At 41.0% G+C, this 72089-nt stretch overlaps 1 long non-coding RNA gene across 2 annotated transcripts; it reads left to right on the top strand.

The window, feature by feature from the left end:
• Positions 1 to 45140: 45140 nt before the first annotated feature.
• LOC133369252 (uncharacterized) lies at positions 45141 to 47207 on the top strand. 2 transcript variants are annotated; one of them, XR_009758858.1, is made up of 4 exons: positions 45141 to 45233; positions 45399 to 45507; positions 46766 to 46802; positions 46901 to 47207. It is a non-coding gene; the product is annotated as an uncharacterized LOC133369252 (long non-coding RNA). The 2 variants fall into 2 exon arrangements; XR_009758852.1 differs by having other exon boundaries at positions 45141 to 45507.
• The last annotated feature ends 24882 nt before the right edge of the window (positions 47208 to 72089 follow it).

The following is a 72089-nucleotide window of genomic DNA, read 5'->3' as shown; positions in this document are numbered from 1 at the left end:
TTTCCAGTCAGATATTTTTTTAATTGTACGCTCCAAGCAACTGTGATTGATGCTTAATGTATCATGCTTAATGACATCACTTGGGCCCACCCCATGACATCACTTGGGCTCGCCCCTAAAATCTCAGATTTTGGGATGCTTCTGACCTGGCAACCCTACTTTAGTCATAGCAAGTAGGTTTCTGTCTTCTCTGAGCAAAGAAAGCACTATTAAAACAGAATGTGTGTAAATAAATAAACCATATTTCATAAAGACACCACAGTCTCCACTGACCTTCTTTCCAAGGAAACCAAACCCCTGGGTTGTCATGAAATTGTAGCATGGTTCAGAATGGTTTAATGTAACATGGCTCTGATGCAGGGAATTGTGGGGATTTCATCTTGGGCCTCTGTGTAAGTGGAAAACTCCAAGTTTTGTTTCTCAGCTGCAGCTTATTAGGAGGCTTGAGAAGCAGCACCTGTTTATCTGCTACCTGATGAGAGCCTGGTACCAAGGTCAAGCAGCCCTGAGAACAGTTGAGATCGGGGGGGGGGGGAGGATGGGCCTTTTAGGTGAGAAGACTGGAGACACTTCGGGAAGCATTACCTCATTGGAAAGCCCCCTGATTGGCCAAAATAGTATGGTCTGTTACTGAGGACTTTTCATTAAGCATAGGGGGTGAAACCTATAGCCTTTGTTCCCCTGGGTTCCATCTAGACAGGTGGTTACCTGAGCGGGGTTCCATTGCCTTCACTACCCAAGTTATGCCTCTCTAGGGAGAGGTGAGACTTGCAACAACTACCTCTTCCAAGTAAATAGAATAGACTAGTTAGTTTTGTTATTTTGGTTTGTGTCTGAACTTTCTTGTATGTTTTACCTAAGCCCCTGTTTGGGTATGGATTTTAAAGAATTGTTTTGCTGCTATTAATTGTGCATTTACATTTTATTCAATAAAGCTACTTCTTATTTACCCATGTGTGTTCTTTGCAAGAGGGGAAATTTGGCTCTGAACCTGGTACCTTGGCCACTGGCCACTGACTACTGTGTTTTGGGGTTTCTTGGGGTTTCAGAATGAAGAGTTCCTGTTTGGCTCTTGTCCTTGGAAATCTCTGGCAGAACTATTTCTGGGCTCTCAGTTTCCCCTGACTCAGAGTAGTTATTCAGATTAAGGGGTGGTGGCAGCCTACATACTACCTTGCATGGTTGGTGTTGGTTTGCACAACCTTGGCAAAGGGAGACAGTTTGTCAGGATCAATTGCCCTGTGTTGGGAATTGGGTCCTGGAAATGCACCTGGCGCCTGTGGGTTGGCGCTAGGGCATGGCATGGGTAAGTGCAGAGACCCCTGGAGATCTCTCACTGCTCAGAGATTGAGGTGGCACACAACAATACATTTTGGAGTCACTGTGACTGTTGGGTCTCTTTCCACTTTTAGGAACAAAGGAATCTATTTTATAGGGAGTCAGACCATTTGGTACCATCTAGCTCAGTAGTGATAACATGGACTAGCATTGACTCTCCAGCATTCCAGGCAATAGTCTTTTCCAGAGATTGGATTTTGGACCTTTGCATGCAAAGCATGTGCCCTACCACTAAGCTACAGCCCTTCCCCTGTTTAAAAAAGTATCTTTTAAAATTGTTCTTTTCAATTCACTAACGAGTGCACAGCATACCTAGGGCAGATCCACACCATTCATTTAAAGTACATTCAACACACAGTTGAAGCACATGAATCACACCACAGAATAATGGGAACTGTAGTTAAAGGGTGGTGGGAACTATAACTGTGAGGGGGAAACTACATTTCCCAGGATTCTTTGGGGGAAGTAATGTGCTTTAAATGCAAATTGGATGTGCTTTAAATATATTGTGTAGATCTATTTCATAAACTTTGCATGCATGTAAATTGTTTTAATTTTTAAAATGGAAATAGCTACAAAGTTTACTGGGTGACCATGGGCTACTCACCATTTCTCACCATTTCATCATTTCAGGATGAAAACAACAGAGGGGAACCATGACCTCTCCAAGGAAGAACACACTTAAAATGTAGAGTAAATAATAATGTACACCATAGTGTCAAAACAGATACTTATTGAGACATAGTGTGAATAAATATTCATATAAGCATGAATGTCAAAAATGTTTATTATTTATACTACTTGCAAATATATTTATAGTGCAATCCTATGCATGTTTACTCAGAAGCAAGTCCCAATGTATCCAATGGGGAGTATTCAAACAGGGAAGCATGCACAGAACTGCAACCTCAAGTGATAAGGTACTTCACATCCCATCCAAAATTCAGAATCATGCTACTTTAAGCTGTTTTGTAACTGGTTTATACTAGTTTTTATGTTTACTGGATTTTAAAGGGATTTAATTCATGTGAATGACCTTGGTTTCCAATCAGCATCCCCACCTCACAGGGATGTTGGAAAGACTCCACACACACACACACACACTGGAGATGTAAAATACATATAACCCATATAATAGTTCATTGTCAAAACCAGTTGGTCATTGCAGAACTTTTTTTAAAAAAAAATCAGTATTATTTTCCTACATAATCAAAGTAGTGACCCTCTGCAAGCTCTGTCTAAATGCCTTAAAATAGGATTGGAGGGGGAGAGATTTACAACACAAACACACTCTCCTGCTATGTTCACTCAAAATTTCCATACATTTACAGCAGAATCCTAACCATGTCTACTCAAAAGCAGGGGTGTAGTCATCCAGAGTCTCAGGGGGTCTTAGACCCTTTACTTTTTTTGGAAACAAGATCCCAACAGGCTCCCTATAACTCCAACATCCTGTGAGCCAATCAGTATGAAAGGAAGAGTCTTCTAACATGTTTCCTTGTCCTTTCCTGCTGACTGGAGCCAATTAGAGTGAAAAGAGGTAAGTCAGCCACTCAGTAGCTAACACTCTTTCCTTTCATACTTATTGGCTCCTAGGGACATCTGTTGTTATGGTAGAAGGCATTAACAAGAATGTCATTCTCAACTTAGCAGCAAGAAAAAGTGGGGATGTGGCATGGCTGTGACTAACATAAAGGGACCGTGCACTTCTGAATTTGCCACTACAAGTCTGCTCAAACGTAGTCGTATTGAATTCAGTAGGGTTTACTGCCAGTATGTGTGATTAGCTTCGTAGATTTACCTCCAGAAAAGCAAGTATAGGATTATCGGGAAGGTTTTCAAAATAGGCTATGAATTAGACAAATGAACTGCCCTCTTCAACAGCCCAGGAAAATTTAAACTTGTTTGACTCCTCATAATTAGAAAAGCATAACACATTATAATGGCATTTAGTTCTGAACACAAGAGACAAAGAAAATTTTGCTATTGCTTGAAAGCTATACACTTACTCAAATTTATGAGATTTTCAGACAAGCAGGAAAATTTTCTGGCCTTCCAATGGGTTCTAGCTATTGTCTGGAGGTCAACAAATCCCTTGTCAACTACAACTCTGACTTCACTTATTGGCTACAAACCTGAAAGGGTGGGGTTAGAGCAGCCAGCTATGAGGTCATTTAACAAAAGTTGTGGGGCGGCTGATGCTTTGGTGTATATTTGGCTTCTACTGGGAGAAAGGGTGGGATATAAATCTAATAAATAAATAATAAAAATCTCTTGAACCAGACAACCTAGAAACTTAATTTTTTAAAAAAAATTAAAGCTGAGCATCCAGAGGTTGGGGTGACTCATCCCGAGACCTGGAAAGGACCCCAAAAATCTGGAGTCTCCAGGCAAAAAACAGAGACCTGGCAACCCTAATCTGGAAGTTTTAAAGGATGCCTGTGTGTGCTCAGTTTTTATCCAGTCACTCATAAGAACAGCCTTTCCCAACCAGTGTGCCTCCAGATGTTGTTGGACCACAACTCCCATCAGCCTCAGCCAGCATTGCCAATGGTCAGGAAAGATGGGAATTGTGGTCCAAAAACATCGGAGGCACACTGGTTGGGAAAGGCTGCATAAGAACATAAGAGCCGTGCTGGATCAGATCAAAGGCCCGTCTAGTCCAGAATCCTGTTCTCATTGGGGCCAACCAGATCCCTCTGAGATAGGGTGGCCAGGCTCAGGGCCTGATCCTGATCCTGTATCTTTAGGAGAAGAGATAGTCAGCCAAGTGCAGATGTTCTTGCAACCCTGTAATGGGAAAAACCACAAGGTGGAATTCTCCCTTCCCCCTGGACAACTTTTAAAGATACAGAAGACCTCTTGGTTGCCAGGCCCAGCCTCCAAGAGATCTTCTGTATCTTTAAAAGTTGCGCAGAAGGAAGGGAGAATTCCACCTTGTGGTTTTTCCCATTACGGTGTTGCAAGAACACCTGCACTTGGCTGACTATTTCTTCTCCTAAAGATACAGGATCAGGATCAGGCCCTGAACCTGGCAGCCCTACTATGAGAGGCTCAGACTTGAATGCAAGAGCACTCTCCCCACTTGTCTTCCCCAATAAATGGTATTTAGAGATATACTGTCTCTAACAGTGGAGATAGAATGTAGCCATCTTAGCTAGTTTGTGTTTATAGACCTGTCCTTAATGAATTCATCTGATCTTCTTTGGAAGACACCCAAGTTGTGGCTTCAACTACTACATATTGTGGTAGCAAAGCACCAGAAATGACCAATACGACTATCTCAATCTAAGAAGAATTAACAGGTTTGTTTTTCTCATTAACCCTGTAAGACAGTAAGATTTATTTCCCAGTCAATGAAGTAATCAATGAGGGGGGAAAAGGTTTTGTGGAGAGGACTCATAATTTATTTTAGATCTTCTGCCTGCTTACCATTTGGAGAAAATGCACTTTTAAGTATTTCACTTCTTATTCTTTGTCATATGTAATTTGGTTGCAACCAGTGATGATAATGCATTATTTCCAACCTTCTCAATAGGAGTGGTGTAGGTAGGTCCTAGACAGAAGCGCAGTTGAAATGCATGGAGGCTAAGAGGCAGAAGTGATTAGCAGATTGTACCATTGACCTATATTGCACATAAATGCATTTATCTCTGGAAATTGTCAAATTAACCCATGTATTTGATTTGATTCCCCTTTATAATGCTCAGAGAAACCTCAGGCAAATTGTTAACAGTCAAAGCACAGTTACTTAAGTGAACTGCCTTTCTTAAAAAAAAAACATTGAAGAAGATGTTATAGAAGAACTATAAATGAAATCTATAATCTTTGGAAACAGTCTTATAATACTTGCTGGAAATAATAATATAACCTGTTATTGCTATTACTAATAGTAGTGCACCAGTAAATCAATATTTAACCACAACAGTATCCTAGGCAATGTACGAAGTACATAACTGACATCCTCCGTGCCCAGAGGCCTTGCATTCTACCATGACAGATGGGACAAAAGTCAAAGAAGAAAACAGCTTGATTAAGATAGTGTCAGGGGTGGCACAGGTGAGTGGGAGGAGAAAGAGAAACTGATAATAGAAAATGTTGGAAATATGGATCTATAGTTGCGTCAGGAATCATCTTGTGGAAGTGAATTTTCAGGAGGGAATTGAAAGGGAGGGAGGACTAGCTTCATTGATGGACACACAGCATGATAGAGGAAATAAAGGCAAAGGAGAAGATGAGATCAAATGAGACATCTAGGCTTGTTTAGGTGATTTCATGGTACAGTACAACATCATTTGGCAATTTCTGTGCAACTTTACAAAACCTGTGGGAGATCATATTATTGTAAGATTGGGACAGGAGAGGGTTAATAGAGCAAGAGTTATTCCTGGAGATTCCTTTTATCAACCTTGGGAAAATTGTTAGCCTTTTCTTTTCTTTTTTTAAAGAGAGAAACAACAGGTTAATTGTCCAAGATATTAAAAAGTTGTGTCTTCAAGGGAGTTAATTCTTAGATGATTGCTCATGAGACCACAGTGTGAGCTGAAACACAATTATTCTTCCTGCTTTGCTGAATTTTGTGATGCAGTTCTCCAACCAACCGACCATGCCTGCTGCATCCAAAGCGTTTGTGGCAAATGGCTTTTGCATCTAGTCAGCAAATGGAGGGCCCTGGCAAGCATCTTTAATATGTAGACCAACACTTGGGAGGGGGCAGGTCTAATGTGAGGGCTATTTAAGCCCACCCTGACCCTCTCTCATTCAGCAGGCTGCCCACCCCCCAGGCAGTGCAGGTGGTGGAGGCAGTGTCTGGCTACCTTTTGTGGGGTGAGGCAAGTAGGATTTTTTTTGCTCAGTTGAATGGCCTTGCTGGTGTTTTCCCCCTCCCCCCACTCTGTACTTCCATAGTGGTGGGTATACATAGCAGGGGAAAGTTGCTGAATTTGTTAATTTACCACATTGTCTGGTAGATGCAGGAAGTTATGAAGTAGTTGTCCTGACTCCCACCCAAAACACAGAGGTTCTTATTACTTAGAAGTAATGAAGAGAACTTTATTGAAGCAAGTAATGGTACAGATTCATCAGGAGGCAGAGTTCTAGCAGCCTCAACATCTCTTAAATGGAGATGGGATGGTGGGACCAGCCAGATTGGGAGCAGAAGCCAAAGTTCAAGAGTCCAAAATCAGAGCAAGAAGCTCAAAGCCACATGAGAGCTATGGTGTTGTCCCAAAAATTCCCACATCTACCTTCCAAGCTTTTAAAACTGAGGCATGGTGTGCTTACTAGTGAGATGCCCTTGCCTTGAAGTAATGTTAAGCTTGCAGGTGCACACTACATCCAGGTGGGCTGGTCTGTTCCCTTCTTTGGAGGTGCCACCTGCTCCTGAGTGACAAGGCTGAGCCTGCCTCCCCTTCTAATTCCTGTTCACCCATCCCATGTGGCTGGTGAGCCAATATTCCTGACTCTCCATTCAGAGCGGTTGGATTCAGGAAAAGAGGCCTTCCCTCTGCCAGCCTCTGTTCCAGTGTTTCAGCCTCCCTCATTTAATCCTCCTCTTCTCCCCTTTCATCTTCCTCCACAGTCTTCCAACCAAAGCCTGAGCCTAAATGTGCCTCAGTGCTCATGACAGTAGTTAAGGGCTGATGAGCACTCTCAGGCACCTTTAAAGGTGAAGTGTGCAGTCCCAAGATCTGACTTGCATAGTTAGGGAGCACATTTGGGGCCAACCTGTAACATCTTCCTGGAGTTGTGGAGCCCCAGGAGGGGGTGGAGCAGGACAGCTTCTCTACTCACCTGAAAGGATGGGGCTTAAGGGGGGGTAGAGGAAGGGCACCTCTGGCCCTTGGCAGAGTTGGCTAGTTCACAGTTTGTTTAGTAGTTAGATACCACACCTTGGTTCTCCTATGCAAATGTTTTGTGTTTAATAAATAAATAAACTCTAGCCCAGTTCACCCACTCTTTGCGTCTCACCTCTTTATTTCCTTGTGTGGTTGCAAATGCGTGTATTGGGGAAAGTGTGCATAAATTAGTGAAAATAACAAAAAATGCATTACATTAGGAAAACAGCTTGAAAAAATGGGTGTATTATTGCAAAGTGCATACACAAATGTGCATATTAGGAGAAATTTGCATTAAAATGTTGATGAATTTTAACTAGTTTTTTTAAAATGAAAATTGCTGAGAAAATGTAGAGAAATTAATATTAGATTAGAAATATCAGAAATTGAAAGAAACCAAAACTGATAGATTTGCCATCCCTAGCCTCCACCTATGCTCAACTCATTTATTTGTAAATAAACTCAAATACAATAGAACTCCACAAGCCTCCAGAGATTTCCTTCCAAAGGAAACCAACCCTGCAACACTGGAATGCTGTATCACTAGAACTTCTCACTGCCTGAAGAACTGGGGAAAGCATAACGATATAGATTAGTTATAATTAATTATAATTGGATTAGTTATAGATTAGCTGAAGGGTCTTCCCATAAGTGTGGGTAGGAAGTGAATTCAGAATAGAATAAAAGAGTCTGATATATTCAGACAGAGATGGGATGCAATTACAACATGCAATTTTTGCAGTTGTATCATTTTAAATTATCATCATCCCCAAGAACTATTTCTGTATGAAATTGTTACGTGTATACTTTTTTACAGAACTCTGATGTCAGACTACGCAGCCTGCCTCCAACCTATTTGGAAGAAAGCTATGCCAAAATTCTAGTTGATAACTCTTTTGGATATATGGTCAACAGTCTTAGGCAATGCTGTATTATGTATTAAAATGTCAACTGAATGTATATCCTAAGCAAGAATTCCTTTAATATATTCTTGCTAAAACTGTAATTAGCACATTTTCTTGATGTTCTTTTCTATCTTCCATCAAACAATGGCAAATTCATGACATACAAAGTTATTGTCATGAAATGCTTAGAGGACATACTAGTCAGGAAGCTAGACAAGATCTTTTATTGTATTGTATTTCCCAAGCAAGAACAGAACAGCAACAGGAACCTCTTATCATCACCAAGATACAGCTAAGTTCTACTACCTAGTGACAAAACAATACAACAATACTATCCACATAGTGTTTATATATACATCTGCTGCTCAGAAAATGGAACATATATCTGTGCTGTGCAATGTTGGAAATCATTTAATTTAAGCTGATGTATCTTTAACTTATCTCTTCTGAGATCCACACCAGGGTGGGAGGAAGGACGGGATATAAATCAAATAATAAATAAATAAAATGTATGGTGTGGAAGTGACCTGAATCTCTGTGCTTCACCTGAATTTCTCTTTTAACAATTAGAGATGTTCTGTAGAGTACAGAATAAATAAAATGCATGGCTTAGTATAACTCCCATTGATTTCAAAGGGAACTAAATGTCACAAGCTTTGGGCCAGTCCATACCTACCATGAAGATCCACATTATCAGTATTCCATTCATCACCTGAGAGTCCACACCTGAGCAGTTTGATATCAGTTTGCCATATTAAAAATCCAGAGTTTATGAATGCATACAAGTGGGTGTGGAATGTTAAAGTTATATAGATTTTTCAATAAGCTCCACCTGTCACTTCTCCCCTATAAACTCATTAGTCCACATTGTGTCACATGTTTTATGTTCTCCCCCACACAGCAACTCCCCAAAGAGAAATAACAAGTTATATACTGTGTGCACATGCACATTCAAACATTTCTGTAGCAGCACATAAAGCAGTTTGTCAACCAAAGTGAGCAAAAACCATTTTTATTTATTTATTTATTTTTAAAAAAACTGTGTAGTAGTTCCAGCAGTTTGCATCTGTGTGAATGTAAAACTATGCACTTATGCATTTGCAAGCATTCAAAACCTTTCAAAAACATATATTTTTAATAATGATACGTGCATTCTATTTTGTGTTTTTCTTTACTTATGTGGCTGTTAGATTGTTTTTCATATGATCACAAAATCTGTAAAATTCAAGACTGGAGTACAACCCAGAAATAGCCTCATTCAGTACTGGAAATATAACTGGCTATTAGGGAAGAAGAAGAGGGCATAGACAGATGATGGAGGAATGCCTGTGAACCACCTACACTGGAAGATCCATGGCAATGGTGGTTAGGGCAAACAAACATTAATATGATTGATAATTGATACAGTGAAGTTTATCAGTTTGTTGACGGTATGCCAAATGTGGATTTATCAACATGAAAATCCGTAATAGCTTTCAACGTCATTTGGACAGCAGTGAATTAATGAGGACAGAAAGGAATTACATTACAGATTAAACAGTGGGGTGGACAAGCCCTTACACTGAATCCATCCCCTAATGTTGGGCTCATTTTGAATGTACGGCAGAATTCCGTGGATCTACCCCATTCTCCGTCCACAAACTGCTACTTTAGTAACAGTATCACTTGTTTGCATTGTACCACTGCAGCAAATTTCCCAGCACTGGACAGGTTCTTAAAGTATACCTGTAATTTGCATTTCCTATGCCTTTCCTATGCTTCTATTAATACTGAAAAGCTATGTTTGTCTACCAATGGAGTATGTTGCTCAATTTGCTTCCTGAAATAATTGTTTCAAGGGAATAAGGTTTCAGACTAGTAATTTTCTACCCTCAAGGTATTTTCCATTAACTTTTTTCTACATTCTAACCTAGTTACTTTGAGCAATTTTTAATGCACATTATATTTCTAACCTAATAAGTTTGCCCACAATTTTTCACCAGCAGTCAAGCTTAGCTGACAAAAATCTGTTACTTTAAGCACTGTTAGGTTTTCTATTACATACCTCATTAAAATAAAATTAAAATAGATACAGTTCTAGATTTATGCTACTATTTTCAAAATAGTTTTATACTGTTTTTTAGGTGAGTATTTCTGTGTTCACCAAAAATTGCTACTAGCATAATTAGTCCTTTAATATTATTTGCAATCTAAATTTTTGGAATGGGTTGCTCTTTGGTTGATCTTAATTATAACAATGTTCTAGAAGCATATTCTTCTTCACTAATTAGGGTCCTCTTAGCATTTGTTTCTGTGCTATCACTGAGCAATTTCCCAGGGTCAGTCCTAGCTTGTGTGGTAAAGTGGGTGCCTCAGGAATCTGAGTGTAGGGTGGCTGATTGCCATTTATTTTACAAAAGCAAATGGCATTTTGGAACATAGGAAGCTGCTTAGACCAGTTCAAACCACTGGTCCAACTAGCTCAGTATTGTCTACACTGACTGGAAGCATCTCTCTAGGCTTTTGGATATAAGTGTCTCTCAGCTCTATCTTGAGGCACCTGGAACTAGATCTAGAACTTTCTGCGTGTAAAGTATGTGCTCTGCCACTCAGCTATGGCCCTGTTTTGTTTGTATGAAATTACTTTATACTAAGGCCACATTGACACCATACATTTATTCCACTATTACAGTATTCCACTTTAAACCATCATGGCTTCCCCCAAAGAATCCTGAAAAGCGTAGTTTGAGAAAGATGCTGAGAATAGTTAGGAGACCCCTATTCCCCTGTCAGAGCTATAATTCTCAGAGTTCTCTAGGAAGAGGGACTGACTGTTAAACCAGGCTGACAATTGTAGCTCTGTTAGGACAATAGGAGTCTTCCAATAACTCTCACCACCCTTCACAAACTATACTTTCCAGGATTCTGTATGGTGTAAATGTGGTTTCAGTCAGATCATTTGGATGATGTGGCCCAGTCCTGTCCTCTATTACTAGAAATGGCTGACTAAGATCTCAGATGGAGGGGTTTCTCAGCCTTACAATCTGACATCTTTTTAAATTGAGACTATGGGAAACGAAAGAGCAACGTATGTGTTTTGTTTTGTTTTAGCGGAGAGCAATGATCTGTCTCCATAAATATGAAGGTACAGGCATCTGTTCAATTTTGGCCAGGAAAACTGTGAGATGTCTTGAGCTGACACTGCAGCTACTATAGACATGAAAGAAAAGATTCTTAACAAGCATGTAAATTTAACAAGATATTTCAGAATTGATGTTAGAGACTATATATATGCCACTTTTAAATATTATTTTACTAAAAAGGTGTCTATAGCCAGCTACCATTAGGCATTTCTGCCCTTGGGTTTCTGTAATTAAGCTGCTAAACTTGTCAGCATGATTGTCTCGGCTTTGATTGCTCATGAGAACCAATTGGTGGACCCTGTAAGCCCCTGACCATCCCCCTAAAGTGGAACCTTCTGGGTTGTGTTCTACTGGAAACTTTCCATCAAATTACGTTCTGGTCGCTGAACTTACGTAGGTAAAATGTACAAGTATCCAACTAAGCATACAGAGGGAAAAAAATAATGTAGAGATCAAGATGAAGATAAATAAAGGCCACGAGATACTGTTTCCAATTAAAACATTAAAGAAAAAGAGACAAACAATGAGTGAAATGGAAAAGAAAAATGAAAATGCACAACTAAGTAGAATGGAATAAAAGGGGAAATGAAATAAACTTATCATGGCTATTTCTTTCAGCAATATTTTAATAACGATGTGTGAAATCAAGTAACCTTTGAGAGTGAAATCAAGTAACCTTTGAGAGAGTATTCTAACAGGTCTAGGTGGTGAAAAGCTTTATGAGACAAAATGAATAGCATCAAAGTGTTTTATTATATTGATCCAGGAATACTGTTATTTACAATGTGAACCTATTTAATTTGCACTTCCTGAAACAATACATGAACACAGCTATCCTTTGAAATGTGCACTTCATTACATTTTGTTATGCAGTGAAAAGTGCATAAAAATGCAAATATTCATACATAAAAGCATTATATTAGGGAAAATGGTTGCAAAATGTGTGTATTATGAAAAATTACATACAAAAAAAATATATTAGTAGAAATGTGCATGAAAATCAGTACACATTTTGTATGGTCTTTTTAAAATAACAAACTGATGTGGAAATGGGGCAAACTGTTAGAAAAAAAGAGAAACTAAACAAAATCAAAACTGAAAAAATTAGACCATCTATCTGCAACCTAGGACTTTCCATAAGAATTGCATTTAATTCTCTTTGAAAGCAAAAACGTTGGTCTCTAGTTATCAGGAAGTCAAAAATTAAACAGAGAGGACATGTCTGTCAAATGGTCCATCGAGATGTGAAGAAAACATATTTCTCAAGAGGCAATGTTTAATGATCTCTTGTTTAACTGTTTTTTTTCACCAAGTGTAGCTGAATAGGTTTCGGTAACATATTGCATAACCATAGTCCTGATTAAGATACTTGTTTTAATTATATTTACATAACTTTAATTTAATTTAATTATATTTACATAACTTTGATTATGATTTTGTTTGTATGTACGTTTTAACATTTTAATGTTTTGTACCCAACCTTTGCTTGTAATGGTCTTTGGACTAACTAATAAAATATTATACCATATGAAACAACTGAAAAGGGCTACAGAAAATGTCCCTAATGCCAGGAAGGCCCTTACAGATTCTATACTGTAATTTTCTTAAGCCTTTATTTTAAAAAAAGAATGTGCATTTACTATAAACCTAACTCTGGAAGACTGCAACCTTTAAAACTCTGAGTCTGGGTGACTAGAGGGATTCCAAAGTTTAACACAATCTAGTAACAAATTGAAGAAGCCTTGACTAAAATCCAAGAGGTGCAAATGATCTGCAAAATCAAATTCACAGCAAAGGCAAAAGGAAATCTTGCTGGGAAGGTTTCCTGTTGCTAAATCTGAAGAATGGTAACAAAGCTTGTCCTGAAGGAAGGTGCGTTTTTATGTATTGCAAGATAGAATTCACTTCTAAAGGTCGAAATGAGAAGAAGCAATTCACAACTCTGTGTTTATGTAGTAATAATTATAACTTAGTGAACTGAAGTATACCAGCTCAATCCTACAAGGTAGGGGTGGGGAACCTCAGGTTGGGGATGAATATAGCCCTTCAGGGCTCTCTGTCCAGCCCTTGGACTCTGTCCAGGCCACACCCCTCATCAGACCTTCTTCATGCCCCCCTTCAAGTATGTTTGTCTAGCTATAATAAGTCCTTCAACTATGATCATGCCTGTTGCTTCTCTTGGATGGGTACTGGAGGTGTATGTGTAGAAATCTCTGGCTTTTCTGTTGCTGGACTGTAAGCCTGCTGTACAAAGAAAGCAGTCACATCTGTTGTTCTGCCCACTTTTTTCTCTGGCCCTGCCCACCACTGGCATGTGGCCCCAGGAAAGTTGCCCACAAGAGAACATGGTCCTCAGGTTGACAAAGGTTCCTTGCCCTCACTGTAAGGGTTTTAAGCTCACAATTTTTCTGCATTTTTCTGCCTTTGTGAATCCTATGCAAGTTCAGCCTTATTCAGTGACTCTACGCTCAGGTGAAGAGAAAACATCACGGCTGCCTGACCACATCTTTAGCCCTGCCTTCAGGCTTCCCATGCAAACCTTTTCACCAGGAAGCACGTGTAGCCTCGTTGTGTGGTTTGGAACCTTGCACAATCAGGATTTTAAATCATATGGAGACCCTGCTTGAGTACAATAGATCCCCCACTGCAAACATTTTCCCAGAGCGTGTTGGAAAGAGCAGTGAAACAACAGTAATGGAATTGAAGGCATAACCACACAACCCTTTCCTATTCCTTCATGTGAGTAAAAACTGCTGAACAGGGCTTTCTTATATGACAGAACACAAATGGGAAAAGCAAAGAGTCTTGTAGCAGAATTTTGTCATACAGAATCATTAACAAAGATATGAAATTGCAAAGCTTTATATATTTCCTACAGTTCTGAAGTACTGAAATGTGTGTGTGTGTGTGTGTGTGTGTGTGTGTGTGTGTGTGTGTGTGTATTACAGTGTGGAGTGCAGGATTGCTATGGGATGGAAAGGTTTTGATGATGTTTGCCATTTGTTTTGTTGAAAAGCATTTGGCAAATGCACCTCTGCATGGTGCTCCAAATGTTCGATCCTGGAAGTTAAAAAAAATCTTCTTTTTAAGACAGACTTAATGGTGCTAGAATTAGGGAAAGAAGGATTGTATAATTCATCACACTTCTGAAGCTGAAATCTACAGAGTACTCAAGGTGGATGCCTTTTCCCAGATAAAACATAGGTTGTATCCACACCATACATTTAAAGCCCACCTGCCCCCCCAAAGAATCCTGCAAACTGTAGTTTACCCCTCACAGAGCTACAATTTCCAGCACCCTTAACAAACTACAGTTCCCAGGATTCTTTAGGAGGGAAAAGTGCTTTAAATGTGCTTCATATGTATGGTATATAGGCAGCCATATTGAAATTTGAATGCTGGGAAAATCCTCATCCCTTTTTAAACAACTGTAAGAACTTCACTAGATGTTTTCCATGTGCCTGTTTCCACAGAAGCTATATCTTTGTAATGTCCTGCAGTCCCTAGAAATGCAGTTGAATGGTTCCAAAGGTTTTATGGAAGTAATGAAATCTAGATTATGCAATTTGAAATAAAGTCTCTTATTATTTGTGTTAAATTAGGAAAGTCTCCAGGAATAGATATAATACCCCCTGAAAGTGTGAAGGTGAATATAGACTGGTGGCCTCCCTTTTGGCAAATTTATTTACGCATACTAATAATACAAGGAGTCATAAGAGGATTTTTTTCTTAATTATAATTCCTTTAACATCTTATTTTTTGATGTTTTATCAATTATACATTTTATTTATTTTAATGGGTTTGTGACCACATAACAATACGCTAACTTAGGTTTATTTTGGGGTTTCCACCACAGGCCCTTTCTGACCTTGAACAAATCCTCTTTTCTCCTTAGGCACTCTCCATTGGGTAAAACAAGAGTAAGTACATCCATTTCACTCATATTCTCCCCCTCTTTCTCCCCCATAAGCAAAGCTCATTACAGCACACACACACACACACACACACAATCAGCTCTCTTTAAGGTTCTCCTGAGCTATCTTTAGGCTGTGAATCAACGAAATGTTTCACTGCTTGGAAGTCCCATTTGCTTTAACGAGCCCCCTGCTGTGCCAGTGTTCTAAGGATAGCTTTGTAAGTCATTCTTCCCAATGCTCAATCTAAGGTTTAAAAAGCTGTTACCCCAAGTAATATTGTCTTTTAAAGAAGTGTCCCTTATCTATATGAACAAGCTGTTCTGTTGCATTCTCTCTCTTTCACTATGCACCCAAACATACAGTGTTGCTTGCTCCTTTCTCAGAGGGTCTGCTGATCACGTTTTTAAGTTCAGCCGTGAGGGAAAATACATATGTAGCAGTAGCAGACAAGGGTTTTTGCTCAGCTTATTCCAGCTATTCCTAAACTTATCACTCACCATTTCCTGCTGAAGCATGTAGGACTCAAGTTATACTTCATATCACAATGGATAAACAAGGGAGCCTTTTATGTATCAGACACTGCTATGTGATTTATATTAAAACTTTTATCCCACCTTCTGTTCTATAAGATCTTTCTTAATCTAAACCAGGACCTGAGCAGGCCATCACATCATTATCCAGTTTTTGTGATTTCAGTGGGCGTTATGAAGGTCAGGCACTGTACAGTCAGTTAAGATTCTAAACGCCTAAAGAGCAAAAACAGTGGCTTTGTCACTGTAAGGCAGTGTTTGCTTTGCAGCAATTGCGATGTAGCCAAGTAACAGTAGTATTTTCAAAATAGCCTTTTATTGAACATTTGTTTATAGCGATCAAGCCAGTACTTAGGAGACTTTCCTCCTCTAGAAGTTGAATCTCCATTTCCATGCCTCCCCAATGCTGTTACTACCTACCATCTTTCCCCTTAAAAACAATTGAACATATGGGCTCTATTATAAAATGCCATATCTGCTAGCAGAATGCTAAAGACATTTGGCAGAAGCCTTAAGCTTCCAGCAGGAGAAGAAAAATAATTACTTCTATTTAAACAATAAACACATTTACAAGAATAACATGAAAGTTTCACAAATTTCTGGTTACAGATGGGCTGAATGAGAACTACCTTCTGCTCCTTTCTATCCATAGGGAACAAAGCAAACTTACATCTGCCTTTGATTCAGTTTTGCACTATGGTAAAGTACGTTAATTATACAGGGCCAAGCTGGCACCAAAGAACCCACTTTGGGGGGAGGAGAGGGAGAGTCAATGGGCCAGCTTCTGAACTGATTTGCATTTCAAGCAGTCATGTTAATGCTGAGTTGTTTCTTCAATGGACCATGTGTACATTGATGCAAAACTTATTAGACCATTGCCTTGCTGTTCCAAGAAAGAGAAGCTTCCACAGTATTCTGTGCTAGGTGGCACATTCTATTTTGAATACACATTGTATTTTAACTATGTTTGTTGTACCAAAGGATATTGTTATGAGAATAAATGTTCGTGTCTCGCTCTGGTCAAATAAGTTGTTAGACAGCAATTAGAAACAAAATATAAAAAGTTTATTAAAAAAAGGCACTCACAGGAGACAAAAGGCAAGTGGGTGCTGTCGACAAACCAACTGTCTTCGTCCCCTGATATTTATAACCCCTCAGTACATGACTTACAGGAAGCTTACAGTAGGAACTCCAAATAAGGTAATACTACAGTGTGTCACATTCAAACTAGCTCTCCCAGCTCACAATCTCTACAGTAGACCTGGCACATATCCGGTCATACCCAGATTATGCAGCTGAGCACGCCTTGAGTACATGATCAGTTTGCATCCTTGAGATGGTGGATACAGAATATCCATTGTAAGATGGAGGTGCTAAGCCATAACAGTAGATAACTTTCAAGGAGGTGTCAAGCTGTACTGTTACAAAGGAATTAACCCTTAACAATTTCTACTTCACTGATCATAAGAATATACATATATAGAGAAGGGGGGGGGTCTGCTAGTAGGTTTTTGATTGATTTGCAATACACCAAAAACAGAACCTTGAACTTGGCCCAGTAGCTAATGAGCAGCCTGTGCAATGCTTTCAGCAGCAGGGTGACATGTTGGTGATACCCTTCCCCAGTGAGCAGTCACACTGCTGTATTTTGCACCAGCTGCAGCTTCTGGACCAACCTCAACAGCAGCCCCAAATACAGCTCATTACAGTAATCCAGCCTGGAGGTTACCAGTGCATAGACAACAGCGGTCAGGCTATTCTGGTCCAGAAATGGCCGCAGCTACCTTATCAATCAAAGTTGGTGAAAGGCACTCCTAGCCACTGAGATCACCTGGCCTTCTAGTGACAAATACGGATCCAGGAGTACCCCAGACTATGAACCTGCTCTTTCAGAGGGAGTACGACCCCATCCAAAGCAGGCAATTAACAAATTATCAGAAATCAGGAACCACCAACCACAGCACCTCCATCTTGCTAGGATTCAGACTCAGTTTATTGGCCCTCATCCAGCCCACCACCGAGTCCAGGCAGCGGTCCAGAGATTGCAAGGCCTCTCCCGATTCAGATATTACAAGAAATAGAGCTGAGTATCAGCTTACTGCTGACACCTCACCTCAAAGTTCCTGATGACCACTCCCAATGGCTTCATATAGATGTTAACCACCGTCAGGGGCAAGATGGTACCCTGCTGCACTACACAGCACAACTGCCAGGGGTCTGAAAGTCAATCACCCAATGCTATTCTCTGAAAATGATCCTGGAGGTAGGATCGGAATCACTGTAAAACAGTGTCTCCAATAAACATCTCACTAAGTCAACCCAGAAGGATGCCATAGTCAATGGTATCAAAGACCACAGAGAGATTAAGTAAGAATAACAAGGTTGCACTCTCCCTGTTCTTCTTCCAAAAAAGGTCATCCATCAGGGTGACCAAGGCCAATTCAGTCCCATAAGCAGGCCTGAACCCAGACTGTAATGGGTGAAGATAATCTGTTTCATCCAAGAGTACTTGTAATTGCTGCACCACAACCTTCTCGATCACCTAAAAAAGGGGTATTTGCAACCAGGCAGTAATTGTCATAAACCAATGGGTCCAGGGTGGGCTTTTTCAGGAGCAGTTGGATCACTGCCTCTTTCATGGTGGTTAGGACCACTCCCTTCTGCAATGACACATTGACCACACCCTGGATCCACTTGGTCATACCCCCTCAGCAAGCTTTAATAAGCCAATAAGGGCAAGAGTCGAAAGGACACGTTGCTGTCTGCATCTTCACAAGCATCTTGTCCACATCATCAGGCCACATCAACTAAAACTGATTCCAAGAAGTTGCAGCCGACATTGCACTGGACAGCTCACTAGGGATTACAGTAGATGTGGATGGGGCATCAAGATTGCTATGGAGACAATCAACTTTACCCTCAAAATGCTTTGTAAACCATTCACTGTGGGCCTCCGAAGGGTCTAAAACTCCATTTCCTGGAGTTAAAACTAGATATACCAGAGTTTGAAGAATTTAGATATAAGATTGCTTTATCATTTAAATATGAAACATTGCATCAAGCACTCAGAAATTATTGGTCTGTACTTTATATAATATAATTCTCTAAAAAGTTTTAATCATTTTTTATTTGCAATGTAAAATAAAACTCCTCTTAAGCTGAAAACTGTACTTTCCATCTGGAAGCCACAGCTAAGCAGATAAAAAGCAACAATAAGAATGCAAATCCAGCTAAAATATTCCTTCTAGTGATGAAAATTTCAAACATTATAAACATAGTAAATATAATAGCTGGAAACTGCATAAACTCGAGTGTTCTTTGACAATAGTTTTGATTAAAAAGCCTCACAAGATAGGGAGAAAATAAAGTTTAAACTATGGTAGAATAGGCACCCAATCAATGGACTGGGTTTCAGATTATCATGTATTTAACCTAGAAGGAGGGAGGGAAGAGTGGGAAATCTCATAAATTTGCCACTTTTCATTAAATAGTTAAGTCAATTAAGCATTACTCTGCCATTCTATTCCCAATAGCAAGGCTATGATCCCATTCCAGAGTACCTGGAAATTAACACAAGGCCAAGCATCTACTTCCAGTCTCCAGCTACCCAGATGAAGAGATCGGGATCCAAGAGGCCATACGCTAGAAGATGAAGGCTTCTCCCCCTTTCCCAACTGTAGTCTCTCATATTCCTGCTACATCAGAGGCTGACACCCAGCCTTTTCCTTTCTTTCATCTGACCCTGATCTTTCTAGTTTGTGTCTTTGCCCACAAATTGAATGCAGAAGAGCTAAATGAAGAGCTAAACCCAGGTAAAATGGAGGCATTGCTCATGAGAAGGTCTTATGACTTAGGAGGGAGCAGAAACACTTGCAACCAGTTTCTTCCAAGCTTCACTTTGTAGCCTTGGAGTGTTTCTGAATTCACAACTGCTTAGCTTATAGCACAAACCAGACGTGCCTTCCTGTAAGATCCATCTTGTGAGAGTTCTATGAATTTTCACAGCTTCCTGTTATTTCCCAGGCACAATGCAATTTCTTTCTTTCTTTCTTTCTTTCTTTCTTTCTACCCATAAAGCCCTTAACAACTTGCATCCTGCAAATTATTAGGGAAGGGCTGTATCTTAGTGGAAGAGAACATGCTTTGCATGTCAAGAGGTCCCAAATTCAATCTCTGATATCCAGGCACAGTTGGGAAAGACTTCTATCTCAATCCTTGGTGAGGCACTGCCAGTCTGACAATAATGAGCCACGTAGGCTAATTTTAATGGACTGCCTTCAAGTCAATCCCAACTTATGGTGACCAGATGAATAGGGTGTTCATGGTAAACAGTATTCAGAGGGGGTTTACCATTGCCTCCCTTTGAGGCTAGTCCTCCCCAGCTGGCTAGGGCCTGCTCAGCTTGCCACAGGTGCAGAAGCCAGCTCATTCCTTGTCCGCAACTGGGCTCCTTGGGACTATGCCACGGCTGCACAGGTGGCAGGGCAAGTGACCCCTGAGCCACTCACTGTGGGGGTGATCTTTAGCTGGCCCTTGACACCCAAGAGACACGAGCAAGGATTTGAACTCACAGACTTTGGACTCCCAGCCAGGCTCTCCTCCCCACTGTGCTAATTTAGTTGTATATTTATTTATAAAAATCTTTATATACCACCAATTCATATAATGTTACATGCCAATGTACAGCAATATATGCAATGCAATAAAATAAAATAAAAAAACACAATAAAAGCAGTACAAAAAGATCCTGATAATGACTGTCTGATAAAAAAAAAAGATCAAACGTTAGCTGTTGAATCACTGCTGTAAGAGTGTTCCATAGGACTAGTGACACTAGATGCCCATCTTCTAGTGGAGGCCGCTTGGGCCTATGTAACATGGGAGACAACTAGCAGTGCTCCTCAAGATGATCTCAGTGATCAAGCTGGGTTATAAGAGATTGTGTGGCCATTAAAGTTTCCTGGACCCAAGTTCAAGGCTCTTTGCATATTAATACAAGAACCTTGAACCTGGCCGGGTAGCATATAGGCAGCCAGTGCAGATATTTTAGCAAAGGTGTTAAATGCTGTTGGCTATCTGACCCCATCAGCATTGTAGCCACTGCATTCTACTCTAGCTGGAGCTTTCTGACCAGCCCCACTGGCAGCCCCACCAATAGTCTGAATTATTATATGGCTGCTTCCTATGTTCCAAGGTTAGAGACCATCTTCACTCATATTCTTCACTGCAATCCTCAATGAGTGCCCAGTTGATTGTACCTTAAATGCACCATACACTAAAAACAATTAGATCTTCCTTTCACAAGAGCAGGAATGGGGAATCTTTGGCCCTCCAGATGCTCTTGGACTGCAGCTTCCATAAGCCCCAGCCAGCATGATCAATGGTGAGGGATGATGCTGAGATAGATTACACTAACTTCTGGAGGGTGACAGATTCTCCATCTCTGAGCTAGAGATTCAGCAACACTGAGCTTCCATGTTTTCCAGAAGAACTGTATGACTTTTGTGTTTAGACAGGCATTTAAAAACTAGGATTAAGCTGGTATAAGATAGCTGTAATTTTTATCACACGTGTGTGTGTGTGTGCATGTGTGTGTATATGCATGAGGGCATGCGTGTGCATACATATACACTTCACTGGTTAGACTTTTTTAAGTGGTTTGTATCCTGGGAAAGTCAGAATAGAAATTGAAATAACTAGGCAGGAAAGCTGATTTCTTCATCCAGTTTCTGTTATTGGATTTAGGCATCTGTTTTTATCATGATGGTTATTATCTTTTTTTTTTCAATTAATTTTTATTCTAATTTTCAAAACCAAAATAATACAAAAAGAAAACAACACAAATCAATAACTAATACAATACAAAAAAAATACATATATATAAAAATATTGACTTCCGATTTGTCATAGTTCAGCTATAAATCTATAATATATAACAAACCTATCTCTTAATAGATTATAAAATCACCTTCCTCCAGCGGTTATCTTAGTTGGTTTCAAATCTCATTAACATCATATCATTTTAATATTCCACAAAAAGTCAAAGAGAAGTTTCCAATCCTTGAGATATATATCAATCAATTTTTTTTCTAAATAAACATGCCAATTAATCCAGCTCATCAAATCTACTAAATCCAGTAATTTCAAAACACTATAATTCAACTATAAATCTATAATATATAACAGACCTATCTCTTAATAGATTATAAAATCACCTTCCTCCAGCAGTTATCTTAGTTGGTTTCAAATCTCAATAACATCATATCATTTTAATCTTCCACAAAAAGTCAAAGAGAAGTTTCCAATCCTTGAGATATATGTCAATCAATTTTTTTTCTAAATAAACATGTCAATTAATCCAACTCATCAAATCTACTGAGTCCAGTAGTTTCAAATCACTCTTCTGTCATTATCCATATTGGGTCCATCTTCCATCTTTACGCACCCAAAAATCTTGCTGTCATAGTCATATAATAAAAGTCTGATAGGAATTTCCTCCATCACAGATATTTTCTTACCATCAAATCCAAACGTAACACTGAAGTATTGTTTCAAAGCCGCATCTCTGCTCCTCTTTTCCACATGATACACTAGTACATTTCTTGAAGGTTTTTCCATTGACACAAAACAGGGATTAATTCTATTAACTTTCTCCATTTCAAGTTCCATCAAATCCTTCCAGTCCAGGAATTTTTTTGAACCGATAATATCTTTATCTCCAATCTCTTCAATTCCTTCAGAGACAGCGCTGTATTCCAAACTGTAATATTTATCTCCAGGATCCGTCACAACCAGGAAATCCAAATCTTTTTTCATGTCCATATTTAAGTCAATCTCCATAGATTGAACCTTGCCTTTAATTTCTCTTTCATCCTTTTTTTGTTTTCCAGATCTATCTTTATTCTCCTTTCTCATAGAATCCTGAGTTTCTTTCAGCTCCTGTCTCATTTCATGAAATTCAGTTCTCCACGCTTGTCTATTATTTCTCAGTTCTTGTTTTATTGAGTTAATCCCATCCATTATTTTCTGAAGCATGTCTAGAAATAAAGTCCCTTCTTGTACATCCATGATCTTCTTAATTGCCATTCTTAAAACCAAAAGAACAAAACTCCTTCAATTTTCAATGTCCCAAGCAAAGAGCAGTTTATTTCTTTATCCAGTTACAAAGGAGTTAATCTTTCCAACCAACTAACGTCACACACTAGACAGTCCTTATCTCTTAAATGTCCAGAAGTGCAAAAACAGCTTTTAGTTCACAGCGTTCAAATAACTAGTAGCAGAGAGAATGAGCAGATTCGTCAACAACAACAACAAAAAGTAGATCAGAAAAAATAGTCCCTTATATATATTACACAAAAGTCTTGTAAATCAAAAAGATTTCTTATCTCTCCTAATCAGAAAGCTCTCATCCGTTGTAATCTTTAAAACGCAATTTTCCATGTCAGCTTTTTGCAATAAAAAAAAAAGATAAGCTATTTATATTTTCTTCCCCCTTAGTTCTGTAAATAAAGAAGGAAAGTCTTACCTCATCTAGGTTATCTTAATTGCTGTTACTTTGACAAATCTCTTTAGCTATATAGATAAGAAAATGATAAATGTAGACAGGAGGTTTGCCTGCTAGTCCGTTAAAAAAAAACAGGTCACTTATCCAGCTGAGCTAGCATAAAATCCTCGCTCTGTCTGAACTGCTGGAAGACAGACAATTCTGACGAATTCCAGGCTCCAACAATCAAAACAAAACTATGTGGCAGATCTCACGCTTCTTCCTTATCCGGAAGAAATCATCCCCAGTCAGAAAAAACCCTTCTGACTGAATTTAAAACTGGATAAGTTTCATCCAAGACGGGAGCCCGTCTCAGAGGCAGCACAGGCGGAGGGATCCTCCTGGGAAGTTCTCATGATGGTTATTATCATTTTCCTGAGGAAAATGTTAGAAATGAATGCAATGAAGATGAAACATCCAGTGAGATTATACTGATTCAAGTTATAAATCAATATAACAATATAACAAACAGATGTTAGCATGCTTCCTTTTAGAACACATGTCTACACATTTGAAACCTATTTTCATATTCAGGAAACAAAACCAGGGGCAACGGATAACTAGGAGAATTTAGACCAGTTGCTAGGCTCTGTTCCTGCCAGAAGACAGGTTGCTGTCAATCTGGTAGAGCTGGTGCAAAAACATAATTTGCCAAATCAACAGAACCACAGCATGGGGAATTTGGGAATCTTTGGTCTGGACAGTAAATAACCCCTATAAAGTTCCAAGGGAAAAGGCTACAGCTTCAATATTGAGTCCAGAAAATGAGTTTTTATTGAATGGCAACAAAAGACAAAATTACTAGGTGCTTCTGCTTATTGTTTTTCCTGACTTGTTTGCAGGGAGATTATATGATGTTGGCTATTTAATTAGCATTCATTCTTATTGGTTTGCAGGGATGTTAGATGATGTTGGATCAAAGCCAGTGTCATCTCACATGTTGCAGTGGATTTTTCTGTCACAGTCCCAGGCAGAGAGAGAGAGAGAGAGAGAGAGAGAGAGGCCAAGCAAGATACAGAAAGGGGGGAGGGAGAGTCCCATAGCCTAGTGAATTTAGGGTTAGCATACTTCCTTTTCCATGTCAACAGGGGTGGTGGTCAGTTCAAGCAAGCAAAGATCTTTGTTCTAGTTGACAACATTTAACTAGCTTGCTAAGAACATAAATAAGATGAGCTCTGCCAGTGTGGTGTAGTGGTTAAGGTGCTGGACTACGACCTGGGAGACCAGGGTTCAAATCCCCACACAGCCATGAAGCTCACTGGGTGACCTTGGGCCAGTCACTGCCTCTCAGCCTCAGAGGGAGGCAATAATAAACCACCTCTGAATAACGCTTACCACGAAAACCCTATTCATATGGTCACCATAAGTCGGAATCGACTTGAAGGCAGTACATTTACATTTACTGCCATTTAGTCTAGCATCCTGTTCTCGAATAGGCTAACTAGATGCTTATGGAAAACTCACAAACAGGATCATGCTGATTGCCATATTGCCTGGTTAGTCAGGTTTTACCCGGATTGTAGCCATGCTATCAGTGCACATTAGGTGGCCCAGATTCCAAGTTTTCATTTAAAAAAGTAAGTCTCTAATCCTTGTAGATCCAGAGATACAAGACAAAATGTGGAGGTAGTTTTCTGCCCAATCATTTTGTTAGAAATCAGCCTATTCACATCTTCCATTGTTCTTCGCCAATGAGAGACACCACAGCTATCCTGGGAAAATCAAGAATTTTAGCCTGCCTGCCTGCTGCATACGCAGACTCTAGCAGTATAGAAAACTGCACATGTTCACTTGATCAGCATGTGTAGTTCCACCCCTTATCCATAGACTTTATTGTTGAGTCAGCAAAGAGAAGCAGCCTTCATCTCAGTTGCCTCTGTGTCTCAGAATATGTGTCATAAGTGGTGAATGCAAAGGGAAGGTCTGCCTGCCATCATGGCGGGTGGAATAAAAGGGTGCGGATCCACCAAATGTTCCCTCCCCTGAACAAAAACAAGATATAAAAGCAAACCGCTCTGTAGAAAAGGCTGAGGTATTAGCATTTGCATTTTTCAGCCCTGCCCTGACCCTATTAAATGGTTCTTACTTCCAAGTAAAGTTGCATTGGAATGCAGCCTTGCTCAGCCTGTTGCCCGGCAGACCCTCAGTTTAGCAATTCAGAAAAGGCTAAAAAATATTTTCAGTACAAATCCTTCTTCAAAATAATTGGCAGGCGTCTCCCCACCAAAGATCACCCTATCTATTTCTCTTTCTATGTATCTACAGTAATACCTCGCACTAACGTACTCAATGGGACCAGAGCGAGTACGTAAACCGAAAATGTCCTTAAAGTGAAGCACTACATTTTAAAACTTTTTTCCCTCTCCTTCATGCGGAACCTCAAAGCCCCGCACTAAAGCCTCTGCGATCGCGCCTCCCAGCTGATTTGCGGTGGCGGGATTGCATCTATTTCCACCCCACGTGCTAAAGCCTCTGCTGCTGCACTGCCGCGCCTCTCCCTAACCCTAACCCTAACCCTGTAAGTGGTTTGCTAGCTGTGTTTCTGGAGAAATACAGGCATATGGAGCATGTACGTTATAGCGAGGCGACATTAAGTGAAGCGACTTAAGCGGGGTATGCCTGTATCTATCTATCTATCTATCTATCTATCTATCTATCTATCTATCTATCTATCTATCTATCTATCTATCTATCTATCTATCTATCTATCTATCTATGGGCTCATCCAGACAACTACAAAATGTGTGACATGCCCGCTATGTGAGTTCATTATTTTTCGGTCGTCCTGATGACGCCGAGTGCAAAAGCGCGTTTTCGCGCGGTTAAATCCGCTTTCGTACAACCGCGGAAAATGTGATACACTTTTTAAAAGCGTGAATCATCCGTGGTTCCTTCGGCCGCTCGGCCGCAATACCGCGGATTTAAGAGATGATGCTGTTGCATGGGCGGTCCTGGGGCGGTTCCCCAGTCCCCCTCCTCTTTTCCAGCCAATCCCGTCCTTTGCACATTTGCGCTTGTGTGGAAACGTCACCCGGGAAAACGTGGCCAATCAGTGCTGTTGGATATACTGCGCAGGTGCGGAAATACAGGTTTGCGCAGAAGCAGGAAGTCGTATTGGAAAAGCGTTTGCCCGCCATCGCGCATTTGTTCACTTTCGAAGGCGCCGCTCTGGCCATCGATCATCCTGGTGCCGCCTGCTTTGTGGATGGTGTTGTGTTGTGCTATTGCGTGCCCCTCCTTCACGCTGAACTGCCACCGCCCTTTCCTGGGTCAATGGCTGGCCCGCCCGCTGCATCCCTCCATTGTTGGTGGCTGCTGTTCATTGCTGTTGATTTGCCCCTGTACCCTTGTAAAGTTAGCTCACTGCACAGTAAATAACTGCAAACCCATCCCGCTTAGAGGTAGACATGCGGTCTCGCCAGCAGCTTTTCCCCTCTCCGCTCATCCGCTGTGAAGCGGGTGTGCGTGACTCTTTTAGGCGGGAGGTTCGAATGCCCTGCCGTGGCTTCCTTGTGCTGCCTGCCGCCCGCTCATCAGCTGTGCAGCACGTTTACAGGCAGAGCTTGCCAGCTTATTCTGGGCGGGAGGATTGAAAGCGATCCTGAGTTATGGCTGACTTTAACCTGAGGGAGTGTTTGGCAAGCCAAAAAGGGAAATATCCAAGAAGCCGCTTGCTAAATGGAGTAACTTTTCTGCTTTACCATGAATGCGCATTTCTGTGAGACTTGCCAAGCAGCTGCTATAGGTGCTTTGTCACAGAGCTATAGCCTTTTCCCCATAGCAACGGAATTAGCTGCGATCCTGAGTTATGGCTGAGTTTAACCAGAGGGAGTGTTTGGCAAGCCGAAAAGGGAAATATCCAAGAAGCCGCTTGCTAACTGGAGTAACTTTTCTGCTTTACCACGAATGCGCAATTCTGCGAGACTTGCCAAGCAGACATGGTGTTGTAAAGTGGGGGACACCGTAACCATAGGTGTTGTTTGTGTCCGATGAGAAGCTGGGTGGGCTGTGGCATGTTTTTCTCCTTTGTAGCCGTGCAGCCTCGTAAGCCGCTTCCCGCTCTTGGGGCATCCCCCATACCCAGAAGAGTGGCTGGACAGCTTCCCCCCTCTCTGCTCATCAGCTGTGAATCGGGTTTGTGTGAGGTACTTTGGCTGGAGGTTTGAATCCCCTGAGTGAATTCCTTGTGCTGCCCGATCCCGGCTCATCAGCTGTGAAGCAGGCGTGCTCACGGCTTTTAGGGGGGAGGTGCGAATCCCCTGCCTGAGTGGGTTCTTTGTGCTGCCCGCCGCCCTTTCATCAGCCACCTATGACTTTGCCCAGGGCCTCACAGGCTACGGGAGGACTCGTGGCCCCCTCCTCCAAATTCGGTTTGGGCCATGACCGCCAGCTTATGTAAACGGGAGCCCCCTCACCTCCGCTAACTCCATTGCGCCCACAGGAAATTCAAACTTTCGCGCTTCCATGTTCAAGCACGCATGCGCAGAACTGATAGCAGTGGAAGGGGAGGGGGGAGCAGATGTCATATTTTCCCAACGAATCGGATGTGTCGTGGGCATGGATAGGAAAAAAGCGAGAAGATGCCGCATGTTCGGGGCTGCGTGTGCGGCCGGTAAAAAAGCGTGTTTTTCATATCAGCAAAAAGCGGGAAAGGAGCGGGAAAAGGGGCAAGTGAGGACTCTCAGCTGACAGAGCGGGTATGGAAAACCTGGATTATCCCGCTCCGTCTGGATGAGCCCTATCTATCTATCTATCTATCTATCTATCTATCTATCTATCTATCTATCTATCTATCTATCTATCTATCTATCTATCTATCTATCTATCTATCTATCTATCTATCTATCTATCTATCATCACACACAGACTATATATTCGCTGCAGTGGGGGGTGCAACCTTTTTTCTCCTTAAGACTAACAGGAATAGATCAATCCACCCTACACTCACCACCCTGGGAAAAGTTCTTTGATTACTATGTGGATGTACGTAATTTATTCTGAGTTTCTTTCCTGGACATTTTTTTTCTTAATAATGTTATTTGTTATTTAGTTTAATTTTTGTAAATTGTATTGCTTTCATTGATGTATTTTTATACTTGTGTTTATTTTTCTTTGTAAGCCGCCTTGAGGGTCTTTGGCAGAAAGGCGGTGTATAAATAAATTTATAATAATAATAATATTTTTTTTCCTCCTAGTGCTACGTGTCTAACCCCTGGCAGTGGTTGAGGTCTTTGCCGTTCCCACAGCTATGCCAGGTTCTTGAGGATAAATGCAGGGCTGGAGCTTTAGCTCCTTCAAGGGACACAAGTAGCATTATTGATGGAAGGCCAAAATGGCTGGGTGGGTAAGGTATATCCCTCTTTCTCACTATAAGCTGCCCTGTCTATTGCTAGCAGAGCTTGCCAGGTCTCTAGACTAGCATTCATTGCATTTTTTTCTTTTTTAAAAAACAGATGCCAGCACAAGTCTCCCTCAGGTTCCAGCCTTTATCATAGAAGGCAATTCCCCTCTCCCTGATAGGATGTGTGAGAATCAATGTACTAAAGACACTTCTCGCATGCTCAGGCACTACTCTTTTTATTATTTCACATAGTGCAGAGTAGTGTCCTAGCAGTAGTGAGAGAGGTTCTAGGGTGAGACTGGGATAAAATAACCTCTTTAGTGCTCTCTGTCATTTAAGCAGTGATGTGAGTTGTCAGGAAAATTGTCTGATGTCCTAAATAGAGTGTGATCTCATTTAGCATGCTTATTAGATTTATATTTAGTCAGCAACACTTTAAAAGTACCCAATGTTAATTTTATGTCCCAATAGCCACAAGTATTTGAACTTAAATATTTGATTAGGAAAAAATTAAATCAAGTGCAGTTAAAGTGGTTTCAACATATTTAAACAAATTCAAAGCTTTATGTGGAAATTATTTTTATTGAAAGAACACTTGTAAACATTTAAAGATAATAGGGAAAAACAAAGGCACTGAAAACTGTGGACATGCTAATTTTAGCATGCTCAAAGAACTGTGCATGATATGCCATAGACATAGTTGTGCACTCATCTACTGTAACAAACTATTTTTGGCAGGACTCCATATACACTGTAGGCTCAAAATACTCTGATATTCAGGCAAACCTTACTGCAGACCAAGATTCTGTTCTTTCTAGTAGCATATTAAATACTCTAAAGATAAAATACATCATTCCTATTTACTTGCTGGTTTTCAATTCTCAGCATAAGCATAAGCTTGTGTATCTTCATGTACTTCAAACTTGAGTGGGAGGCAGGACTATAGTCTGATGCTGAAAAGGAGTCTATGACAGCACTGTTTGTTTTGAAGCTTATTAGATAAGATTATTGACTGAACTAAAATATTGAAATATTGATTTCTATCTGTGTTATAGGTTGTATTTATTTATTTATTTAAAATATTTCTATCCCACCCTTCTACCCTAAAATAGGGCACTCAGGGCGGCTTACAATAAAATTGAGCACGTACATAATAAAATTGTACACAATAAAAATCACAAAAACATTAAAATAAATTAAAATACATAAAATAATATATACATATACACACACATACACACATATATGCATATATAGGGAGTGGAACTGAAGGGACTACTGAGGTAAAAATTAACATAGAAGGCATAAAATCAGTGTCAGGCTCTACCTTCAGTCCCTCCCAAAGGCTCTCTGGGAACAAGATTGTTTTCAGAAGTCTCTGGAAAATCATCAGGGAGGGAGCAGAGCGGGCTTCTTGGGGTAGTGTATTCCAAAGCTTGGGGGCCACAGCTGAAAAGGCTCTCTCACACATGCCTGTCAGTCTAACATCTTTCACTCCAGGTACGCAGAAGAGACCAGAGCAGATGATCTTAACTCCCAGGCAGGTACATATGGGCATAAGCATTCCCTCAGATACATTGGTCCAAGGCCATTTAGGGCATTAAAGGTCAGAACCAGCACTTTGAATTGGGCCTGGAAACAAATTGGGAACCAGTGGAGTTAATAAAGCACAGCGGTGATGTGCTCCCTGCACCATGCTCCAGTTAACATTCTGGCTGCTGCATTTTCAACTGTAATTTCCAATCCGTTTTCAAAGGCAGCCCCACATAGAGTGTGTTACAGTAATCAAGCCTCAATGTCACCAGTGCATGTGTCACTTGTAGTGGTGTGATCATTTCACATTTCCTAATTGTTGGTACAGACAACCTCTCAGTCACAATATTGTTTTTAATTGATGTTTTGCTTGCTATTTGTTTTATGCTGGATATTTATACTACTGCCCTGATCCCTGCCTTTTTTTTATTTGCTTCTATTTCTATTTTTATTGCTTCTAGCAGTATACAAATATCTTATAATAAATAAAAAAATAAAAATACACAATATAAAAACATAACAAAAACGCAAAATACAGGTAAACAAAAATCTATTTTCTTTCCAGAATGGGATATTTTACTTCTAACTCTTTTTTCAGAAATATATAAAACTATGTGTGTCAGCACATCCAAGTGGACACACCATCCTTCTGACCTTAATAGAATCATGGGAATTTCAGTCCAAAATACCTGCAGGTCAGCAGCTTGGAGAAGACTTCTGTAACATATTGCATTGTGTCCCTTATCTCGCCTTCTTGGATCTTAGCACATGTGCAACACCAGCCATAAATGAAGATGTACTTTGAAGTCAGCTAAAGCTCTGCCATACACATTTAAAAAGTTGTTTTATAACATCAGATTGGTGTAAAGGATCTTGGAATAATTGTTATTCATGGATTAGTTTGGACCATTTTCTTTTTATTAGAGTTGCCACCAAATTTTGCCTAAAGTAGAATTCAAAGCAAAATGGGAAATTCCTGTTCAAGTGAAATATCTGAAGAACTCCACAAGGCCAACAATATTATTCATGGAAGTTTCATTAGACAACCATTTAGTCTCATCTAGCTCTGTGCTTCTTAGTCCAGCAGACCTTCTAGAATGAAAAACCCTAAGAAAATGTCCATTATGGATTCAGGAGAAGTTTTGTCAGGAGCAGTGAACTCATTATGGGTTTGGATAGGTGTTAATGACCCACTCTCACAATACATTTGTTTGCTCTAACAAATATACTCCATGATCTTTCCTTTTAAAATAAGTTTATACAAAAGAGGAATCAACATCCAGGAAACGATTAAATGCACTATAGATAGAAAGGCATGTTGTCTCAACTAACATGCATCTAATCAGTGTACACTGCGATACGGAACCATCCTATTTTCCAGTTGTCATCTTGCAATTTCTCTTAATGCAGCCTCAGTCTTCATCTACACACAGTAAGGAGTAATTGAATTAGTAAAAAGTGAAGACAATATTGGCAGGTAGATTACATTATAAATAGGAAGCCAGCTTTAAAGAGAAGAAAATTAAAGTCCCTGAAGGGACCAGGAAAATGAATGTGCCCATCTGGATCCTCAATGATCTTGAGTAGAGTGAAAAAGTGTTAAACCAATTCTATTTAATTGACAATATAGAATTTCACACTATTGATGACTAGCAACACAGTCCATGTATTTATCTGAAATGGAAATGGACTGCCTTCAAGTCGATTCCAATTTATGGTGACCCTATGAATAGGGTTTTCATGGTAAGCGGTATTCAGAGGGGGTTTACCATTGCCTTCCTCTGATGCTGAGAGGCAGTGACTGGCCCAAGGTCAGCCAGTGAGCTTCATGGCTATGTGGGGATTTGAACCCTGGTCTTCCAGGTCATAGTCCAACACTTTAACCACTACAAACATGAATGTAAAATAATTCAAGCATGAAGAGCAGCTGCATTGAAAAATAAGACTAGCTTGAAGTGAGTTGATTGGGAGAATTTATTGTTGGGGTCTCCATGTGATGTGCCCCCTGCACAGAATTTGTCATCCAGACATCTCAGTATCTCCATGTTTTCTCTGGATTTCTTCTGAATATTTGAATTGATTCCTGCATATCAACCAGCAGGGGTGTCATTCGATGCAAAGTCTCTCCTGACTTCAGGAAAAGCGCTAGCTCTGATACAGCACTTACAGCTGTGGAAGTACACTGAAGTTCCAGCCAGTGCTGTTCTTGCAGCTGTTAAGCATTCCTTTTTTCTTCCCAGCCAAATTCCCGATGCAGTGGTTGTAAACAGGCATGTAGCCCTTCTTGATTAAAGAGCAGAATCTTTGGGTGTGGGCCAGATCCTTAGAAGCACCACACTGAGGGCAAGTATAATTCCTCAAGATCGGGCACTGCACTCTCCTGGCCCCATCTTTAAGCTGGTGTGAGGAGTAGATGTAACTGGATTCACCATTGTTTTTGCAGAAGGAGCAAAAGAGCTCCTCTTGGCCTCTTTCCGCCAGGGAAGGCACCAAGGGCGCCAGTAGCTGCTCTAGTTGCAGAAATTCCCCCTGCTGGTTGCTGGCTCGGATCCTCCAGCCCATCCCTTCCACCACTTTGGCCAACTGGAAGTAGTCCTTCTACAACTGGAAAGCGGTCATCTATTATTATTATTATTATTATTATTATTATTATCTTTATTTATACCCCGCCATTTTTCCAAAACTGGAACTCATGGCGGCTTATCTAGTGAAGGTTAACTCTGGAACAGTACAGCATAGTAAGCCCGGAAAAGGAGGTAACTGAATCTTATGTCTCCAGATAAGTTTTACATATGTATAAGATTTGGGAAAGTTATAATGGGACAAGAGAACTTAATGCAATATAGAGTAGGCCAAAACCAAATTTCTGTCCCCCCTCCCATTTGCATGTGACAAAATGGGAAAGTGGATGCAACTAATTGGGGGGCAAAGATTAAAGTCAATGGTGGTAGGAACTCAGTGTCCACTGCTGAACAGCACCCCCCCCCAATATGCCAGGGAGCAATACTATGTGACAACATTCTGAGTTGGGAGGAATCAATGATGGCCACCAGCTGGAGGAAACAGGTTTGACAGTGGTTGTGAGTTTTGTCCCCAAATTTACCCTGTTCCCATTTTTCCCCATTCCCCCCTACTGCTGCCAGGGAGCAACACTATTTGATGATATTTGGGAGAGGGGGTGGCCACAAGCTGGTTGAAGGAAGTTCAGCAGTGGTTTGTGAGTCTTCCCCCTCGCAAAAAAATCCTCTCTTTGTTGCCAGGGACAATATTATTTATTACTACATAGATAAACAAATTATGAGCATGATCCTATGCATTTCTATTCAAAAGTAAGTCCCATCAACTTCAATAGGCTAATTTCCATATACATGCACTTTGATAATTCCACTTTGCAAATACAAACCAAAAACCAAAAAATTGCCTCTTTCATCAGGGTTTTTAGGTAACCCGAGGAAGGGGTTTCATTTGAATCACCACGGTTTAGCACCAGAACCTGGTGGTCATGGCTCAGTATGAGAAACCTCTGAGTCAGATGTCTTTTTCAAGCCCCCAGAGGGTTGTAAAGATTCGCCATATTTTGGGAAGTACACTTAAGAACTGCAAACATGAGACAATCAAAAACTGCTGTAGGGGAAAAAAAGATGAATAAAGACAGCAGATTTCTTGATTGGATTTTCTGATTTTCCATTTTTAGATTATCTGTTTGCAGCGCATAGCCAGGAAATGAAGAGGCAAGACAAGATGAAGTGTGGGTAAATCAAGGGCCACGTTTATTGGAATAAAGCCAATTACATACTTGATTGCATAATAAAATGATCTGCAGAGACAAGTGCGGAACCTAACTCACACCCAATCAGGCAAGGATACCCTGCCATGGGAAAAGGGGGGTGGTCCAAGCCCAATCCCTTTCTCTGGGACCCATCCTGCAAAAAGGTTAGGGACGCCTTCCTGCTTCACCCCCCCTCAGAGCCTCACAGCTCTGAGTGGGTGTTACAGGTTAGCCCCAAAGTTGAGCCTTATCCTGCCAACAGGCTGGAAGGCAGGCTTCAGAACCCACCATTCACCTTAAAGGGTGCCTAAGGGTGGTCACCAAACCCCATCTTGTGAAATTCCACACATATCCGTCACAGAAGTGGACAAACCTCAGCTTAGTCCCTCTTCCCTCACCTGTGGCAAATTATTTCATGCAGGGCACTTGGCAGATTAGAAAGAAACAGATCATTACCCAGGTCAGACATATGGACACAGTGTGACCAGTAATGATCAGCCCTGCCACACTTCACCTCCGGATGATATATTACCTCACCCTGCTTATCAACAAGGGTGAGCCGATCTTCCCTATCTACCTTTCAACTAGCCTTGTTCAGGCTCCTGGGGTCAATCCCACCCCACCAAATCCTCCTGGGGAGGATATTGGACCAAACAGTCACAGTCCCAGGCCACCCTCTATGTAAGGTCCCAAAGTCCAGGCAAACCTGAGTGATAAAGGCTTTTCCCCTTCAACACTCCCAGGTCATTGCCTCCCTAATGGATAACCAAAACCTGTGGAGGGTGCTGCACCAAAGATGTATCAGGATTGGTAGGAGGCATTCCCACAGCATACCACGTCTAGACCAGAGTGCAATGGCTGAGCCCCAACTGGGTTTCATGTCTGATCTGTGACACCCTCCTCTTGGCCCAGAACTCCATCTGTGGCCACACATGAGTACCTTGACTCTCTCCAGCACCCTCCAACCTGTTAAAACAGAAACAACAATTAACAGTACGCTGTTCAGCGCAACGGTCCACGTGGGCCCTCGAGTGGTCTGACACAAGCCAGAGCTCCCCTGACTGCATGGCTGTGCTCCCAAACCCAACATAAACTTGACAGTAATTAAAATCTGTGGTCAGCCTCTCAAAGGCAGAGAGCGGTCACTGCACTTTATTGTAATGTGAATAGTAGTTTCCATAATGTCCCATTCTGGGTAATCTGCTACTTTATTATCAGAGCAGCTTTTACTGGCCCAGTATAACATTAAAGCAGTTGGGATTAGATACGGTATATTCCAAATGTAGACTAAATATCCTGCCTTTCTTTCCTCAAGAAACCCAAGGCAGCCTACATGTGGTTCCCAGGTAGTCCCCATCCTGGCACTGACCAGACCCACACCCGCTTAGCATCAGCAACATGATGGCCCCATGTGCTTTCAGTACTATGCCTTCCTTAAAATGATGAAATGATCACAAAGAAAGCCTGGCCACCACAGTCTTGGACACAATGCACCATGTGTGAAGTCCACCTGTCGTACTTCTCAGGGGTGTTTGCTACTCCTGATACTAGTCTGGAAGATGGCCATCCCTAGTGATGCCAGCTAATCCCCATGCCACAGGCTATGCTTCAGCACACCATCTATCCCAGAAAACAACCCCAAAGCCTAAAGCTCCAGAGGCATCCGAGTGAACTTGCAACTCTGCCTCCAACATCAAATCCCTACGCCAAAAGGAAATCCCATTAAACTGCTCCAAAAAATGGACCAAACTAGCAAACCCTCCCTCACGTCCCTAGTAACTCTAACCCAATAATGACGCCTGCTTAGGCCCTTCATCAGGTCACAAATCCTGCGCAGAAACACTCTGCCAGGTGCTATGACTCTGCACACAAAATTCAAATGCCCGACCAACTCCTGAAGCTCCGTGAGTGTAACCTTTCTTGCTTTCCACATGCTACTGACCCTGCACTTCAAATTGCCTAGTTTGACTGCCAGTAAATGACAAGCCTGTGCCACCAAGTCAAGCTCAATACCCAAAAAGGTGAGCACAGGTGACAGCCCTCAGTTTTTTCTTTGGCCAAAGGCACACCTAACTCCTCTGCCAACTACTCAAACGTCCCCATCAGCTGGCAAAGCTCAATCCACATAAAACAAACCCTTGAAGGAAAATCCCAACAGATCAAAGTCCAAAGAGTGGACCGGCAAGAGGTGAAATGCTGACTTAGTATCACATTCACCCATGAGAGTGCCCTGGCCAAAATGCCAGACCATCAAAACTGCACTGTCAAAGGAAGCGTAACACACCTAACACAAATGTTCGGAAACAGAGTCATTCACTGACTGCCTCCTAGGGTAAGACAGGTGATGAATGAGCCTAAACTGTCCAGAATCTTTCTTAGGAATGATGCCCAAGGGGGAAACCCTTAGTGTGGGCATGGGAAGGTGATCAAAAGGGCCCAAGACCCATCCTTGACTCCCAGCTGTCCATGGAGGCTCAGGTTTCGGCAGTGAGCCGGGCAGCTTGGTATCAATTACATCTGATACAAAGGCTGCGACCCTACCTTCCTGTACATCTGCTCCCACGAGTGATACATGCCGTGGTCTCCTCTCGCTTAGACTATTGTAATGCGCTCTATGTGGGGTTACCCTTGAAAACGGTCCGGAAACTGCAGCTGGTACAGAATGTGGCAGCACGCTTGATTAAGCATAGCCACCGCCGGGATCACATCACCCCGGTGTTGGTAGATCTACACTGGCTACCAGTGGTTTACCGGGCCCAATTCAAGGTGTTGGTGTTAACCTTTAAAACCCTATACGGTTTCGGCCCAGTGTATCTGAAAGACCGCCTCCAGTATCATCAATTAGGCCGCCTTACAAGATCAGCCACACAGGACCTCCTCTCGGTCCCACCAATCAAAACAGCTAGGCTGGTGCGGACCAGAGTGAGAGCGTTCTCAGTTGTGGCCCCCACCCTCTGGAATTCCCTCCCTTATGATCTCCGACATGCCTCCTCCCTGATGAGTTTCCGTCGAGCTTTAAAGACCTGGCTATTCAGGCAGGCCTTTAAGAACGTTGGGGGGATTAGTTTTTCTTGATGTTTTAATTATTGTTTTTGGTGTTAGATTAAATTGCTGAATGTGTTGATTGTATATTGTATATTTTATTCTATGTAAGTCGCCTAGAGTGTCCGTTAAGTCGGACAGATAGGAGACTAACAAATAAAATTTTATTATTATTATTATCATTCAGCCAACTCCTTATTAATTTTTTCCTGCACTACTAACTCCATTCCCACTAAAAATGTAAGATTCCCTGATATGTAAGGCCTATGCTCTCCAAAAGCCAGAATCCTGAAACCAGAATGAAAACCTTCCCCCAAAGCTACATCTGTCCTTCTAGGATAATACCAGAGCAAATGCATAAGCTGAGCAATTTTAATCGGTGTGGGGACCCATTCCTGAAGGCTGTTCTCCAGCCCCGTGTTATTCCCCCTCTGAAAACCCTCAAATCCCAGAGCCCTAGGGCAACTGGTGAAGGGATGGGAGCCAGCGCAAATGGAACACTTGTGCCTAAATTTGCACTGGTTCTTGTTACAAAAGCCCTTGGCGCTAAACCCCCAACAGAGCAGGCAGGGTTGAATCCCCTCCCCCGTGGACCCATGGATAGGAGCCACACTGGCAGACTTACCAAGCAAATGCCCGCTATGTGCCCTGTCATCCTGCATGGGTCGAGCTGTAGTCATAAACTGCAACCACAACTCTGGGTCCTTCCTGTCCCACTGCAGGTAAACATCCACTGTTGCCCTCATCCTAAAAGATTCATCATAGGCCAGCCATGCTGATCCCATGAATTCTGTATGTACTGTAATAGTTATATCAAGGTACTTCACCAAGGCTGCCGCCCCCATAGGCTGGTGCTGGATCTCTACCCCAATATAGATCAAAAACCCTGCCAACCAATTCCCCCAGGTCCTATCTACCTTTTTCCTTTTACATTTCTCATTATCCCTTTCCTCCTGCCTATCCTTGTCCTTCTGTTCAGGCTCTTGGTATAATAAGGAAAACACATCAACGTATTCTCCTTTCCATATACACTTTTGTTGTTAGCAACAAATGAGCCCCCAGGGGATTGGATGTCTCCCCAAATGGCAAGGCACCAGCCCGAACATAAGCCAAAGGATCAGCAGACATCTGAGCTGGCCCCATGGCTGGCCCACCCATAGAAGTCCAAACCTGCCTGCCAGCCACACTGGCAGGCTGCTGTTGGACCAGAGGAGACACCTCCCTTCCATACCCAGGAGGCACTACCCCCGTATAAGGAGAATACCACCCCTGAGCTGTTCCCCAAGGTGTGCCCCCAGGCCTCATCCCAGGCCATCCAGGCATTCCCCACACTTTACCTGCAGGTGTGGACTCACCCCAACCCAGATGGGCCACAACCTTCTCCACTGCAGGACTCCCAGGAGCCACAGCCTCTACCTCAGGCGCAGAACAAGGAGGTGCAAACCGAGCTGAGGAGCCCTCCAGCACAACCAATTGGCCTAAAACAGAATTGCAATCAGTGCCATACCAACTATTCCTATTCTGGGGACCCTTAGCTGCCTTAACACTCACCCCACTAGCCTCCTGAGGTTGCCTATGCCACCTCTCTAGTGACTCAATGCAGGCTAACACTGAGGCCATATCAGGCCCCTCATCCTCCAAGGATGAGGACTCCTGAGGTGGAGGCAGCGGCCTCTGAGCTGGCCACTTCACAGCCTTACCCTTACCTTTTGAGCCCCCGCTGCCCTTCTTGGGAGGCATAATAGCACCTGCTAGGCAGCCCTTCGAGAAAAAACCTAAACCACTAGATCAAAAGAGTCCAAGAAGTCTGCTCAAAATAGCCACCAACACCCATGAAGGAGCAAAATGTGCTTCAAAATGGCCACCGCACACAAGGCAGAAAAATGTACCCAAAATGGCAGCTCGCATAAAGGAGCAAAATGTGCTCTCAAACTGGCCACCCAAGTACCCAAAAAGGCCTAAAATGGCCACCGCCAAAGCTGGCTGCCCCAAAATGGCTACTACCCCTCATGAGCAGCAAAACTCCCAACCTGAAAGTGGCAGAAAACCCGCAGATGGCCTCCTGCCTCCCCCGAAATGCAGGAAACCACCAATGCCCCCCTGGGAATGCTACCTTCCACAGCCCCTGGGAAGAGGTCCACTGCTCCCTCAAACCACACAGGCCCGAAGGGCAGCCAGGAGTCCCATGCCGAATCTCCACCACTGCCACTGCTCTGCCACTCTAGAGTCGCCTCCGCTGTGCTGCTGCTGCGCCGCCATCACTCAGCCTCGCCTCACACTGCTGCGCCGCCGCTACTCCCCCTCACTGAGGCACAAACAAAGCTCCTCACACAGAGCTTGCGCTGCCATGAAGTCTCACTTCCCTATGCTCCAGCTGATTGCCCTCAGCCTCTCTCTGACACCCCCATGCTCCAACGGAACAGGCCGTATTCCAAAGTAAGTCGTGACCCACTCCACTGTCACGTAAGGCCGGAAAGAGGCCAAGGGGAGACGGAGCAGGGCTTAAATAGCCACCCTGCTCCGCCCCCTATGCGATAGGTGAGCATGGCCACATCATGCCAAAGGTAAGGGGCTTTTAAAGCCATGCCAGATCTTTCCCTCCATTGCTGCAAAGGCCCACCATTGCCAGAGCCCCTTGGGTCTGACGATGGTGGGAATTGTCATGGGAATCTATGAAAGATATAAAATTCTATACTACTTAAGTACAAAATCACATAATACAAAAAGATAACACCCACATTAATAACTTAGAGCTATCTCAGTGAAAAGGGGGGCAGTGGCTGAAGCTTCTAGGGCAGATAGATGGAGAACCTCAGGCTTGGGAACCAAATGCATTTCCCCAAACCTCTCGGTTTGGCTCTCTAGACTCTCCCCATAGTAAAGGCTCCTCCTCAGCCACACCCCTTTTCTTAGGCCACATCCCTCACTGGCCCTACTTTGCATGGTCCTTGAGTATTTTTTCCTGGCTGGAATGTGACCTTGAACTCTAATGATGTCTCTTGCTTGTTTGGATCTCTGTCTACAGAGAGGTATATGAGTGTGTGTAAAATTAGCTTACTGTACAAAGGTAAATTTTACATTTGCCTCTGTCCTCAGCCACCACTGGTATGTCTCCTCATGAAGGTTACCCTGGAGGATAAGGCTATTAATGGCTACTAGCCATGATGGCCAGGTTCTATTTCCACTGTTGGATGCAGTAAGCTTCTGAACACCAGTAGTTGGGAATCACAAGTGGGGAGAGTGCTGCATATCCTCCCATGCTGGCATTCTCAATGACAGGCAATAGATTGTGAAGTAAAATAATGACATGGAGCTGGAATCAGTGATGTTCACCCCCAGAATTCTGTCCTTGGACTAGCTGTCCAAGCTCAAGGTGCCTGGAGCTCCTCCTCCATCCAGCAGCTCATGGGGGCAGGTGGTCATGGAGTAGGTTTATCCTATGAGTATCGATTCACGTATTGAACTCAAATACGCAAACTGAAACACAGTCCTCCTTTGAAGTTTGCACTTTTCCAAATTTTCCAGTGCAGTTCTGTAGCCAAGTAATGTGTATAAAAATGCATAGACCAGGATAAAAAGTGTATATAAAAATGCATAAAGTGGTGAAAACAGAAATGCATTATATTCATCAGAACTGATTTTTAAAAATAAGTACATGGTAGGCAAAATTGCATACAAAATATGTATATTAGGAAAAATTCACACTAAAATGCTGGTGAATTTTTATGAGCCCTCTTTTTAAAAAAAAAAAACCCACAAATTAATGTGGAAATGTTGAGAAATGAAGATTGGAAAAATGAGAAACTGAGAGGAACTGGAATGGACAGATTCACTCATCCCTACCTTTGCAGCTCCTCATTTGAGCCCTGTGTGTGTTGAACAAGCCTCTGAAGATTCAAATAAAGAGGCAGAAATTTTTCAATATAAATTCTGTGAATTACATCCTTTTCTGTGTCTTCCTTTTTCCCATTATTGCAAGGTACAGGGGGAAAACTTTTCCTTTGTAAGGCTTGATCTGCTTTGTGCCGCAGCCTCTGCACTGATTCCAAGTCTTTGACAATCACTGTCACCTATCTCTGCCCATGGCAACTTTCCTGATCCCTTTGACAACCCTGTCAAGCACTGACTTGTTTGCCGTGCCAGAAGTTGCAGTTGCCCACAGCTTCCTCATTGAGTTTCCCCAGCTGTTCTGACTGGAACCAATTTATTTCATTTGATTTCATTGTTTTATTTACTTCCTTAGAGTTATACAGAATTTATTTCATGAGCCTTGGACATTACTTCAATTATTATGATTTACGGGCTCATCAATTTCACAGTGAAAAGTATCTGGGATGTTACGAGCCAAATTTGCCAATGGAGCATTCTCTGATGGAGGATGTCTGCTAGTGTCATTTTGGGACTGTAGGAAATGGTGTACACCTCTTATGAAATCCTTCTGCACTGTGGGGTAAAATCTGCTAGTTGCATAGGTAGATCATGAATATTATTCCTAACATTATCCACCATGTGAACACCTGTGACTAGTTGTATCCATTTGGGTTTGTGTTTTTTTTTTAAAGAAAGGAATTAAAATATAATCTGTTCAGTTCACCCCCTTCTGGATATTCAGATTTCTTTGTATATGTCTTTGTATATGCCTCATTCTGAGGCTTCAGTGGACAAGATGCTGAACAGGCAGGATTCTGTCTTGCTAGATAATAAGCTTTATATGAAGTCTATGAGCCGTATCCCACTAACTCATTCTGTGATTTCTGCTTACAGAACAGAACTTTCTCCCCCTCCCCTCTTCACATCTGCCATGTGCCCTCCCCAGATCTGCTCTAGAGGACTGGGGGAAACCCAGATTTAGGGGGCAAGCAGGGGGAGGTGAGGGGGGAGTTCCACTGCACAGGCAGAAATGCTTGTGCAGGTAGGAGTTAGTGGCACACCACCCTATTATTCTTTTAAAGTGAAAATTAGTTCTGTATGCAACACGTTTCATGATAGGGACAAGAAAGAGGGCATTTTCAGTGTTGGCCCCCTGCATACATGCTGTGGTCTCCCCAAAGATATTCACTGATATCTTTCTGGAACCAGACAAATACTGGGGGTCAGTTGGGGACAGCAATGTATATAACCATTGTGATTTTTTTTAGGATTTTGTAAACCACTTAGAGATTTTCTTTGAAAAATGAAGCAGTATGTAAATCACCTAAAAGAATGAACAACCAAGTGCTTTTGCCACTCTTATTCTGTATAGTTTGTTAACATTGGGAAAATGAGCACCCTTTCTCAAGCCACCATTTTTCAACAGATCTCTCAGCCTAACCTAGAATATTGACAAACAAATATTTACACAACCAGTTTTTGTATGCATTGTTAAGGTTCCTTCTAAATAGTATTAATTCAAGTACAGGACTATCTGTCCGAGACAACAGACTTTATTTTAATGGGTGTCTCTTTGTGGCTGTACTTTTGTTTATTTTTAAATGTTCTCAATTTGCCTGTTGATATAGCTGCTGTTTGTTCACTTAATAAAATCTCTGACTCTTCACAAAATCAATAGGTGCATGCTTTAAAAGCTTTATTCCTCTAGTTAACTCAACCTGAAAACATCATTAAGAACATAATGTGGACATCTACAGGATGTTTCTGGTTAAATTAAAACTAAGCTAAAAGATCCACAACTTTGAGATGCTGACAAATTGCCAACCTCCCTGACAGTGGCTTGGATCCTAAGACAAATTACTTAGGCTGCAATCCTACATGGTTACCTGGAAGTAAGCCATGCTGCACTCAGTCTGACTTACTTCTGAGTAAGGATAGGGGAGAAATTTGATTCAGTTTTCATTTAAAGGTAAATCTGCCTAATTTGTGCTTCCTGAAACAACTGAAACACAACCATCCTTCTAAATTCATGCTTTTCCAGATACAGTGATGCAGTTCTCCAGCCAAATAATGTGTATAAAAATGTATATAAGAGAGGGAAGTGTGCATAAATGCATTTGTTAGTGAAAATACATGCATTAGGCAAAATTGCTTCCAGAAATGTGTAAATAAGGACAAATACAAACAAAAATGTGGCAGACTTTTCAAGAAGACAAAAACAACCGGAAAATGTTGCAGAAAAGTAGAGAACTGAAATTAGGTTTAGAGAAATGAGAAACTGAGTGAAAGCAAAATTTATTGATACAGCCATCCCTACTTCTGAGAATACTTTTTTGGGGGGTATTCTAATTAATGAGGCAAATTGGAGTGATTCAAGGTAGTCTACCACATTACCAAATTTGATAAAAATGGGGCTAATTCCCTCTGAAGAAAGTGGGTATAGGCTTCCGGGCTTAAGTTTCTTCACAAGAATAAAGTTTCCATCTGATTTTGGGTGATTGCCCCTCTCCCAGATAGTTGTGTAGGGCTAGCCGACCTTCTAGAGCTGTTTTTCACAGAGGAGGCACAGGTGGCTGTAGGCTGAAAAGAGGGGACAGGGAACTTTCCTTCCATCAGCTTCTGAAAGTGATCTTAGATTCAAAGCCAATTATATTATTTGACTGGATCCTAGAGGACAAAGATTATCTACACATTACATTCAAATATAAAAATCTACATTACCCCAAAATTAATGGAGAAAATTAATGGGGGAAAATTCCAGTCAGAAAGACAAACTACCTGCTATCCTACAGCTATGTATAAGGAGGCCCCTCTTGGCCCTTTCTCCCTTTCCGAAGAAGGCATTTTTCATCAGAGAAGCAGGGTGGGGGATTGAGATGAATGCTAAATCTTCCACAACACCAGATGTTTTGGACTACATCTTCTTTAACCATTGGCCATGCTTGCTGGGACTAATGGGAGTTGTAGTCCAAACCATCTGGAGAACTCCAGGTAGGGAAATGCTTGCTAACGTTTTCATGCCAGTCAGTTCCTCCCTGGAATTTCTGCCTCCACTTGGTCCCTTGGCCATGATTCTGAGTTACACGTAGGTTCAGAATACTGCAGTAGGAGGAAAAATAACTGGGATAGGCGATGGGCTGGCAGAGGAGGCTTAAGAATTCTGTTCCCTCCTTGTCTTTCAGACATTCTCCCACTGTCTGTTCTGCAAAGCAGGAGGGGCTGTGAACACACAACTTCTATACAAGATATAGCTTGCTGCTTATGTGCAGGGTTAAAACATTAGATCAGACCTCTTGAAATGCTCTCAAAGAAATGATATGTAAATGCAGTCCTTTTATGCTCTTAATAGCCAGCAGATCTTGACATGAGGTATTAGAAGAAATACATATGTCCATGGCAAGTCATTCATTATTTAGGCATGGGCCACAATCCAAGTGATCATGCCTAAATCTGTATTGGACTGTGTCTCCGGACACACTGAAGCATCACAAACTAAAAGCAAATATTCTGATGATCCAACAATTCTTGGAAACATATGAACTTCAATGCAGACAGAGAGCTGTCTGCAACAATCCCTTTCATTTCATGGGAAGGAAAACTCAGTGAAAGAGAGTGCCTAACCTGGGGCATTGCCATACAGCAGTTTACGGTGAATTCCCATATTTCTTCCCACACATATAATCTGAATCTACCATTTCCACAGTTTTTCTTTTTTTTAAAAAAAAAATAATGGATTACATACAGAAATTGTAAATCCAGCCTGCCATGCCCATCCTGTATTTTTTTCAGGAGGACCCCCAATCCATCCAGAGACACTTTACATGGTACACCAGTGGCTGCAGGGGGATGAGGGGATGGCAATATAGGATTTTATTTATTTATTCAACTTATTAGTTGCTTATCTGGCTGAATTGTCAGCCACTCTAAGCGACGTACAAAGCAGAACATGCAAACATCAAAACATTAAGAGACTAACAATAAAAACTAACAATAACGGAAAAGCTAAAAAAACAGGAACAGCAAACCAAAAACATTCATCTTCCTGGTAAAGGACAGTCCCCAAACAAATGTCACTAAGAGCAGGGGTGGGGGGCAAGGCAGGTGGAAATGCTTGCCCCTTGAAGGTCCCAGCACAGTCTCATCCCTGCAGCAGCACGACTCAGCCTGCAGCTCCTCCTGATAAGGCCCAGGCAGAGGAGTGGGGTAAGGCAGGTGGAAATGCTTGCTCCTTGATGGTCCCAGCACAGTCTCATCCCTGCAGCAGCATGACTCAGCCTGCAGCTCCTCCTGATAAGGCCCAGGCAGAGGGGTGGGGCAAGGCAGGTGGAAATGCTTGCCCCTTGATGGTCCCAGCACAGTCTCATCCCTGCAGGATAGCATTTTGATGAGGACAACATTGTGTGGGCCTCCATGCATGAGTAGCAGCAGACCCACAATAAACTGCCTTGTGGAAGCATCCTTATGCTGTTAATTTTGTACACCACAGGTGTGTGTGTGCAAATTTCTTTTTCATTAAAGAGAAAGCTTACCAGGGCAGGAGCTCCTTCTGTGCACTGGAAAGTACATGGGGCATTTGGTTTAAATGTATGCAGCTCTCTTTTCAAATGTCTCTCCACAACATATTAATTGTATTGCATGGCCATTTATTCAGCTCTTATGCAAACCTGATTTCAGCTACAAAGAAAATTAGGAGCTAATTGGCTTTCCACCTCCATCTGGCTCTGTACTGCTGCACTGAGGTACCCATTGCAATGGAAATGGTAAGGATGAAAGTGTTCCATCCTGAAACAATATTGGCTTGGACCCGAGATAGTTTTTATTTAAGTTAAGGAAGTTCATGGAAAGAAATGTTACTATCCCCTCGTCCCCCTGCAGTCACTGGTGTACCATGTAAAGTCTCTCTAGATGGATTGGGAGTCCTCCTGGAAAAAAAATACAAGATGGGGCAGGGCAGGCTGTTGCAGGAGGGCAGAATCACCTTAAATTGGGCTTGGATTCCAAGATAAGTTAGCTTAAAGAAGTTAATGGAAGGAAGGAACATTTCCTGTTCTCTCATGCCCTTAGAAGCCCCATACCACATTGTTCAGGAGATTCCTCCAACCAGCTGCCAGGGATCACAAGTGGAGAGAGTACCATTGCACTCAGGTCCTGCTTGTAGGCTTCCCATGCGCATCTGACTGTCATGGTGGAAGCAGTATACTGAACTAGATAGGCCTTTTGGGTGATTCAGCAGGGATCTTCTTATGCTGTTATGTTCAGTATAGCTATAGCATACCTGACATATGGCTATCCAGCCTTTGCTTAAATACTCCAATGAAGCAGTGCCCACCTCTTCCCAGGCAGTACATTCATTTGTTGAACAGCTCTTACCATTATGACATTTCTCTCAATGTTTGCTCAAAATGTTGTTTGTTTGTACATGTTTTTGTGATTTTTTACTATGATATATTGTATTTTATCTTGTTTGTTCACTGCCCTGAGAGCTATTCTGCTAAGGGCGGTATATAAATTGAAATAATAAAATAATAAAATAAATAAATAAATAATCTCCTTCAATGCAATTTCCACCCATTCATTCTCATCCTGTTCTCTAGACCAACAGAGAACACCTCAGCTCCATCTTCTGCATGACAGCTCTTCTGCCATATCTCTTCTTAATCTTCATTCTTCCAGGCTCAATAAATCCAACTCTTTCAAATATTTCTCACAGGACTTGGTTTCCACATCCCTTACCATCCTAGTCACCCTCCCCGGACACAATCCATTTTGATGATGTCCTTCTTAAAACATGTCACCTAGACAAGTCGCAGTAATCCAGATGTGGTCTGCTCTGCTCAGAATACAGTGCAGGCCTGGACACTAGGCTCCCATTAGTGCAGCCTAAGATTCCACTAGCTTTTAAAAAAAAATGTATTGCCAACCCAGTTCTTCTCCTCTGTATTTCTGACTTTGATTCTTGGCACTTAAATGCAGATCTTGCCATTAATCTCTGCTAAATTTCATCTTGTTGGTTTTCAGCCCAGTGTTGCAACATGTCAAGGCCATTTGGAATTCTGTGAGTATTTTAAATGATGTTCTACCTCTCCCAGCTTCATATCATTTGCAAATTTGATAAGCATTCCCTCTACTCTTTTCTCCACATTATTTATAAAGCTGTTGAACAGTACAGGACCTGCAAGGTAGGCTAAGAATGAATGACCAGCCCAAGAAGACCTTCGGAGCTTTACTGTGCCATGTACACCACTCTATCTTGAGTTACAAGCCAGTGTGGACTTACAGAAGAGATGGGTGCCTATGACCCTCAAAATCCTGCTGGATTGTGACTCCCATCATTCCTGATCATTTATCATTTGGCTGGGGCTGATGGGAACTGGAGTCCAACAACATCTGGAAGGCCACAGGTTTCCCATTCCTGACTTACATGCTTGTCTTTTAATTAAAAAGAAATTTGTATCACTGATTCATTTGCTGGCAAAACAATTTCTCAGCATCACAGCATCTAAAAGTTTGGCCAAATTCACATTAATTATTTTCACCTGGTTAGCCTCTTTCATTGTTGTTGGTTTTTCAACCCTGCCAATATAATGTTAATTAATGTTCAGTGAAATATTCATTCTTACATTATCAATGGGGATTCTTCTCCCATAATTACTCAAGGGTCTCCCAGAACAGCATTCATTTCATATCTATTTGGTAAATAATGAGGTTCACATCGCTTCAGACATTTGGAACATAGTTCAGACCTAAACATCAATATTATTGATGCTGGGGGTGGGGTGGGAGTTCTCCATTAAAAATTAGTCAAAATGATAAGATCTTTTTCTATAGCAAGCTGCTGAGGAAGATTTTTCCTATAAGAGATTATCAGCTTTGGCAACAGTGATCATTTCCTGGTATGAAGAGTATGCTTGGAATCAACCCCCCACCCCTCAAAAGCATCCACAGACAATTAGCACCATCAGGACTATCAGGCAGACATTTCTTTGGTGGTGCATTTTTATTCGTAGGGTGGTATCCAACTAGATAATTGTGCTAGCACACTCATTCCCAAATCTGCTCTGGAGAGTTAGGGAAAAGCCCAGAACAGATTTAGGGGATGCACAGGAGGATGAGAGGAGGAGATAGTTCTGGTGTTCAAGGAGAAATCCTTGCACTGATTCATCCAGTGATTTTGCGCTGCATTGAACAACACCCCTAATATAGCAACAACCACCATATACACAATCCCTTAATGTTAATGCATAAAGTAGTCTTGTACGCATACGGTCTTGTGTGCATTCCTCCACACATACATGACCTTTGACAGATTAGGGCAAAATACTAATGCGCTTCAGCAGTTATTATATTGTATCCATTGCCAATGCATCAGGCCATGCATGCTGCCCCTCCCCCCTCTATTCCCAACCTTCCCATGCTGAGCAAGAAGATCTAAAGGAGGATTGTGAGTGGTTTTGGCTAAACATGGTTACTATCTCCCTGCAGTTGGGAACTCTGATCACACAGGGGAACCCTGACTGCAAGGATGACTTCAGTTCAGAGGTAGAAGGGCTGCATTACCCATGGCCTCACACCTTCTTTATGGATACAGTTTAAGAATATCTGAATATGGCTATTATGCTTCATACAATTTTTTTCATTATTCATTTTAATCAACTTCATATTTGAAGGGAACTGAATGTCTTTTTAAAAAACAAAAAACACTTTGTTTCCATTTTCATTGACTTCCCCATTATTTTGAATGCCTCCCTGTTCCACTTTTAGTGCTTATTTTACTGTTGTTCTTACTGCATTTTTGTAAGTGTGCTTTGTGCATTCTTTGTACCCTATTACAGTGACTTAATGCAACTCTATTAATGGATACTCAGAATCACTTGTCAAGAATAGGAAGCAAAGACGGAAGTCATACAATTGTTGACTACTCTGTTGGCCACAGTGCTCAAGATCTTCACTCTTGCATCATGGGCATCCACACGGATACTTTTTTGGGGGGGCAGAATTCAATGTACAGCCCCTCACACATGTTTTGAATGAATGAGGGTGGCTTTTTTGATCAGTACCCAGCATCTCTCACAGTTAGCCCTGAACATTTATTTATTTATTATATTTTTATCCCACCTTTCCTCTAAGGAGCTCAAGGTGGTGTGCATGATTCTCCCTCTCCTTGTTTTGTCCTCACAACAACCCTTTGAAGTAGGTGAGAGAGAGAGAGAGAGAGAGAGAGAGAGAGAGAGAGAGAGAGAGAGAGAGAGACTGGCCCAAGGTCACTCAGTGAGCTTCATAACTGAGTGGGGATTTGAACCCTGTCCATGTCTGACACTCTAACTACTGCACCACACTGACTCTTGGGCATAAGTTAGGTTTAATGACTTGGGACTATTCAGAGTGCCATTTCCATAACACCAAAGGTCTATAGCAGAAATGGGCATGTCTCCAGCCTGCATAATGTGCTTTTTTCCAGACCCCCACGTCTATCGATTGGAGCCATTTATAAAATGAGAGTGGTAGATCCTGTCACAAAATGAGAGTTTAGGGGTAGAGTCTGTCACAAAATGGCTGGTCAGAGGTGTGTGATTTGGCTGTAGTCACAATTTTCTGCTTTATCCTTTGACCTATACACTGAAGTGATCAACATATACAAGCATAAATCTGTGAATTGCCATTCATCTGGGATTCTAATATCAAACCCTAAAAATTCATCAGGAGGACATAGAAAGATCTTGTCACAGCCCAGGACTCTGAGAGGTGGGTACAGGAGTTACTGTTGTACCTGACACACAGCCAGCATAGGCAGCAGACTCTGAGGTTTCCTTTTTTAAAAAAAAGAAAAGTAATTGTCCTTCTAGAAAGTTAAGAAGCAAAATGTGCAGGTACCCTTCTGAGCAATTTTTATGAGATGAGTCTGCTTTTCAGTGTTTTTAGCCAATGAGTGAAGTCAGATCTGTGTTATTTGGACACCAGGCAATAGGAATCCCTGGATTCTTAAAGAGCTGATGTTTCCACCTAACTTTTAGTGCACTTTTCCTGCTTCTGACTTATTTCTTACTCCTTGGAATGTCCATAGTTTGACCTTACATTTTACTTTGTAACCAGGATGCATCTTTCCTGTGGTGGGTTTGTCTGAGATCAGGTACTCCAGATAAATTATTTTCTGCAAATACTACTACACAATAGGTGCAGATAGAATCTACTCCTTCCCCCCAAAAATGGCAAATACAAAATGTGAAAACTTTAGGCATGACTGCTGCTGTGCAGGAGCAAAAGAACAGAAGCAAAAAACAGCCACTCGTTAAGAATTCTCCGTACAATAAACTTACAGTATAATGGCATACATGTCTATTCAGAAGGAAGTAGTTTACTTTGTGTTTGTTGGAACTTACTACAAGACTGTAGCCTGAGCTTTGGTTTAGGATTGGCATTGGGGAAAAGCAGGATTCCTGTGCCTTTTAACAACTGTGTGGCAGGCAAAAATTCAACAGGTTAAACCTTTTTAGTATGGAAATACAATTATGAGAAAAGCTTCACCTCTTCATAGTCTGTCTGTCAGGCATTTTATTACATGTGTGGACAATGATTTGTTTTTGGGCCTCTACAAGAGGACACAAATTTGCATATGACACAAAGCATATTCAATTTTTATGCAAATCTTTTGCAAGTGGGTCAGAGGGCCAATCTACATAGAGTGTATTGGCTCCAGAAAATCCAGTTGGTTCTCCTTAAAAGGTAAAGGTGTCTCCGCACTTATAGTGCGAGTCGTTTCTGACTCTTAGGGTGACGTCTTGCGACGTTTACTAGGCAGACCGTTTGTATGGGGTGGGATTGCCAGTTCCTTCCCCGGCCTTTCTTTACCCCCCAGCATATGCCGGGTACTCATTTTACCGACCACGGATGGATGGAAGGCTGAGTGAACCTCGACCCCTTTTACCGGAGATTCGACTTCCTCCTTTCGTTGGAATCGAACTCCGGCCATGAGCAGAGCTTCAGCTGCGTTACCGCCGCTTACCTCTCTGCGCCACGGAGGGTCTGTTTGGTTCTCCTTAGGCAACTAAATATTTCCATTTTACAGGTGAAGGACACTGAAACACTCAAAGAACAACTTAAGACTAGCTGCTAAATACATAGTGCTTGTTATTCTTTTTTACAATTTTTAAATAATAGCAGTTTGCAGCAGCATTCTCAATTACAAAGTTCCATCTGGAGATTTCAAAACTCACAATATATCTAACAATCAGACTGAAACTTTATGCCTGAAATCTAATGGACAGTAATTAAAAATGAACCTCACATGCTAGATTGATCTGAGTTTATGTTGGCTTTTTTTGTGTGCGTTCTTCAAACTGAGGTTGTCATTATTGCCCTGCAACATGTCACTTTCCCATCTCTCTTCATTACTGGTATTTCAAATGAAATCATGGTGACCTTGATTGCACATCTGCCGTGTTGAGACAAACAATCAAGGACTGCTCACACTGAAACAACTGCAAACTCTCAAAAGCTGAATAGAAGAAAATAGAAAAGGAAGTAAAGTAAAGAAAACAAAAGAGGTTGATAAGCAGGAAAGCCTTGGAAACAACAGGCCATTTGTGAGGCATGTGGGAGTGGGGCTGGCAGGTATGGAGAACTGAAGGAAATGGCCTTGAAGGGACCTGTATCCTGGAATTCTTGAAACTGAACCTGCGAAGGAAAGAAAGCAAAACGTACACATGGATCGATCTTCATGGGTGAGTACAAGGAACGTCAGAACAATCAAATCTGCAAAAAGAACAACTGTATGAATTGAGCACTTAGAAAACCAGAAGTCGGGGAGAAGACCATTCAAGAGTATTGAAAAGGACAGAATACCATTCAACTCCTCACCTGCAGTCAGAAAGTGCCTCGACAATGAGTCACAAGTTTTCTACTCCAGAGGGGTTTGAACTACAAGTTGTTTCCATCGAACTTATAACTGGAATTATTCAGGGGTATAAACTAGAATCAGCAGCTCTGCTGAATTGTTTACTACCAGCTTGATAAAGATAACATGATGGCACCCACATGCTCCAGAAAAGCAAAAGAAGAGGCAAAAAAAAGGGGTTGGTGCTTGAAAGTGGCAATTTAGTTGCGAAGACTGCCCAATGTGCTTCAAGCAAGAGGTTTCATCCAGGGAAAATAGGTTTCGTGTGTCTTATTCAGGTTGCGTTTTTTTTAAAAAAGGACTGGCTCTGCCAGTACACCCAGGTAGCCCCAACCTCACCACCAGATACAGAAGTGATATCGGTGCTGGGAGGGCACTCCTTGGCATCGCCTCACCCACTCTTGAAAATAACTCATTCAAGAATATATATATTTTTGAAAGACCCTTGGTCAAAGCATGCCACAAATACATTTCTGCTGTCTAGCACTCACCTGAGGCCTGCTTCTCCCTTTGCTCTTCTGATTTTTAAATCTAGCACCATCTCTCTCATCCACATGCTCCAGCACCCTTTTCTCTCTTCCCAGTGCCTTGACCCATGCTGTTCCAATTGTGCTCCTACCTTCTGATCTCTTCCTCCATCCTAAGCTCTAGCTTCAATGCCTTCTTCCAAGTTTGTGCCTCTGTCTCCACTTCTTCCTCTGCTCCTGATGCAGAACAGCACACAACCAAAAGACTGCATAAGTTCAGTGAAAGGGCAACAGCTGCAGATCATCCTGAATGCCAGACTTTGGTTCGTTGAGGGCAAGGGAGCAAGGCAACTTTCAGCAGTCTTTCTCAACTAGCTTAGCAACTGACTAGACAATTGAGGCCAAAATTCTGCCCCCATCCTGGTCTGTATCTTGTCTTCTGCTTTATTACTTCTGGCCTCGGTAATATTAGGGGGTGATGAAGACATGGTGGCCATTTCCATTTTTCTTTGATGTCAGTAGATTTTAGAATCCTTTTCAGTAAAAGTAGGGCCAGGTCATAAGAGGCTGTGAATAATTCATATACATAGTGTGTTAATTTTGTAACATTCCTGCAATCTGCTATGGACAAAACAAGAACATAGAGAGTCCACTTACATTCCAAACTTTAATTGAAGGTTTGATAGAATGACTCATTTTGCGTGATATATTTCAGTTACTGCACACAGAATAGGTGCATTTTCCAGTTTGGTGAATTATTTTAATGGCTTCTAGTAAATTGATCCATGATATTTCAATGACTGAGTCAGCTACAGTAGATTAGCCAAAAGTGGCAGCAGATAAGACAAGGAAAATGAAGAAATTAAGCATATAAAAAGGGGTTCTTTATAAATTACCTCCCAACCGCTTAGTGTCATTGCAGTGTCGCTTGTCAATGCAACCTTTATTAATCAGCAGAGGCAGAGAGAAACATCCTTAATAAAAATGAAGAGGGCCGAATCTACCTGGGACTTGAGAGCCCTCCAACTCTGTTATGAGAATTTATAAGGAAGCATCAACTCTGCACTTTTAATTTGAAGTAGGCACTGGGAAGTTATATTTCAGCAGTTAAGCATTGTTAGGAGCAATCCCATCTTGATAAAATGCTTGCTTTTTTGCTTCCTTTCTACTCCCACCCACCTCTATTTATTGGAGCTGCTTAGTGAAAGACAGAGGAACTTTTGAATTGCTCTTAACAAAACACACACTCTTTTGACTAGTGGATGAAGCTATATTAGAGTTGGGATGGTAAGTAGTCTAAAATGTCAGAGCCGCCCGTCTGTGATCTCTTTGAGAAGGGCTGAATTTGAACCTCGCTACTTGCAGCCTGCTTTAAGAAAAGACCCATGGCTCATTGTAGTCCATTAACTGGAGAGAGAGAGAGAGAGAGAGAGAGAGAGAGAGAGATTGGTTGGTACACTCTGGAGAGGCAAAAGCTCATGAAGATTTTCTGCAAGTTCCATAGACCTAATGCAGGGGTGGGGAATATCAGGCCAGAGGATCACTTGTGCTCCTCCAGATCTTTCCATATGGTCCCTCTCTCCAGACTGTACCTCCTCCCTAGCCACATACCCACTCCTCAGACTACACCCCTCACTGGCCCTACTTCACACTCTCCATGAATCTTTTTGCTTGGCTGGAATGCGTCCTTGAACTCTTACAATTCCTTTTGCACAAAGGTAAAATTGACATTTGTTGCCCCACCCACTTTTGCCTCTGGCCCTGCCCACCACTGTCATGTCGCCCCCAGCATCTTGCCCTGAAGAAAATGTGACCCTCAGGCTAAAAAGGGGTTTTGACATCGTCTCTAGTGATAGAAAATTGATAACCCAGAGAAGACTGAGTGCTATGCAATGCTACCTTCTGTTTTGTTATTAGAGAGCTGGAGTATGCTGAAAATGAGAAATCTTTGTCCTCCAGCGTGGAAATGTCCATCATTTAAGACCCTAGTTCATGGGCTGCTACTGGTTATACATTGAAAGCTTTATTAAAGATTCTTCATGGTTGCCTCTTAGATTTTAGCACCTCATACACCTGGCGCCTACGCTTCTATCTTTTCGGTGCCAGGTTAAGACCTGGCTATGCTCCCAGGCATTTTAAGCGTTTATGTTATAATTTAAATTTTTTCTTTTTTCTTTTTTTCTTTAGTTGCTGCTTGTGTTTATTGTTTGTTGTCTGATTTTATTGTTGATATTTTGTATTTTAACCTTTTTGTACACCGCCCAGAGAGCCACTCGCTATGGGCGGTCTATAAATGAAACAAATAAATAAATAAATATGGATTCTCCATGCACTATTTTCCTCCACTTTTAGCACTGCAGGCTGACATTTTAATACACCACCACTGACCAATTCCTGAAAGGATTTGTGATGGCATTATGGGATCTCATACACATCTACATCTGCTTTTGGAGTCCAGTGTCAATCACCTTCTCCTCAAGTCAGGGTACTGTGGTGAATTCTCTGAATAGGTCCTTTGATTCTGTGATATGCAGGATAGTGGCTGGAAAAGTAATCAATCCAGTTAAGGCTATATTCATATATGTGTTTAACCTGAGATTAATCCCCATTAAACTCAATGAGACATACTTCTGGCTAGACATGTATAGAAATGCACTGTAAGGTAGCATTGTTGATGGTGGGTAGTTCAACCGTCCAGATCTGCATGAAACTGTGTTTCTCTTAAAGGACCAAGTACACAGGCTTTCCTGAGAATGGGCATAGCTTAGTGGCAGAGTATCAACTTTGCATGCAGAATGTCCCAGTTTCAATCCCTGGCACCTCCAGTTAGGGCTGGGAGAGGACCCTGTCTGAAATCTGGAGAGCTGCTGCCAGTCAGTGTAGACAATGCTTGTTAGATGGACCAATAACTCAGTATCCTATATTCCTGTGATCCATCCCTACTATTTGAGATTCAGGTGACACCTGTAACCGGCATTTTACCAGCCTTGATTTGTACCTCAACTGTGACCTATACTGCTTATGGGGATTTAGCCCTTATTATACAAGCCCTACTAACTTCAAGACTGGACTGTTGTAATGAATTTTGCATGTGGCTGCCTTTGAAGACTGTTCAAAAGCTTTACCTTGTCCAGAATATAGTAGCCAAACTATTAACTGGGGTTGGCCACATAAGGACACTTGACACTTGTTCTCAAGAATGTAGATCAGTTTCCCCTTTGGCCATTGGGCATCTAGTTTGACAGCACCACTGAATTATTTCAGGGAATGGTTGTGGACTCTCCCTACCCTCTCAGCAAAGCTGACTAGTTCAGTTCCCCTCCTACACATAGCCCATGTCCCAGTCAGGAGTGATATCATAACATGCACATTTTGAGGTGTATACTATCACCTCTTACCAGTATCGTGAGAAATACTTCAGAAAGGCTGACTACTGTAGCTACATCTTTCTCCATTACGCTAATATCATATTTAACTGTAGGAGAAAGCCTACCCACTGTAGCTGCATCACCCCTTTTATGCTTATATTTTATATTACAGCAGCAGCAGTCTGATGATGCATTAACATATTCTGTCATTTGCAGGATGCTCAGCAGCAGTGATGATATGCTAGTTTAAATGATTGTCAAAGTAATACTGCTGTAATGTGCCTAGGTTGATGGCTTGAAGTAATATATTACTAGGGAAATATCTTGCTGATTACATGGCAGTGTAATACATCATTATGTTGATGTCACCATAAAGATGCTTAAGTATAATTTATAGAAGACAAAAGAAGTGCACAACTGCAAGGCTGTCTTTCAGACATCTTTAAGTGGTCATTTTCAGTGTATTTTATTTTTTTTAAAAAAAAGTGTAAAGGAAAATAATATAATTAAAATGACAAGTTAAACATTTAATTAGCATCTATATATGTTAAACTTGCAAGGTCTGCACAGCAATATATACTGTGAATCTGTAGAAGGAAACATGCAAAACTGCAACCTTCTAAGCTTTGATTACACAAGTACCACTATTATCCACAGGAAAAGAGGGAATACTTTATTTCTACTGGATTACAAGCAATTTTTTTTAAAGGCAACTTCGAAACAGCAAAATAGACACACAGCCAAAAGAAAAGTGTGAAATTTTGCAAACTCTAAAGAAAAGACCTAACTTAAATCTCAGGAGGGTTTACATTAGGTGAGCAGGGCGTGAGGCCTTTTATGACAGAACACTCATTATTGCCTCCATACCCATAAAGAAGACTTGAGAATCAATGAGCTGGTGGAAAAGGTTATATTTGTTAAATATAACAAATCGAAGAATTGCAACTTGATTAGCCAAATTCAGACAGTACGTTTTGTAGAAATTTGGTCTCCTGGACATGTTTACAGTTTTAGTTTTAGTTTAGTTTATAGTTTATTTATATACCACCTTTTGGCCAAAAGGCCCACAAAGTGGTGAACAACATATTAAAACAGATTACAAAAAAAAAATTACATAAGAAATAACCAGTAAAAAATATACAGTGAAAATACAATGCAACAAGAACAATGCAAATACAAGAACAATGTTTACAGCTGTAGTCTGTGACTCCTCAGCCAAGAATTGGAAGCAAATTACTCCGTCTTTGCTAAGTGAGTCTTGGGCGTGTGAATCAAACTTATGTACACGCCCACAATACAGCACTCACCCAAATGCACATGTTAGACCTTTGTAATTTTCAGCAGTGTAAAACAGGCAAAAAAGAGAGAGGGGTCCTAAGGGTCAATGAAAAAAAATCCTCCTCAGCCCCTTAATAAGGTGACTAGCACAGCCTACATTGCTTTAGGGAAGAAGAGAGAGCACTGCAAAGAGAAGAAGGTTGAGTTGGGGGCAGAGATGGCTTAAATAGCCAGCTACCAATCCCTTTCCCATTGGGCTATTCAGCCCACATGGACCCCCACTCCACCTGTCCCTTCAGGAGTAAAAAAGTAAACTTATTATAATGGGATTTGAGCCTTGAATGTCAACTTTTGAAGTTTAGATATTGTGAACTATCTTTTGTTTCAGCATGGTTACAGCTGGTGATGCCCAGGTGCAATATGATCAAAACATCCAGTCCCAGTTAACAGCCTCATGGCCTTAGTTTCAATCAACTGCCATTTTGGACCATTTTAAAAGACAACCCTACATCCAGTGCATTGCAATACTCTAAGCGCAATACCAGTGCAAGGGTAACTGTGGGTAAGCTATCCCCATGGATGCAGCTAGTATATCAACCAAAGCTAATGAAAGGCTTTTGAGCAACATAAATTACTGAGTTTCTAATGACAATGTTGGATCCAAAAATACCCCAAACTGCAAGCCTGGTCATTTAGGCAGAGGGGCTAACCCTTTTTGGTCTAAGGACCACATTCAAGATGACTATAGACTCCAAGGGTCCCATAGCAGCAATGGTCATGGCTAGAGTGGTCATCTGTGTGCCACATTCACCACACATACAGACCACACACACCACACATCTCACTTTCTCTGCTCTTCAGTGCCAAACACATACTGCATCTCAGGGGTGTTACTGAAATTTATGGAAATGTTTAGCTATTAAGTCATTTTAAAATAAACATACTTATAATAACAAGTCATCATTTCTGAAAATCTTTGTGTATATGTCCATTGTTGTCAAGATGCCCTCTCTATTGTATCCTAATGCAGACTCACACATTCACCTCTTGTCAATATTTTTTGAAAGATAGCATTTCTGCAGCAAACTCAGATACATTAACTTCATTTCTCATCCAAGAGATGTGAAAAGGGAGGGAAAGTCCCTGTTAGAATGTGTTGCTGTTGTTCCCATGGGGCTGTAGTGTTCTCCCCTAGAACTGTAGTTTTACCTTGTTCTCTGTGTCTTCATCTTACAGTAAAATCAATTTTAGAAGAAAACATTTGCTTGGTGTGCAGCCAGCAACGGAAGGAAACCCATGTAGAAAACTCCTGGTGTGTCTTAGTAACATGTTGCTTCTGGTATATCAGGAAGCATTCCCCCTACCAAAATAGTGCCTGCATTTTAATTATTGAGCTTCATCTTGTTGCTGCCATTCATTTGACTGAACTGCAGAAGTTGGCCAAGATCTCAATTTAATTCAATTAAATCTTGCCTTGTAATGTTGAGCATATAAGGTAGAAGCCAGATGGGGAAAAATGTACAAAAAAAGAGTCCTTAAATATAATAGTAATTCTTTCTTTCTCTTCCTCCTTTCCTTTATTCTCTTCCCTTTTTCCTTCCTTCTTTTCCTTCTTTTGTTTTTCAGCATGAGAACTACCTTGCCTTGCCTCGCCTTCTGGGCAACTTAATAATTGTGCATGCAGTTTTGACTAACTGCATACTAAGAGTACACAGTACTCTCAACTGTGTACGCAGTTTTGACTAACCCAAATTTTCAACAGTTTTCCTGATATAATGCATTTTTGTATATTTTCACTAATGTATGCATTTTTATGTACACATTTCCCCAACATATGCATTTTGGGTTGGTTGGAGTTGGAGAACTACATCATAAAATTCTGAGAAGTTGAATGGCTGTGTTTTGGTTTGAGACATGCAGATTGAGTAGATTATCATTAAAATGCAAAGAAGATCTAATTTCTCCCCATCCATATATGGGGCCAGAAACAAAAGTTGGTGGAGCTTTTGTACAGCAGTCTAAGTCCTGCACACACTCCCTCACTCCTGTCTATCCTCTATCCAGGGAAACAAGAGTTATTATAGTAGATGATGAATAGAGAAATGAGTCCATATGATCTCAACATTTGTGCCTCTCAGTCCATTTTCATTCAATGAATCCAAGCAAGTGTTTCAGCACATGCCAAAAGGATCACCAATTTGGTGCGTCCCACACCACATGGGTGCTCTTCCTTGTGATATCCCATCTTCAGGACATGGAAGGATGTGGGGGCTTCTGTTAGAAAGAGGATGTACAATGGTCTTCATGCATAAGCAAAAACAAGTTTCTGCTTTGCTGGATCCAGCCCACTGAGAAGAAGCCTGGGGGTAAGGGGAGAGAGCAGCTTCTTGAACATAAGGTCAAATCAGCTATTTGAGTACTTGTGACAGTAGCATCTGCAAAACAAATCAGAAATATCATGTGTAAGTTTTTAATGAATAAATTCATAGACAAATTCATGCATGCAAATCTGAGGTGGTAACACTGTCAGACTAACAAGATTACATCATTTTCATGTGCGGAGTTATTGTTTGAAATCACTCCCAAGTTGCAATATATATACACACAAGAAGAAACATTGACATTGTAACAGGAGAAAACTAAAATTCCTCTTTATCAGTAGCAAAAAAATAAAAAGTATAGCAACATTAACCAGGAAATGAATATGTTAGGATTTATGGACTGATTCCCCTGCCCATACTAAGACCTCAGGGAGACAACAGAATAATTGTTGTACATCAACATTCTAGATCCTGTTCAAAAACATGTGAGCATCCCTGCAGCACACCACCATCTAAATTACTTTACTATCATTTGACACATTTCTGTTCCTCAAACAACGTTCATTTATCATAGGAGAAGTTTTCTTGGCTTCAAGTTAACATAATTTAGAAACCTTGTCTCTGTGAAATATTTACTTCCGAGCCCGCTTCTTTCAAAATAACCCTTGCTAGTGAGGCACCCTGAACTGCAGGATGAAAATGATGAAGCCACTTGCTATTTTATTCTCCTACTTCCTTAGTTTTTGCCCCAGTTCATAAACTCGCTAGGGACCAATGCTGACATAGCATGGTGGATGAGAATCATTAGCTCCCTCCCTTTGCAGATAACCATCCTGTGTGACAGAGTGTACACTTAAATGACTGATTACATGGTGGCTCTGTTTGTACAATTTTCCCATTCCTCTAGGGGGAACTACTACTACTACTACTAGTAGTAGTAGTAGTTGTAGTAGTAGTAGTAGTAGTAGTTATAATTATCATTACATTTGTATCCCATCTTTCTTCCATGGAGCTCAAGGTGGCATGCATAATTTCCCCCTCTCCATTTTAGCCTCACAGCAAGCTGAGAGACAGTGACAGGCCCAAAGAGATCCAATGAGCTTCATGGCTAAGTGGTGATTTGAACCCTGGTCTCCCAGGTCCACACAACTGAAAACCTTCACACAACTAAGCATTCATCTGGCTCACAAGAAAGGTTATTTCAGTGCCAGCTCCTTGTGGATGTAATAAAGTAAAGTTTTGGTCATCCCTCTAAAATTCCATCAAATTTGGTTTAGACCACATTCACACCAGACATTTATTCCACTTTTATTCCACTTTAAATAGTCATGCCTTCCCCAAAAGAATCATGGAAAATGTAATTTGTGAAAGGTGCTGAGGGTTATTAGGAGACCCCTAATCCCCTCACAGAGCTATAATTCTTAGAGTTCTCTGGGACGAGGAAATGACTGTTAAACCACTCTGGCAAACTCTAGTTCTATGAGGATTATGGGAGTCTTCTAACCATTTACAGCACCCTTCACAATCTATACTTCCCAGTATTCTTTGGCAGAAGCCATGACTGTTTAACATCAAATAAATGTCAGGCATGGGTGTGGCCTCCACAACGACTATGCAAGATGTTGCACACTGTTCCTTTGAGGCTTATTGGGCCATACCATGGTGTTGCCCATTCTTTTGGTTCAAACACACAACTGATATTCAGCTGATTTGAACACAGTGTCTGTATGTATATCAAAGGACATTATGCAGGCACTTAAATGACACCGGTTGACAATACTATGACAATACTATACCCAATGTGTTTTCAGTTAATCAGCTTTTTGGTGAATAGTGGATAATTTCAATGTTAACAGAAAAGAATAGAAAATTTCCACTTGGTCTGCTTTTATGACAATTATTTGTATGCTGTGTTCTCCATTTCCGCAGGATGCTCTGTACCAAGCTGTCCTTTCTTTTCTGAAAGTTTGTTGTATAGGGACATCTAGTGGCACATAGGATCATATTTTTAATCCGTGTATTCTCCCCCCCCTTTTTTTATAAACTTCTCATGTTTCATTTATGAGACTCACAGCACAGGTAGTGTAACAGAGCAGAGTGATAGGGAAATTCTACATCCTTTCAGTGATTCTAAAATGGTCTGGAAATGAAATATACTGCTATCTGTAAATACCGTACCACCAAACTACCGTCAGCAGATAGGCAACATGAAAGAGCCTTGTTAGCTGCTAAACCCTCTTTTTGTGGGAGGGTTCCTTTCAAATATATGTGAAAGAAAATATTTACAGTAGTAAAAGAAGCTATCATCCAGCAGTAATATAGCTTCATATATTAATAGAAATCAATGTGCTGAAGATGCAACTTTCTCTACCTGATTAAGATGTACAGAGGACCAAAATCTTATTTGGCAATAAATTTATTTATTTGCATAAATTGTGCAAGCATCAGAGAAAGCTGGCTGGACCTCTTTACTTTAGGTTTGAATTATTACTATTTATCTTGTCTTAACCTGTCACAAATAGTCCTTGGGAGAAATGAAGAAACAATTTGTATAATTGTGCCCAAAGAGGATGGCTTGCAATAAGGCAGAATCATAGAATAGTAGAGTTGGAAGGGGCCCATAAGTCCATTAAGTCCAACCCCCTGCTCAATGCAGGAATCCAACTTAAAGAATAAGTTAAGAAGAAAAATTCAGTGTAGCAATGGATGGATGGAAAATATCTGGCTATTGCTAGATGTTTTGGAGCTGACAAAACTCCTCCCTGTTCCTAGTTTAACTCATGCTGATTCTAGCATATAAAAATGGTATGGTATGGAGATTTGGTGCAGAGATATACAGGGATTTGCATTATTAAGGTTTATGAATATTCATGAATCACAGGATTTGATCCAAACTTCTGGTTTCATGAATGAAAGGACTCCTTCAACTCAAACAAAATGTTTTTCCAATGGATAGATCCTGTTGGCTGAGGTGACTTTTGCCAATTCCTTCCTTTCCCTGCAGCTGCTTCTGTTGTCTGAAATCTGCTCTGGAGGGCCCCCCAACCCTCTAGAGCAGATTTTTAGAGGTGGAAGCAATTTCAGGGAGAGGAGGAATCAGCAATGTTGCCTCCCCTCTTTCTACCAAAGTCCAGATCCAACTCATAGTGTTTTAAACCTGTGAGTGGTTGATTTTAGAAAATGTTCAAAATCTATGGATGAATTCATTACCAAGTTCACCAAGTGTGATTTCATTTTACAGGTATTCAGAGTGTTGTCTTCTGTAATATTTCCTTTGCAAACTTAACTGCTAAGGTGCTAATACAAAATTTGCTTATGATAAACAGTTTTGTGTTCAAGGTCTTTGTTTAATGTTCTATTATCTCATCATCCTTATGTCTTGTTCCATAAGTCACTTGAGTTATCTTTTGTGCTTATAAGATGCTCATAGATGTAAAAGGAAATTTCAAGCCTGCCCTTGAACCCAATGTTTCCCTCTCTCATGATCTGAAAGTCTAGGTAGTAGTAAATACAAGCACATATTATACCTAAGATATTCTACGATAAAGATCATCTCATTTCCAGTGCCCTAATGATCCTTATGCAGTTACAAAGAGGTCAAATAACATCTCTGGATTTCACATGAAAGTTTACATCCAGTCACTTGTAGGTTTACAGTTCATAGACATACCCAGCTGATAGACACAATGAATGGGGAAAAAGTCTACCGCAATCATCCATAACTTAACAATTTGTATGTACTGGTTTTCAAGAAAATAAAAATAAATAAAAGGTCAGCACAATAACAATGGAATTTCCCCCTCTCTTGTAACTACGAATACCTTAGACTTCTGCAATAATACAAAATCCTCTTAGTTAAAATGATCATAGCAATCTCATCCATAAACTTGGTAAAAGCTTTCTGGCCTGAGTTTATGATCCAATGCACAAACACAAGGACACAACTGGACCACAAACAAAATCAGACTGGATGCTCTTCCAGATTGTTGCGGTGTTCTGATGGGATTCAGTCACATTCCAGCAAATTCAAAAGGCACAATGAAAGTGGATTAGGAGCTCTTGCAAAACAAACCTGTTTTCCCAAGAGATCAGACCTTTTTGCGTTAAGGAAAGTGAGGAAAATGCACTGGAAAGTGTAGAATAACATTTGCTTTGATGCAATATTGTGTAATCTCCCGACAAATAAATCAGGATAACTGCTCATTAAATAGCTGCTGTCATATAATCTCTCTGCAAACAAATGGGGATGAAAGGGACCTGGAATGTGAACTCTGATCCACAATTGGTTCAGATACAGCCATCAGCATCTGAATTCTTGCCTTGGTCACGGAAGGATTGTGCTACCTCTGTAGAGGTGGAAAGAAACAAGATTCTGTCAGTCCACTAGCACAAATAAGTCTGTCACTTATTTTCTGTAGGTTCTATAGGCCAGAACGACCTGAAGTCTTCTAGACAATCAGGACATTTGGTTAGAGTTGGAACCTTAAAGGCCTGTCGAACTTTGCTTATGTTAGATTAATTGGAATTTCATCTTTGCCTTCCATGAGAACAGCATCATATTAGTGCTGTTTATTTTTTTGAAAAGCCTACCCTTAATATTTCCATGAATAGTTTTAAGAATCTTAGAAAAAAAGCAACTTTAGGCATGTCAATGCTGGTTTGCCCTACTTGAAAAGTATGTCAGAAAAGTCTAAAACTGAAAATAGAAGGGAGTAATGAAAACTGGCACAAATGAAGTTTAATTTTTAAAGTCAGAAACTAATATTTATGGTTCTCAAATTCTTTTTTAAACACCTAGAAAAGACGCCTGTTATCTCACTTGACTTTTACAACACAAAGTATTGGAGCACTCTTCCCTGCCCGTTCTAGTTCATTTCCTATGCCAATAGCAGTTTTCCTCTGATGAAAGTCTCCACGAAGCGTATGGAAAAGGAATTAGAATAAAATGTCAAGATGTAATTTCAGTGATGATCAAAAAGTTAATATTAATGCAGTATCTTGAAAACGCCATTTGGATTTTGAAAAACTGCTGGAAGGTGGGGAGTGAGTTGGTGTTTCTTTCATCTAAAATGAGCTTGAGAGGAAAAGTTTCAAGACACACACAGAGAGAGTTCAGGTTCAAAGAGAGTAAACCCCAAACTTTTGTAGGATTGTTAATGAGAGTGAGTGATGAAGCTCTTTAAAAAAAAATTAAAATACTTTAAACAAATAAAATATTTTCTTGACTTTTTCAAGCACTGCCTTATTACTATTGTACTTTCAGAAAAGTAATTTGGAGAACACATTAACATAGTGGTAGACAACCTGGAGCCCTCCAGATGCTATGGACTACAAATCCCATCATTCCTGATCATTGGCCATGCTGGCTGGGGCTGATGGGAGTTGTAGTCCACCACACCTGGAGGGAACCACACTGCCTACCCCTGTGTTAGCAAATACCATGTAACAGCTCATACACTGCTGGAACGTATGGATGTTTTATTTTATTTTAAACAGAAGCATTGTTTTAAACAGAGGTGACATTCTGGTACTCTCATTTTACTTCTCTCTCATCAGTTAAGGCATTGGAAGCAAGGGAAGCTGGCTACCAGGCACCTGAGATCAGCATGGTCAGTGATCTTGTTTTTAAGGGATACTCTTCTTTTTACCTTTAAAAAATAATAATTCCACATTTATTTATTTATTTATGTAAAAGTAAAACAACTTCACTTTAAAAAGTTTTCCCACCTTCCTGAACTTAGAAAGATCAGCAGCTGAATTAGAAGAGAAGGAGATTGTCAACATAAGGGCTCTGAAAATATAGGAAATTAGTTTATTATTTATTTATTTATTTAATTTTCATTTCTAGACCGCCCATAGCTAATAGCTCTCTGGACGGTGTACAAAATGTCACAATGGGGCTGCGTCTGTTGATAGGAACATAGGATTATACTGAATCAGACCATTGGTCCAACAACTCTCCAGGGATTCAGTCAGAGGTCTCTCCTGGCCATACCTGCAATGCCAGAGATTGAATCTGGGCCTACCGTTTGGAGAGCAGATGCACTACCACTAAGGTTGCCAGGTCTCCAGTTTTTGCCCAGAGACTCCAGTTTTGGGGGGTCCTCTCTGGGTGAGTCATCCCAATCTCTGGACTCTCAGCTTACTTTTTTTTTTATTAAATTTCTAGGTGGCCTGGTTCAAGAGATATACACCAAAATGTCAGCTGCCACCCCCCACAACTTCTGTTAAATGAGCTCATAGCTGGCTGCTCTAACCCAGCCCTTTCAGGTTTATAGACAAAAAATGAAGTCAGGGTTGTGACTGACAAGAGATTTGCTGACCTCTAGGTCAGCCTTTCCCAACCGGTGTGCCTCCAGATGTTGTTGGACCACAACTCCCATCAGCCTCAGCCATTGGCAATGCTGCCTGAGGCTGATGGGAGTTGTGGTCCAACAACATCTGGAGGCACACTGGTTGGGAAAGGCTGCTCTAGGTAATAGATAGAACCCACTGCAAATCCTGAAAACAGTTTCCTTTTCCTGCTTGTCTATACATCAGAAGTTGAGTCAGTGTATATGTTATACTTTTCTAATTATAAGGAGTCAAACAAGTTTAAATTTTCCTGGGCTGTTGAAGAGGGCAGTTTATTTGTCTAATTCATAGCCTGTTTTAAATTTAATCCCATACCCACTTTTCTGGGAGTAAAGCTGCAATGCTAATCCCACATACCTGGGAGTAAACCCCATTGAATTCAGTAGGGCTTACTTTTGAGTAGACATGGTTAGGATTGTGCTGTAAATCAATGGGACTTTTGAGTGAACATAGCAAAGAATTGTGTTGTAAATCTTTCTGTCCCCCTCCAATCCTTTTTTTTTAAGCAGCTAGGCAGGGCTTACTTAGAATTACTATTAGAATTAGAATTTATTGCCAGTGTGGCATAGTGGTTAGAGTGTTGGACTATGACCTGGGAGACCAGGGTTCAAATCCCCACACAGCCATGAAGCTCACTGGCTGACCTTGGACCAGTCACTGCCTTTCAGCCTCAGAGGAAAACAATGGTAAACCACCTCTGAATACCGCTTACCATGAAAACCCTAATCATAGGGTCGCCATACGTCAGAATTGACTTGAAGGCAGTCCATTTCCATTTTTTAACCCAAAGGTCAATGCTTTTATTTGCTAGGAAACTAATACTGATTTTTTTAAAAAAAGTTCTGCAATGACCAACTGGTTTTGACAATAAACTTATATAGGGAGTATGTATTTTACATCTCCAGAGCGTGTGTGTATGGAATCTTTCCAACAACCCTGTGGGGTAGGGGTGGAAACCAAGGCACCTTATAAAAAGAAATAAATCCATTTAAAATCCAATAAACATAAAACAAGTTTAAAACAGTTGCAAGACAGCTTAAAGTGTCATGCTTCTGAATTTTGGGTTGAGTGAGTGAAGTTCCTTATCATTTGAGGTTGCAGTCCTGTGCATGCTTCCCTGTTTTAATACATTGAATATATTGGGACTTGCTTCTGAGTAAACATGCATAGGATTGCACTATAAATATATTTGCAGGTTGTGTAAATAATAAAATCTTTGGCATGCATACTTATATAAATATTTCTTCATACTATGTCTCAATAAGTATCTGACTTCACACTATGGTTGTACATTATTATTTCATCTATATTTTAAGTGTGTTGTTCTTCCTTGGAGTGTTCATGGTTCCCCTCTGTAGTTTTCATTCTGAGGGGCAGATTAGGCTGGGAGATGGTGAATAGCTCATGGTCACCCAATGTTGCAGCTGATTTCCATTTTATAATGATTTATAAACAGGCAAAGTTTATGAAGTAATGCAGATCCACACAATACATTTAAAGTACAACCAACTCACATTTAAATTGCATGACTTCCCCCTAGGAGTTCTGGGAAGTGTAGTTTCCCCTCACAGTTATAGTATAGTTCCGATGATTCTGTGGTGGGATTCATGTGCTTCAAATGCATGTTGAATGTGCTTTAAATACATAGTGTGGATCTGCCCTAGATACATTGTGCATTCATTAGTGAATTGAAAACAGCAATTTTAAAAGATAATTTTTAAACAGGGGAAGGGCTATAGCTCTGTGATGGGGCACATGCTTTGTGTGCAAAGGTCCAATCTCTGAAAAAGACTATTGCCTAGAATCCTGAAAAGTCAATGCTGGTCCATGTCACCAGTACTGAGCTAGATAGTACCAAATGGCCTGGGTTGGTATAAGGCAGATTCCTTTATTCCTGAGAGAGGAAAGAGATCCAAGGGCCACAGTGTCTCTGAAATTTATTTATGTATTTTACTTACAACATTTATATACTACTTGTAACAAACCTCAAAGTGGTTTACGGAAGGAATTAAAACAAAATTATTGGCAAAAACAGTTAAAAACAGGTATTTAAAAACATTCAAAATAATAAAACCAACAATGAGTTAAAACAAATAAAAAGCATAATAGCTTCTACATGCCTAGGTAGGCTTGCCTAAACAAATTTTTTTTTTAACATGTGTCAAAAAGAGTACAATGAAGGTACCTGCCTAATTTCAGTAGGCAGGGAGTTCCAAAGTGTAGGTTCTGCCACACTAAAGCATTGATTTCTTATAAGAGCAGGGTAATGTGTGGCACCCGTAACATGGAATGCACACCTTGAACTTGGCTTGGAGATTTCAGAGCAGAGATATTATGTGCTGATAGGGTCTCACTCATGTCAGCAATCAGGTTGCAGCATTGTGCACTATCTGAAGCTTCCAGGTCAGGTGCTGCTGCATGGGGATTTCTGTGACCTTGGCAGACTGGCTGACAGTATTTTTTTTACTTTTGTTTTTTTGGTTAGGAACCCTGACTGGTTTAGGACTGGTGAGTTTTCTGCCTTACTCATAGGAATCTTGTTGTGGTTGATGTGGTATTTCATTTAGGACATCATCAGTGTCTTTTCTTTTTCTTTTCTATTTGCATTTCATTTACTTCTGACCTCACTCCCTTATATTCATAAATGCAATAACAGTGGTTCCATGCACTCAGCTGAACCCCCTTAAACCCAGTGATGATGAACCTTGTTTGCATGGTAGTTTGTTTTTTGCCCAGTAGTGGTAAAATAGAATTCACATACTGTGAAGTGTGCCTTCAATTCTTGTAGTTCCCAAGCTACTGCCTGTGAAGGTAGACCAAACCATGTCTGTTTTCTCTCTGTCAATTATTACTCACTGGAATTGGGTTTGCTGTCAAAGTGAGTTTATAGCAGCTGACATGATAACAGGAAAGGGTGGAAAATCTTACTCATTTCCCAAATCTCTCTCTGCAGTGAAGGTTCAAATCTGTAAAGAGGTTTGGAGCAGCCATGTTAAAAGGCAAGAAGGGCATTCCAGGCAGGGGGTTTCCAACCCTGCTTGGATATCAATATCTTTGCAGAGGATCCCTACTCAAGCCTTACCAACAGCACAATCCTAAACATATCTACTCAGAAGTAAGTGTTGAGTTCTATGGGGCTTAGTCCCTTAGAAAGTGTGTTTAGAATTGCAGCCTTCCAGGGCATCCATCTTTACTCCTGAGTGCTCTCATCTAACATCTCCACAACTCTAGGCTCCCTTCTTTCTACAGTGGCCTTCTGGTGACTGGACTGGTTTGGCCTGAGGGCACTTAAACCCTTCTTGCTAGAAGCAAGTAGACTAGATTAAATGTTCCCTAGCCAGGCTACCTAAACAGATGAGAAGGAATTAGCCCATCACTTCAGCTGGACCGATGAACACCCTCATTTAGCTAAGATTTCTATCTTAATTTCCAATCAGAGAATCTATTTTTTGAGTGGTATGGTCCAAGCAACTGTGGTTGATGCTTAATAGAACATGCTTAATGACATCACTAGGGCCCACCCCTGAAATCTTAGGGTTTGGGATGCTTCTGATCTGGCAACCCTAACTACCATTGAGCTACAGTCCTTCTCCAAACTATGTAGGTGATTCCAATCCCTAAATAACACCTTATACTCCAATTAATTTGTCATTCTTGAAGGTGCCATAAGACTCTAATGTGAATCAGGGATTTGAATATGTGTGTACGTGCACATATACACGTAGGTATATGAGACGCTAGTGAGCAAAGAGCATCTGTATGATAAAAATCCAGGAGGGTGCAAAACATGACAGTTGAAAGTTGCATTGCAGAAACAATATCAGCTTTGGAATTATTAGTTGCAAGTCTCCACTAGATCTAAGAATAAATGTGAGAACAGAAAACGCTGTTTTAATGGAAATGTAACACATAGTCGTATATTACTATCAGAGTTCTCCCCCCATGTCCCAGAACTGTAAGTGTGTGTGTGTGTGTGTGTGTGTGTGTGTGTGTGTGTGTGTGTGTGTGTGTGTGTGAAGTCCTTAAAATAAGTGGTTGAAGATTTATACAGCATAACATAAAACACTTTTTTTTCAGAGACAGCTTGAAATAGAAATCAGCATAGATTCTCATGGCTATTAAAAAAAAAAATCTTGCCAAGCTTACTTGTCTCACATTCTTCAAGCACAGTCTAATTGAAGGTTTCTTCAGAATTTTTGCTATTATGACAACAGTTTGCTGCAGGCATATGGGAAGGAGAACGGCACCTCACTTGGGAAACCAAATCTTTTCTCTAAAGTCTCACTCCTACTCCACTACATCGTCTAGTATGCATATGACAGTGACACGTTCTGTGCATTCCCACCTCTCAAATCATGATTCAGATGAATGAGAGACACAACACAGATTTGTATCTAATATTACCGTTATATTTTGCATATGACTACAAGTAGCAGTTCTTATTTATATATGCCATACTTAATCTCTGATTTATTTATTTATTTATTTATGGGTCAGTCTCATGATGCAAATAGTGGGAAAGAAAAGCTTAGATTTATCCTTACTTTTATTTTACAAGCTTTCCTGATTTAAGTAATCTGGTTTAATATTCCAGAATAGTAGCAGGTAATGTGGGGACACCAAATGATAGCATGAAGAGAGACAATTTATTACCTCTGGCTATGCCTCCTAGTAGCTATGTTTCAGTGAAAGAGACCCACATGCATACAGATGCATGTGAACAGACCTCTTTCTCATGAATGGGAACTCTGCTTGCCCAGGGTTCCTGTTCACATGAAGGAGGCCTACATGCATGCACATCAGTGCAGATGTTTTAAGGATGGTGTCACAGGTTGTCAGCCATGTGCCCCCATCAGCAGTCTAGCCACCATATTTTGTACCAGCTGAAGCTTCTGAACCAGGGCCAAGGGCCTCCCCACATAGAGCTACAGATGTGAAGCCTCGGGGGGGGGACAGAAAAATTCAGGGAAAAATTTTTCTTTTCATTTTTTCCCCAAAGCCTTTTTTATTTTTTTTTCTGGAAAAAATGAAAAAAAGAAGTAGAAATGTATTATGGAATGTTTTATTTTAGCATGATGAATAAAATGTTTCATTGAATCTTGGTTCCCCCTTTTTCCTCAGTTCTTTTTATGGGCATGGGTACTTTATGTCTGCTTGACACTTTGGAGGACTAGCGGAGACATAAATAATTTTCTTTGTTATTAATGTTGATGGTTTCTGTTGTTTTTTATAAAAAAATATTTTTTTGCCTGCTGCTCATAAACTGGCAAAATGAAAGAGGTTCCTTACAGTTCAGGAGCTTATAGCTCCATTTGTTACCCAAAAAAAGTAAAAATTGAACAAAGTAAATTCAGTTTGTAATAATTGTTTGAATAAAATGTACTTTTAATATACCAAATGTGATAATTTTATGCCAAACCAATTTGTACATAATTACATTTTAAGTTCCTGAAGTAACGTGACTTTGAATTTGTAAAAACTGCATTTCTTTCATTTTTTTCTGAAAATTTCCATTTTTTCTGAAAAAAAACATTTTTTCCCATAGCTTCAAAATTTCTGGAAATTTTACATCTCTATATAGAGTGCATTGCAATAATCCAGCCTCAAATTTATCCATGCATGGACTACAGTGGTCAGGCTATCCCTGTCCAGGAACAACCATAGCTGACGAACCAGACAAAGCTGGTAAAGCACACTCCTAGCCACAGAGTATACCTGGGCCTCTAGTGATAAAGATGAATCCAGGAGTACCTTTAAGCTATGGACCTGCTCCTTCAAAGGGAGACTGACCCCATCCAGAATAGGTAACTTGCCTATCTCTCGGACATAGGAACCACATACCCAAAGAGACTCCATATTCCCAAGATTCAAGCACAGTGTATTGGCCCTCATCTAGTTTACTGCAGACACCGATCCAGAGTGTTCACAGCCTCTCCTGATTTAGATGTTACGGAGAAATAGAGCGACATGTCATCAGCATACTGCTGACACCTTGCTCCGTAATGCCTATGACCACTCCCAACAGCTTCATATAGAGGATAAATAGCACTGGGAAGAGAATAGTATCCTGCCGAACCCCATAGCAGAAGTGCCAGAGAGGCAAGGAACACTCATCCAGTGCTACTCTCTGAACACAGCACTGAAGGTAATAGTGGAACCACCGTAATACAGTGCCTTCAATACAAATCCCACTGAGTTGGTCCAGGAGGATACCATTGTCAATGATATCAAATGCCACTGCAAGAATGAGCAGAAGTAGCAGGGTCGCACTCTCTCTCATGATAAAGGTCATCCATCAGGGCAACCAAGGCTGATTCCATTCTGAAACTAGGTCTGCATTCAGATTATAATGTTGCTGTACAACTACCTTCCCTACCACCTTTGCCAAGAAAGGGGTATTGGCTTTGTTCTTTAAGAATGTATACAACAATCAACTTGTTTTTTTGTGCAGGAGATGCATTTGCTGCAAATTATACAGCTACAAAAGTGGATCAATACTATAGCCAGCATGGATTTTAACATTCTGCCATGATAAATTGAAAATATCCCTGTGCCATTCTGCTGCTTCCCATAAGCTAATTTCAAAACAAAATTTTACAAAACTAATAGTCCTGAACTCAGAAACATTTGCTTTACAACTTTCTAGGTTTTTATGGTGATACA

Source organism: Rhineura floridana, chromosome 1 (assembly GCF_030035675.1).
Source record: "Rhineura floridana isolate rRhiFlo1 chromosome 1, rRhiFlo1.hap2, whole genome shotgun sequence".
In the NCBI taxonomy this organism is placed as follows: Eukaryota; Metazoa; Chordata; class Lepidosauria; order Squamata; family Rhineuridae; genus Rhineura; species Rhineura floridana.
The sequence above is the reverse complement of the archived record's forward strand: the minus strand, read 5'-3'. Positions and strand labels throughout refer to the sequence as shown.